The sequence below is a fragment of the Urocitellus parryii genome, chromosome 13, assembly GCF_045843805.1.
Source record: "Urocitellus parryii isolate mUroPar1 chromosome 13, mUroPar1.hap1, whole genome shotgun sequence".
Classification (NCBI taxonomy): Eukaryota; Metazoa; Chordata; class Mammalia; order Rodentia; family Sciuridae; genus Urocitellus; species Urocitellus parryii.
Window position 1 is genome coordinate 4,086,192 of NC_135543.1, and position 71,028 is coordinate 4,157,219.

General features: G+C 47.8%; 2 protein-coding genes and 1 non-coding gene across 7 annotated transcripts in view; 1 reads left to right on the forward strand and 2 right to left on the reverse strand.

Moving 5' to 3' along the window:
- Nucleotides 1-11,919: 11,919 nt before the first annotated feature.
- Nucleotides 11,920-30,327, reverse strand: LOC113182685 (cytosolic non-specific dipeptidase). Of its 4 annotated transcripts, none has more exons than XM_026388690.2 (12): nt 30,300-30,327; nt 27,135-27,253; nt 25,872-26,015; nt 22,978-23,140; nt 20,420-20,508; nt 18,639-18,839; nt 17,326-17,410; nt 16,246-16,406; nt 15,176-15,340; nt 13,754-13,895; nt 13,372-13,519; nt 11,920-12,606 (listed from the first exon to the last, which is right to left on the reverse strand). In XM_026388690.2, exons 2-12 carry the CDS (start codon nt 27,192-27,194, stop codon nt 12,537-12,539), a joined length of 1,428 nt encoding a protein of 475 aa, XP_026244475.1. In that variant the 5' UTR covers nt 27,195-27,253; nt 30,300-30,327; the 3' UTR covers nt 11,920-12,536. The 4 variants fall into 4 exon arrangements, with proteins under 4 accessions (XP_026244475.1, XP_026244473.1, XP_026244471.1 ...); XM_026388688.2 differs by lacking the exon at nt 30,300-30,327 and adding an exon at nt 30,197-30,276; XM_026388686.2 differs by lacking the exon at nt 30,300-30,327 and adding an exon at nt 30,054-30,255.
- A 25,213-nt stretch (nt 30,328-55,540) lies between these two features.
- LOC113182695 (U6 spliceosomal RNA) lies at nt 55,541-55,646 on the reverse strand. Its single transcript, XR_003300781.1, has one exon. It is a non-coding gene; the product is annotated as a U6 spliceosomal RNA (small nuclear RNA).
- Nucleotides 55,647-64,371: 8,725 nt separating this feature from the next.
- The window catches only part of Dipk1c (divergent protein kinase domain 1C), a 17,140-nt gene continuing 10,483 nt past the window's right edge, over nt 64,372-71,028 (forward strand). For both annotated transcript variants that reach the window (XM_026388697.2, XM_077792394.1), the window contains exon 1: nt 64,372-64,563. In XM_026388697.2, the coding sequence (XP_026244482.2) occupies nt 64,372-64,563 (192 nt within the window). The remainder of the gene's footprint in view (nt 64,564-71,028) is intronic.

The window sequence follows — 71,028 nt, forward strand, 5'->3', positions numbered from 1 at the left end:
CCTTTTGTATTTTGAGGGCTCAGAAAACGTACCCCAAAGTGTGGTATTTTGACATGCTGAGCTGCAGAGTCTCAGAAGCAGGTTTAACTCCTCCACAGCCAGTCTCTGGATCCTCTCTGTTCTTATTCTCTTCTGAAGCCTAGGAAGGGGCTTTTCCTCAATTTCCAGATCTACCAAAGATCTTAGAATTGTCCCAAAAATCCTTTACTGGAATTTTACTAACAAAGGAAGATTACATTCTTATCATGGATGAAGAGACTGGAAATCAGAGCCCAGAGGAACTTCGTCTCAAACTATTGCATCATCTTGGGGTCATTAATTTCTCCCCAGATCCACCTACTCCCCTCTAGAATTGCAGGAAGCCCCCATACCCTCTTCCTATGAAGAAGATTTTAACCTTCAACCGTCTGGCCCTCTTCTTGGGTTTCATATTTGGTGTGGCTCTTGTAAACATGTACACCTTAATAAATCTGTCATGCTTTTCTCTTGTTAAACTGCCTTTTGTCGTAAGAGTATCAGCCATGACCCTTTATAACCCGCAAAAAAGGGAGCACCGCTTTTCCTGGCCCTCTGGGGTACGCTTGGGATATGCACGGGCTTGACTGGGAGGCAGGAGTGTCGTTCTCCTCTCTGCCATGACTGCTCTCTAGATACGCTGTGACCCTCCACTCGGTGCTTGGAGGTGCCCGTTCCAGGTCCAACACTGGTGCCAGCTGGGAACTGTTGTGGGGCAGGTCGCTCAGAAAACACACTAAGTCCCAGTTTTGTCCAAAGTAAAGAGTCTTTATTTAGCTGGCCACCTGGTGACTGCTCCCCACAGGACCCATAACTGTCTCTGCAAGGAACAGCCCCAATCCTGAGCATTTTAGGATATTTAAAGGCAAAACCCACATCTGGGTTGACGTAGCTGCAAGCAAGCAGGTTCAGAAGCTGAAGTGAGCAGTTAGTGAGACAACGCACTGGGTACACTGGTACTTCCCACAGGACTTTCCAGGTTGGCATAGCAGCAGGCAGGCAGAAGGGAAGGGGGTCAAAATGACCCTAGCTGAGTACAAGTTGAAGAGTGACCCCTAACATCTAGACAATCCATCTCTGACAAGGTACATTGCCCAAGAAAAATGGAAACCAAAGAGGACAATTTTACATTATATAAGAATTACTATTTTGTGTTGCCAAGTATGTCATGCTAGGTAACTATTAATAGGTACAGAGGCGGGGCTTTCCCACCAGAGAAGCATTTCTTACATGGTATGGAGTCTTAGGTAAATGGAGTCTGTTTGGTCATTGCCCATATAGCCTGGCCCATGACAGGAACTAGTCTGCCCCTGAGTTGCATACACTTGGGCTGGCTCTGCCTGCCTTCTGCATCTGGGGTGCTTTGGGTACCTGCTTCTGGTGGGACTCTCACTCCTTCATGCTGTGGCCCAGCCAATCCGCACCTTCAACCCCAGATCATCACTGTATGTTTTGTCTTGTACCCCTTAGTAGTGACATTAGTGGGCTTTTAAGTCTATTCCTTTTTGACTTAAGTTTTAAGGTACATTCAGTTGCTTGTTGGTAATTTTAAGAGAACTTATTTACTAGCTTGATCAGAACTTGCCTACAGGGATATGGCTTCCTGAAAGATGATGTCCCCATGTGTGGGAAGCCACCCGAAAAATGTGCATAGAACAGATGGGCACTGAAGCCACTGAACGGGAAGATCTGGTATCTGGGAACACATAGCAGCACTCCTGCTGGTGAGATGACCCGATACATGTGAACTCCTACCCAGCTCTGCCAAAAGGTCCTGCAAAACACCAGACATGGGCGTGACCCGTTAACAGCCAAACAGCCTGCCTACCTGCACATATATCCTGTTTTTCATGAAGAAGCAAGCACCGAGACAAGACTCCTCCCACGCGGAGACCTTATACCTACCAATCCCCTTTGACCTGTACCCCTATAAATAAAGCAAGCATGAGTTCCATCTTTGTTAGAAGCTGCACCCGTCTGGTCAGCTGGTCCGTTGCTGCCCTCACTCTGAAACTATATTTCTGTGTTCTGTGGTTATTTCATGGTACTATTTCTTAGCTTTTATTTCTCAGCCAGCCCATTCCCCTGGCCGATGCAGGATGTGTGCAAGACCCATGCCTGACCTGCATCCTGTGCCCAACATTGCAGACTCCACAGGAAGTGCTACCTGTTACCCAATGCAGACTTTCCTAAGTAGGAAGAGGGCAGGGATAAGCTGAAGACCAGAGGTCTCACGGAAAAGGTTGCATGCTCCAATCACTAACCTTACAAGGCATCAATGTTCGTATCTTGGATATCCCCAGCTTCCATGGCCAGGACTGGGAATTATTCATAACTGTGGTCCTGATACCAGGAGCGCAAGATCCAAACCCCAACCTGTCAGCAGGACCAACATCCGGTGAAGTGTTGCCTATATCAGCACTCCTGAGTGGACTTGTGGCCTGTGGTACAAAGGGCAGGTTGGATAACGAGTGCCCAAAGTACACTGTGAAGATAAACACCTTGGACTCTGGACCTGGGGTGCCCGGGGCACAGGGGTTACTCCTGGGTGGTACCGGGGCCTCCCTCTCACCCATGTTCTCTGGGGAATTTCATTGTACAGACTTCTTCCTAACACCATCTCTCTCCTTTTCTCCTTACACCTACTCCCTGAGGCATTCTGGATCCCATTCCTTAGTGGTTCAGCAGGGGACAGTCAGCTTGATGGGGCAATGGTGCCAGAAGCCCAGTATGTGTCCCTTTCTGAACCACTCACGGACCCTGAAAGTTGCCTCTGTTTTAACCAATGCACTTTGAATCTTTTGAAAGAGTGATTGAGAAGCTGGACATTGGGGCATTGTGCTTTGGGGACAGAAGTCCCTCTCTTTGTGTATAAAGGTTACTTCCCTCAGTTTGTGCAGTACTGGGATTGGGCAGGAAGGTCTTTAGGTTAAAGCTCCCTAATGCAACACTTCTCCAGTCCTCCCTGAAACACTGAGACTAAAGTACAACTGCTTGGCCAGCTTCCGGCACATAAGTCACATGCCCACATTTCTGTCTCAGGGCTCAGACAGGTGGAGACAGCCTCTAGAGAATGGAGACTGGAGCTACCACAAACCTCTTCCCCCCGCCCCACCTCTCCAGGAGCCCAAGTGCCAGCCCCAGGTGAGCCTCAGCTCCTGGTGGCACCCTGGTTCCTTGGGGTAGAGGTGTGGGCCAAGGGGCCATGGGGTACCTCATGAATGGGCTGGGGTGTGGAGCAGCCTCTCTGCCTGTGACCTGCTGGGTGGCTGCTCCAACTGAAGGCACAGCATGCCCTGGGGGGAGCTGGCAGCTGGGTCTTTCCCAGCCACGGTGGGGTACGTATCATCACTGAACTGCACATATCCTCCTCCTAGCCCAGGAGTCTGGCAGCACCAGAGCCTGAGGCTGCCCTCACAGCGAGCCCACGGGAGGAGAGAGGACCCCACACAGACCCTCTATTTTGGAACTATCAAGTTTCTGATGTGAACAGTGGAGGGTGCCCTACAACCAAAGTCTCGCAGGCTCTCCCAACTCCCACCGTGGGATTCCTTACCATGTGGTTCATCAACAGAATTCTAAACTCTCTACCATGGATTGTGCTAAAACACTGTGATGAAGGAAAGTTGGCATCCCTTTATTAGATAAAGCCAAGTTCAGAATCTGAGATTTTGAGCATTCTTCAGATTATATATAGCAGTGGAGAGAATCAGTGAGTACAGACATCATATGGTTTATTCACGAAAGAAGCCATGCCCTCTTGCAATAAGGTCCAATTTGCATTTTTATTAGCAGTAGCAACATATATGAAAGTCAGGCACTGTGCTGAGCACTTCACAGCAATGAGCTGACAATCCTGAGAGGCAGATATTATTGCTGACCCATTCACAGGTGGGAAAACGGAGGCATTAGAAAGTTAAGAAACTCTCTAATGGTCTACAGAGTCTACTGTCCCAACTTGCTCTCCAATCCTCACTAAAACCCCCTTTTATCCCTCTTGTCATGTCATTTGTTGGAGGGAGCATGCTGAACTAGGATGCCCATTCCAGAAGCCTGGGCCAGGTCAGAAATCAGAGCAGAGTGCAGGCATTTTCACCGGGGTATAAGATTAAAAAGCAATACCATGAGCCACTTTTATTCTTTACTAAAACATGACATTGTTCCAAAAATTAATGTTTCTATAATGATAAAAATAAATTTCTAAGTGATAATAATGTAGATGAAAATATGAACTGTAGATGATAGCAAAAAATCATTCATAACTACATTATTTGCTTATTGTGGTGAGAGGACAGAGGACAATTTAAACCAGAAGTTAGATACTATCAAATAAAGCAGAAACTTTAAAAATTGAGTCACTATTAAATGTGGATTTTTCTGTAGAAAAATGGTCTGGTTTCCTGAATAAATAAATGATCCTCCCAAATTAGAGGGTAACATTCCAGAAGAGCAAATATTTGAGAAGTTCATCCCACAAAAATGAAACATTGATCTTATTTCTATTTGGGTTCTAGAAAACTAACTATAAAAAAGACATTTTTCATGGCGCAGTGCAAGAAATTTGATGGCTGCGGTGTGTTGATATTCAGGAACTGCTGCAGGTTTGCAGTATGTGAATGGAATGGTGATATGCACAGTGGCAGATAGAGTGACGCAGTGTCTGGGATTTGCTTTAGAAAGATCTGGGAAGGGGAAGGGACTGAAAGGTGCTTTGGCTCACTCAAGGCCGGTCATGAGTGGATACTTGCTGGAATGGCTGGTGAGCATGTGGGGGCTTATTGCACTCAGCTGTTCACTTTTAAGCTTGTTTAAAACTTTCCATTAAAACAATAGATCAGGGCAAGGAGCAGACTGAGCAGGAAATGCCCTGTCTAGCTTAGCCTGCGGCTACCATGTCTGCAGCCACTTGGCTGTTCCCGGGCCACTTGCTTCTCAGTCTTCCCCGGCAGTCCCACAGTGGAGAAGTGTCCTGGCTGTGGGTGAGCAGGGCTGCCCAGGGAAGCAATAGAGACCTCCCTGTTGGCCGTCCTGTCCAGCATGAGCTGGGACTGGGGACAGGGAGGCACTTGCGAGCCATGAAAAGAGCCTCCCTATCCACTGTGAGCTGGTGTGAAGGCAGAAGCAGATGGGAGGACGTCAGAAGTCCGTGACTGCCCAGGGAGAAATACAGGCCCTGGGAGAAGCCTGTGCATCCCTCTCTGGTAGGCTGGGTCTGTGAACATAGAGAACTAAACATGAGTGGATACAGTCATGGGTCTCTTTGGTCAAATATCACTGCTGGGTGGAGAAGTCTTTTCTCCGAGAGGGAAGCATTCTACCTTCTCATTGGAAAAGTGTTGGTCACCAATGTCCATGCATTTTCTGGTCATTATAGTTCCCTCTTCTAGCTTTTAACAGGCTGCTTGGAATAGAAAGCCAGATCCTGTCTTGTGCAAATCAACAGTAGAAGAACTTAGTTGGAAATAAGCTGAGCCCTAGATAATAGAATCATGCTTAGATCCAGAATCTTGGAGCAGGAAACATACCCACAAGACGACAAAACCCAGGGAGTGTTTCTACTTGAACTTGAAAATGTTCTCAGAGTCATGTCAGCATCCTTTGAATGGGAAGTAAGGAAGAGGGTTCCTGCTAAAGATGCAGATTCCTTGGTCAAAGGTACATGAAAAGATGCTCAACATCATAGGAAACGCAGAGCAATCATTTGAGACGTGTAGATGCCTACTGGATGACTACAACAAAACAGATGCATAAACTAGTGTGTGGGGGGGGACGGAGAAATGCAAACCCCTGTAAACCCTGGGCAGGAATGTGCCAGCGCAGTCATTGTGCAAGAGTCTTGCACTTTCTCAGATGACAGGCCACATGACCCTGGAATTCTACTCCTGGCTTTCATACTCAAGAAAAATGGAAAGTTATGTCCACACAAGAACCAGTGCACAAATGTTCCCAGCAGCACTATTCACACTGGTGGAGACAGACCACATCAATCTGCTAGCAAATAGATACATGGAATGTGGCACGTTCATGCCGTGGGGTTCGACATGACCACAAAAACATGACGCTGAGTGGAGGAAGTGTGAGGGTGGAGTTCATGAAACACTTGAATATAAACTTCCTGGAAATGTTGCCATTAAATAATTTTGAAGAATATTTAACCACCCTAAAGTATCGCTGATAAAGTGATTCCAAATCCCATATCCCTGGGGCAGGGACATCTGTCAGTAGCGGCCTGAGGACATGTTGGGCATCCCCCTGCCTACATGGCTGGCTGGGTCAGTGTGCACTCCCTAGGCCAGGGACCAGCGTACCCTGATCCAGCAGGCTCTGAGCCTTGCAGGTCCTACTTACCATTCTCCTGAGTTTGGGATCCATTTGGCTGGAGTTCTGAAGCCTGGAGCAGTACCTCCACCACCAAGGGATGTGGAAGAGGTCCCACAAGGGCCTAGAGATGCTCTCATTTAATATCTCTCTGAGCCCCAACTCATTGCACCCCCACCAGGAAAAGATGAAGAGGACACAGTGGTTCCATTCACATCTGGGAACAAAGATGCTTCTTTCAATCTGACCATAGAGGAAGAAGAAACAATGTGTCTCATGTGCACAGATTTGGGATGAGATAGTGCCCGGAAGTCATCTGATGCTGTTAGAGTCTAGTGGTCACCTCCAGCTGCTGCTCCTTGGATGCTTTGGTGGGTGAGAGGGGTGTCACCTTTTAGAGGGAGCAGTGTACCCATCCAAGGCCAGCAGGCAGAACTAGCATGGATGTTTGAATTTTTTCCCTGAGACATGGATAACAAAGTATAGTTCCGTGAGTTTTTCCTCTTTGTTATATAGTCTTTTTAAAAATATATATTTGACAAAGATTATACACATTCAAGTGAATAATATACAACACACACGATATAATGATAATCACAATCAAATTAATGATCATAGTCCATGTTGTGCTGCTGTAACAGAAGAACAGAGCAGAGACTGGGTAACTTATGAAGAATAGTTTTAATACTTACAGTTCTAGAGTCTGGGACATTCTAGATCCACCATCTGGGGTCACCATCTGGCAAGGATGCTTTTACTGCATCATCCCATGGTAGAAAGCAGAAGAATAAGAGAGTGCACAGATGCACAAGAGAGAGGGCATGAGAGAGGGACAGAGAAGAAAGGGGGATGAACTTATCCTTCTACCAGGGACTTACTCCTATAATACTAACCAATGAATTTTAAGATTTATTTCTATTTCTGTGAAAAATATCATTAGAACTTTGATAGGAATGCACTGGATTGGTAGATTGTATGGGGCAGTATGAACACAGTAACACTATTACTTCTTCCAATCTATGACCATGGGATGTCTTTTCATTTATTTTGTTTTCTTCAATTTCTTCCATTAATGTCTTTTAGTTTTCCTTATACAGATCTTTCACCTCCTTGGTTAAATTCACATATAGGTATTTTATTCTTTTTGGCATTATAAGTAGAAATCACTTTCTCAATTTTTTTTGGATAGCTTATTTTCAGTGTTTAGATATGCAACTGATTGTGAGTTGATTTTGTATCCAACTTTACAAAATTTGTTTATAAGTGCAAAGAGGTTCTTGGTGGCATCTTTAAGGTTTTCTATCTATAGAAATGCCATCTGCAGAGACAATTTAAAACTTTCCTTTCCAATTTAGGTGGTTTTCATTTCTTTTTAAAAATTTCTTCTGGTCTGTTTTCCTTGGGATGGGTGTCACAATATAATCAAAGTGTAACAGAGGAACTTAAAAGTTGCCTTCTGATATCTGTTTCCCTCCCTACATTGTCACTGGATTTCTAGACAGGCATTTCCCCACCTCTCATGCAAGTGGGGATAGCCACATGACTACTTTCTGGACAGTAAGATGCAAATGGAAAAAAATCTGCTATTTTGGATTATGCTCTTTAAGGGAAGAAGTGTATCTTGACCTCTCTTCCTCTCCTTCCCACTGGCTGCTCCAGCAGGAGATGGTGGACAGATCATTGTCCTTGAGATGAAACTGAGGGTGGAAGAGAATTGCTGCATGACAGAGGGATCCTAGGCCCCACGTGACAGAGTAGCCACCACACCAGGCCTGGATTTCTTGCACAGACATTTACATGAAGGATAAAGCATTAACCTTCACTGTGTGCAAATCTTTGTTATTTTGACAATACACCAGCCTATATTCTCAGTAATTAATACACCATTGTTAAAGGGTCCTGGATATTTCTAGCGCAACATTTTCTGACACAGATTCCAAAATAGCAAGAACAGAATGAACTTGACTTTGCTTCGGTCAGTTCAGAGTCTTCAAGTCAGAGCTGCTTCACTCAGCTCTCCCTTTCCTAGGTGAAGGACGTGGCCTGGCAACTTCTAAGTCAGACAAGGTGGTTGCTTTTTTCAGTGGCCAACTTCCTGCTGGGAACACAATGCAGGACAAGGTTTTGACTTCCCAAGAAGAGCTCCACGCCTAAGACCAACTTCTCCTGGAACATTTTGTTGCTGAAATCACAGCCATGTCATTGCCATAATAAAGGTTTTATCTCCTAACCCAAGAGAGAGAGAGATAGACAGAAATGGGGGAAGGGAGGAAGAAGAGGAGGAGGAGGAGAAGGGAGAGAGAGAGAGAGAGAGAGAGAGAGGGAGGGAGGGAGAGAGAGGGAGAAACACATAGCATTTTACATGCATAGGTCACTCAAGCATGTAAACTGTTATACAGTTGTTCTGGGATCACTTCCCTGAGAGGACTAGGGGGGCGGGGAGGACAGGGTTAGAAGGTGGTAAGGAGGAAGAGACAAGCCTGGCTTCTGAAGATATGGTAGGATATGGTAGAGGTGTCTCAGGGCAGGGGCACCTGGGAAACCCCGTTACTAACAAGAGGCCATGACAGCCGAGGGACTCCCAATTTCACCATCATGTTCTAGAAAGTGCTGCGTAAGACAGGCTCCATCCAAGTTCTGACCCCAGTCAAAATAGTCAGCAAGGTAGACACAATATTAAGTTTTTAATGAATAAGACTGATGTTTTAAAATGCAGACCTTATATATAAGCAAGAATACTTTCTATATTGATTTCTGGAATTAGGCAGCTTCAGAGGAACGAGGTAGAACAAACTCCTAGTTCTTGCAGTCGCCTGTGTTCTCAGCCGTGCAGCCCACAATGCACTAGGCCTTTAGCTTCCTCTGACACCATCCTTGAGGAGTTTCACAATGGAATGCTTTTGGCTAGATGCATCCCTGTGCGTGACTTCCAGAGGGCTGATTTCCAGCCAGTTCTGTCAGGGCTCACCACTGTGGCTCCCCCAGTGGATGCTGGGCCATGGCCACACACTTGTCAGCAAGGTCTGGTCCTCAGTCCTTGGGGTTGGCTCGAGTCTGGCTGTGCAATCTCAGAAGTGGTGGGTGCTTCTTACATATACTCTTCCAGCTGTTGGGTTCTATATGCCTATGACTATAAATCCCATTTTTAATCTCTAGGGACTTGAATGAGATCATCCTTGTGTCTTGTGGATCTAGTGCACTGTGCAGGGTGCTACATGCTCTGGTGCAAGAACTGCTTGCAATGGGTTCATGACCGACTTGAGCCCATTTCTGGGTAAAAACCCTGTAGCTCTTTTTCCAGAATTACAGAAGGCATTTCTCACATCAGTGATGGAGATGTTGAGGTGGAGTCCCCAGCAACAAAAAGACCAACTGCTGGTCCAGCTGCAGCTGAAGCCAGTGACCGGCTTCCTTTTTAAGTTTTCACTTTGAACTGGTATTGGACTTCAAGAGAAGTTGCAAAGTTCAAGTATCTATATACACAGCACCCAGCTAATATCTTATCTAAACATAGTACAATGATCAAAACAAAGAATTTAATAGCAGTGTAACATCAATTGTAGGATTTCACAAGCATGGGTTTGACTAACTTCTTTTCACAATGAGTGTGAGGTTATCAGAATGACATGTCAGGGAACCCTGCCAGGGCTATGTGACATTGAAATGTGTCATTACCACTAAGTTTCATTTTTCACACCAGAAGCAGATGGTGGCTGCCAGATCTGTCCTCTAAAGTCACTACTTCCCCTGAAGATTAAGAACTTGGGGAGATATTTTCAGGAAAGGCAAATATTCTGATTCTTAAGATTTTGCCTGCCCTTTTTAGCACACACTGGGTGGGGAAATCCTGCCTGTGGCACGCCATGGTAATTCTCCATTTCCCTGGCTCTGCTGACACTGACTAGTGGCACCCAAGAAGGCCCTGACCTTCTCACTCATCCATTGTCCTTTGTATTAGCACAGACTCGTGGGTAGCATTTGTGCTGTGGGTTAGAATCCAATCTTGCTGAGCCTGTCTTTCCTTCACTTGACTTCACACTCCCACCTTCCCTGGTGTTACTTTCTGCCACTGTGAGGCACTCCGGGATCCTCTGGTATTTTTGCTGCCCCATCCCTGGGATCAACCAGTTCTCCAAGGAGCCTGGCTCCTTTTGTCAGCATTTACCCTGGGCTTTGATATCAATTGCAGCCACTGATTCTTTCTTGTGAAAGAAGGATGACTTTGACTTGGCAGCAGTAAGCAGCAGGCAGGGTCAGGCCAGTTCTTTGCCAGCACAGGGAGTGGCCAGGGACATCACTCCAGTGGGCTGGGAGGACCGAGCGCCCACCTTCAAAGACCTGGGTCTTGTTTTCCGAGGCTGGATCATGATCTGACATCACACACTATCAAAAAGCATACGGGTGCTCCAGAAGCAGCCCCGAGGAGCTCATGTGTGCACAGGGAGCACAGCACACCGGAGGGCACCCACCAGCACCCTTGAGGGCACCCACCCACACACAATGATACCCCACCAGCACACCAGAGGGCACCCACCAGCACACCTGGGAACACCCACCAGCACACTCAATGGTACATAGTACCCCACCAGCACACCTGAGGCACCCACCAGCACATGCAATGGTACCCCACCAGCACACCTGGGAACACCCACCAGCACACTCAATGGTACATGGCACCCCACCAGCACACCAGAGGGCACCCACCAGCACCCTTGAGGGCACCCACATGCAATGGTACCCCACCAGCACACTGGAGGGCACCCACCAGCACACGCAACAGGACCCCACCAGCACACCTGGGAATACCCACCAGCACATGCAATGGTACCCCAGCACACCTTAGGGCACCCACCAGCACACACAGTGGTACCCCACCAGCACACCTGGGAACACTCACCAGCACACCTGAGGGCACCCACCAGCACATGCAATGGTACCCCACCAGCACACCTGAGGGCACTCACCAGCACACTCAATGGTACCCCACCAGCACACCTGAGGGCACCCACCAGCACACACAGTGGTATCCCACCAGCACACCTGAGGGCACCCACCAGCACACCTGGGAACACCCACCAGCACACACAGTGGTATCCCACCAGCACACCTGAGGGCACCCACCAGCACACCTGAGGGCACTCACCAGCACACACAGTGGTATCCCACAAGCACACCTGAGGGCACCCACCAGCACACGCAATGGTACTCCACCAGCACACCTGGGAACACCCACCAGCACACTCAATGGTACCCCACCAGCACACCTGAGGGCACCCACCAGCACACACAACAGTACCCCACCAGCACACCTGAGGGCACCCACCAGCACACGCAATGGTACCCCACCAGCACACCTGAGGGCACCCACCAGCACACCTGAGGGCACCCACCAGCACACGCAATGGTACCCCACCAGCACACCTGAGGGCACCCACCAGCACACCTGAGGGCACCCACCAGCACACCTGAGGGCACCCACCAGCACACACAGTGGTACCCCAGCAGCACACACATGCTCCACGAGCACACCCCATGGCACCCCACCACACACGCGTGCTCCAGGCCTAAGCCAGGCACAGCAATTCCTTCAGAGGCTCTGTTTTCACTTTATTGAGCAGAGTGGACGGAGAGGCACTGGTGCTGTCACTAGCACTTGCAGGCTGGGTTCCAAGGGACTGTGACAGAGTGGGGAGACAGACGGTCGAGGTCTCAAGAGAGGACAGAAACACACATCTGTGAGGGTCTCAGAGGGACCACCATGGTGTAGGAAGCCTCGGATCTCCCATTTCCTTTCTGGGTGTCCCAGCTGTGCACGCCTGGCAGCAGGGAGGCGGCGGGCAGAGAAGAGCAAGCCCTGTCCACCCTAATTCGACGGCAGGTGCCTCCTGAGGAACTTGTGCTTTTGGACCTTGGCTGCTTTCTGGAGGCTGAGTCACAATGGCCACCTCTGAGAACCTACCCTGGGGGTCACTCAGCTGTCCCTGATAAGCCCCAGGACTAAGCATTTCCAACTGCCAGCACAGCTAACTCCACCCTCCGACAGCTGGATGCACCTGTGTCCATTCTTGGCAGTCTGCGAGTGACCTGTAAGAGGAAAAGGGAGGGGAACTTCCACTTCCTGGGCGAGTCAGAAGAGGAAGAGGACAGGGCAGAGGGCAGGATTCCTTCTGCTCCGACTGGCAGTCCACAGAAAACCAGGCCTGTCAGTCCTTTAGCTGAGACACCTCGTACAGGTATGCGGCCAGCACCTTGGTCCCTTCTATGTAGTTATGTCTGGGAGGAAGAACACAACATCACGTCAGCAGGAGTCACAGAATACAGCCCCCCCGGCCTGCCGAGACTCCTCCCAAGGCACAGGCGCACCCTCTGCCCCTGACCTCGGCTGGAAGTCCTGCTTATCTCTACCACCCCACTGCCAAGAACCAATACTGGTCCTGGTCTAAGAATGCAGGTCACACCCAAGGCTCTGATCTAGGGATCAGGCCCAGCTCGAATCCCAGGAACCAGGCCTGTCTGCCCCAGGCCCTCCTGCAGGGCTGCACTGCTAGTCCTATCTACCCTGATTCCCTGGGATGAGTTTCTGCTGCCAGTCCTCAGCAGCTCCAGCCAGGAACTCCCCCCTGCCCTGCTCACAGCCCCTGCCTGCCTGGGTCTCTCCTTCCTGCCACTACCCAGAGGCTCGCTTCATCCAGTGGGTTAGAGGAAGCCCTGTCATGTCTGCCTAAGTCAAAACGTGTACAAGTGCCTCAAGCAGTGAGCAGTGACAAGGAATTTTTCAAAAAGGAACAGTAGAGAGGGGTTTACGAGTGGTAGGAGAACACTGGCTGAATGGTTCACACACCGCCATCACCACGCCCTGTCCTGCCTCCCATCAAATGCAGATACAAATGCAGGGATGGTCACAGAATCATGCAGCCTGCCGGCCTTTGGCCTTTCTTGGCAGTAGCAGCTGGGAGGCGGGAAGGCAGGGAGGAGAGAGGCAGGAGGGAAGCTCCTCCAGGCACCCACCGCTTCAGGCCCCCCGCCCTGGAGGCTCACCTGTTGAGCTTCTCATTCTGGGAGTGGGCACCGTCATCGGCTGAGCCCACTGGCAACAGCATAACATTCTTGCCTGTGGCCTCCTGAAATGTCAAGGTCACAGGAATACTGCCACCTTCCCTGGTCAAATCTGGTTCAACACCAAAAACTAGAAGAAATGGAATGAGAGAAATAGTGAACTCAGAGCCTCAAGCTAGAGACCCATCACAGAGGCAGCGATACTGACAGATGCTGGGGACGGCAGCCGGGCCTGAGGAAGTCACCCCATGCCCTTCCCAAGAACACCACAGAGAAAACAGTCATGCATCCAACATGATATGACAAGGCCCTCAGACACGCTTAGATACATGATCCCTGGCATCTGTCCCCAAGGAGCATCCACCTGTTTTCAGGGCTCTTCTCCCCGCCATGTAATGAGGGTGGTTGAAGTCAGATACCCAGGGCTTCCCACCGTGGCCCATGTACACCTTGAACTTGTTGGGGCTGTGTAGCTCAGCAAACTTCTTAGTCAAGTAGCTTGTAACCTAAACCACAAACAGGAGAGACACATGCTCTTTAAAAAGCGTGGCATGTGATGGAATGTTAGTGATTTACTTGGGCTACAATCAGTCATCTACAACAAGTCTGCTACAACAGCTCTACAACATTCTTTTTTAAAAATACATTTATTTGTTTGTTTTTATTTGGTGCTGAGGGTCGAACCCAGGGCCTCACACATGCCAGGTAAGTGCTCTACTGCTGAGCCACAACCCCAGCCCCAGCTCTATAACATTCTATAATGAGTCTATAGAGTCTCATTTTCTGCTGTTGAATACTGATCCACATAACCACAAGAGCAGGAAATTAGACTTAATCTAGAAATAAAATTCAGTTATCTGAAGGTAAAGGCAATGTTTAAATTTCAAGCATTTTACCCTTTACACAGGAGTTCCAAGTGATGATAATGTTTACATTAAGTTGAAAAACCATGTTTTCTGACTTGCTTTATGTTAAGAAAAGGTTGTTTGTATCTCTCCAATGCCTGCGGACACTCTAAACACCACTATGACTATACTTTGAGATAAGACCTTTGTACAAGTAATTAAGGTTCAATGAGTCATAGGCTGGGGCTCTGGTTAGACAGGATTAGTGCCCTTACAGCCTCACTCACTGTGCACACAGAGAAGGTACTATCTGCAAGCCAGGAGTGGCCCTCGCCAGACACCATCTGCTGGAAGCTTCATCTTGGACTTTTCAGCCTCCAAAAATAGGAGTAATACATTTCTGCCACCTAACCCACCCAGTCTGTCAGCTTCAGTTATGGCAGCTCTAGCAGACTAACATGCTTTATAAAAATGGTCGTGAGCTAAATTTCATCTAGGTGGAAAATGGATCTAGGAGATACCCAGTATATGGCCCAAACCTCAGTTCCCACACATGGCAAGTGGGCCAGTCTCCTCTTCCCAGCAGCAAGGACTTTGATTCCATCTTTCCGAGGAACCTCCCTGGAGGAGGGGGTGACTGCTCTCTGAACCAGGTGGACCCAGTTACCAGATCTGGACCTCAGCTGACCTGAAGCCTTGGGGTGAGGTCAGAGATCAGGTCTGGCTGCCCTAGCAGTGATGAAGGTCACTTTCTTGGGATGCCTGTTCATGTGGCCTTCACTGAGGGGAAGTTTCTGAACTGCTTATTCTACGACTACTGATTAGGCAAGAGCCAAGAGGTAGGGTGTTCAGGGTCTAGGCTTTTGCTCCAGTGAAGTCCCTTGTTCCCCACATCCTGATGACATAGCTCTCACCCATCCGCACGCCACACTCCTACAGACCTGCTCGCTGACCACTTCAGGAGTCATGTTTGGCACAAGCCTGATGGAGAACTTGCCGACCACCTTCCTAGGAATCACGGTCTTGGCCCCCGACCCGGAGAAGGCACCTTCAATGCCATGGAGGGAGAGGGACGGGTAACGCCAACGGTGCATGAGGATGTCTTTCTGCAAAATCATGACACAGGTTTGCTCGCTCACTGAGGAGACAGATGCCGTCTAGCAGTTGGCAGGACTGGTCAGAGCTGCTGCGGGCTCTGGAACTACTGCCCCTCACCCCAGGGGAAGCTCGCTGGCCTTAACAGCCTCAGGAGCTGACTATGACACTTGGGGGCATGTGCTTGACCCTTCAGCCCCCAAACAGTTGCCACATCTCTGCCTCTCTGCTGTTCTCACAGCCTGTCCCTGCTGGCCGAGCAGTGCTACTGCAGGACCCCGATGAGGCCTCTTTCAGATCTGTCCACCACCCGACCCTTGGGCAAGCCCACAGGGTTGGCCTTGCTCGGTCCCACGCATGTTCTTCTGGAGTTCTGTGCTCACTTTTCTCAGGGAAAGATGAAACTCAAGGGCCAACCCTGCTCTGCCTGCTCCCATCCCCACCCTAGAGAGCCGGGCCTGTTGCTGAATTCAGTTAAAGTCAGCTTTATGGAAACTGCTGAACTGATATCCACACCTCATAAACCAACTTTCCTCAAACAAACCAAGAGTAAAGTCACAGCTCAATTTCCACCCCCAGCTAAGTCAACAAGGTGTGGACAGCTCCTGCCGTTGAACTTGGCCCTGTAGGGCGCCTTAACTAACCTTTGGGCCCACTGTAAAGAGATCACGCTTCAAATCCCAGAGATCCCAGAGAAAGCAGAGCCACCTGCCAGCAGGAGATGACAGTGTTCCCCTGCACACCACCTCCAGTTCTTTCAGAGTCAAAGTAGATTCTGACACAAAAAGGCCCTAAGTGTGCCCGGCCTGGCGTGCCCTCCTTTCTAGGTTTGCCACCCGACACGTGTGCGTGTGCCCCTCCCCAGGCGGGGCCCACTGGAGCCCCGGCAGCTGGGCAGGGCAGGGCCCCAGGGCACCTTGACGTCATGTAGGAGGGTCTCGGCCCCCACGTCCTTGGCGAACTCCTCCAGGTCGAAGTCGATGTGGTCGTAGAGCTCATGCTCCTCTCTCGTCACGGGGGCCACGGCCTCATTGATGCCAGGGATGAGGATTTTCCCCTTGTTGTCGATCAGAGAGCCTGGGGGAAGAAGCAAAGGGTTAAAATGCTCAGCAGTTCTCAGCAGTGCTAACTCCAGAAGGTCAGGCAACGCAGAGACCACAGCTCAGCCTCCGGGCCCAAGACGGGACAGGCCAGGAACAGCAGGGACAGGCCTGGTGGTGATGTCCCTGAGCCGCTACCTCTCCAGGTGCTTATGGCAGTAGGTAGTCAGTCAGTTATCACGACTCCGTTTTTAGACAAAGACTGAGGAGCAGGGGGGTAACTGCCCTCAGTCACACCACGTACCAACCAGACCAGCTGGCTCCAAGCAGGCTTACTCCAAAAGAGCTACACCATCCAGCGTTTCACTTTTAAGGGACATCCCACAAGAAACAAGCTGCTCTGGAGTCCAGGAGAAGAAACGGGAGTGGGACTGAGCAGACATCACCTCATCCGAGGCACCTCTGCCCGTCAGGTAGGAAGGGAGAGCTTACAGAATCACGTGGGAGAGAAGAGCTCTGCTTAGCCTCGAGGGGGACCATGATGGGAACCTAGGTGCAGGCAGCCACGGCAAGTGACCAAAGCCCATGCTCCCAGGAGAGTAGTCATCTCCAGGAGAGTGGTCTGCTGTCAGAGGAGGGATGGCAGCTTGTGCTCCTAAGGGTAGGTTGGGCAGGAACTGGGGTGTCCCCGTGGGGTGTGCGGGGTAGGGCAGGGTCTCAACAGGTGGAGACAACGCACAGGACAGTCCCAGGCAGAGCAGAGGAGGACAGCGTCAGAAATGGAGCACACCTTTTAAAGAAAACAGTGGACAGAAGGAGGGAAGGAATTCATCACAACGGACCAGCTGGTTCATGCAGAACGCTGAGGCGCACTAACTGCAGAGCCTGGAAGCAGCAGCCCCACCAGCCTCCCAACGCAGCAAGTACCGACCGAGGGTGAGCCAGTGCACACTCACCCATCAGTGCAATGAGATCCGTCATGGCCTCGTACACAGAGCCACCGTACACTCCAGAATGGAGGTCTTTGTCACTGCATTCCACCTGGATGAAAACAAAGGCCACTTATCTGGTTGCTTCGTGGAAGCTTATTTATATCATGTATCAGCACATCGAACAAAGAACATTTATAAGACTTGACAATTTCCCAAACCAAAACTTGTTCCCTCAAGGAGCAAAGCAAGGTGTGCCTCCAATTAGGAAACTCAGACAAGAAAAAATGATCCTGGATATGCTGACTATAGGCCCTGGGTAACTATAGGTTAGAACAGCAGTCAGTCAGTCAGTTAAGACCATGATGAGCTGGGAAGGCGCTCATCTCCAGTGAACATCTGCCACAAAAAGTGGGGATGCCGGCTACAGGTGCCCCTGGTAAGTCTGCCACAGCTATGCTGGGAATACTGGCCACAGGTGAGGCACACTGCAGGGCAAGCTCTCCCTTCTTACCCTGAAGGACACGGAGCCTCCTCCAGGGGAAGGACAGGCCCCATCATTCACAAGGATCATCTCCCAAGTGGGCAATGCCCAAGATAAATGATGACTCATGAGGACCTGGAAAGCCTGGGGACCTGGGTTCAGACCCACCCCACCACTGACCAGTCTTCTAACTAGGTAAGGCAAGGCCCCCATGTGAAGGGGAACTCACTCTCAGCACCAGGTCACCTGTGATGTGTGGAGGGCTGTGATGCCCAGGGTGAGTGCTCAGTGTAGCCACGGCCACGATTTCTGCCCTGACTGGGTGATGGGGTCTACTTCCATCACCAGAGTCTGTGTGGGGTCGGGGGGTCCAGGGGAGTGCCACCCTGACTTGGTTGCCAGTGAGGGCAGAGCCCAGCTGGCTCCCCACACTCGCTCAGTGTCAGCTTCTCTTCCTCTAGGGAGGGTCTCGATCCCCACAGTAACTCAGTGCAGGCTGAGGGTTTCAGGGCTCAAGCCCTCAGAAACGCTCTCCACTTCCAAAAGGAGGTGTTCTCAGTGCTCTGCACACTGGGCCTCCTAGATGGGCCAGCATGGCCTTTCTTCCCACTTGCTCCAAGGCCACAGAGGAACAACACTGCTCTGGCTGCATGTTTCTCTGAAATGATTTCTGAGCACGGGAAGTCCCATCATCTGTGCCTGGCTCCTACAATGGCTTGCGGAGCCTGGGAAGTGGGCACCACCCAAGCTTGGTACTTCTCTTCTTGTATGACTGCCTCTTGGCACGTGCCTGCTTTAGGGTAGGAAGATAAGGAAACTCAGGGCTAGGGAGGAGCCTGCAGAACCGGGCACATACCTCAATGAAAAAGTAGCAAATGCCCCTGAGGCCGTATGTGAGGCAGGGCTTCTTCTTCCCCAGCCAGTAGTTGTCAGAAATGCAGATGTAGTCCACATCTTTAAAGAACTTGTCTTTCTGGGCAAAAATCAGCTCATCCAGGCCTTCAGAGCCAGACTCCTCCATTCCTTCGAGACAGAACCGCACGTTGACAGGGATGTCCTGTGACAGAAGGCAGGAGGAGGGAGTTGTCTTCTCTGCTCTCCACTGAAATTTCAAATACCCAACCTCCTGGGATAGCCACAGGCAGACAGTGGTCTGCAGGGCACCAGGGCAGGGAAGGGAAGGCCCTTGCCTCATGCCTGGGTAAGCCCTAATGGGACGTCTGTGGACGCCCAGTGACAGCAAATGCGGAGTGTTCAGGACAGCCCAAGCTGCTCCCTCTACGACAGAGGGACAAAGAACATCCACACCTGAGCACCAGATCCTCAGTGTTGCACAGAGAGCCTCTGCCAACGCGAGTAGGCTCTCCCTCACTGCGAGCCCTGGCACCTCCAGCCACACTAGACATCTTCCAGGTGCTCTCCCAGCTCTACAGGGTGAGGCAGTGGTCTCCTCCCCAGATGAGAAAAGGAAGCTGCAGGTGAGAAAGGAGGAAACCCGAGAGACCAACAGGGCACGGAACAGCAGCCCCAAATGCAGACTCAAGTCTACCGAGACGGGTTCAAATCTGCCCGGCAGCAGCACAGTTCACCACATGTACTTTGCCCTCCACCCCCAGTGCTGTCCACAGACGTGCGTCCCCTCCTGCTCTCCTCCTCCTCTTCTACCCTCAAGTGAGACCTTTCCTGGTACCTGGGTATGTGGAATAGGGGTGACAGAGCTGTTAGGAGGGTTCTCCACTATACATAACTGTCCCTCACTTTGGACTTCCTAGACCCCAGGGCATCTCCACCGCAAGGCCGAGGCTCCAGGCAGCACTGGAGCGGTGAGGCTTCCTGGCTCCCATGCCTAGTGCAAAGGGCTGCCTGTGCCAGGCAGGTGGTTCTGTGTGTTGGCTCCCTCCTATGCAAAACCACTTGCCAGACCAGAGGGCCTGAGACCCTTTTCATAGCTAACAGTCCATACTTTGACAAAAATGCTTATCTTATTCTTATTTTATCATGATACAAGATAAAGGCCAGATGCAAAAACTATCTATACAATGTGATCACAACTAGAGTAAAGACCAATAGTGAGTTTACTAAGAAACAAAATACTAAATGAGTATTTTGAGGTTTGGGATTTTTAGCAATTTTTTTCTCTAATTTACCAACTTTGAACAATAAGCACATATTTCACAGCTGATGAAGTTTTTTTAAAAAAAAACAACTTATTTTTAAGAGAATATAAACGGGGAGGGGGGAGCTGGGGAGGAATCTGTCCCACATCCCAAAGCTTGCTGCATTCTGGCAAGTGTCATGGGTACAATCAATGCCTGAAATTTCACATTTTGGGCTGGGGGTGCAATTTAACTGTAGAGTACTTGCCCAGAAAGAATGAGGCCCTAGGTTTGATCCCTAGCCTCATAAAGAAAGAAAATTCACATTCTATGTGTTGGCTGAATCCTGCTGACTTTGCTAAGTAGTCAATAGTATGACCTTTGAGTATCTGTGAGACAATTAAACTTCTCATGTTTCTAAGTTGAAAACAGCTATGATCTTAAATCTGAATCACCTGTGCTGATTAAGGTTGCCCAGTGATTGCTCAGGTGGAACCTGGTGAGTGGGTGGAATGCGATGGGGGCAGAGCCGGAGGCATACCTGACCGGTCTTCTGATAAGCTTCTAGGGCATTCATCCAGCCAGCCACAGGCCCCTTATCATCAGTGGAACCTCTCCCATACAATTTGCCTAGAACAGCAATCAGTAAATCAGTTACAACCACGATGAGCTGGGAAGGAGCTCATCTCCAGTGAGCAACACACACACACACACACACACACAAAGTCGAGGAAGACTTTCTCTTCACATCAGAAGCCCCAGGAGCCAGCCAACACTGCTGGGTCAGGGCGATTCCAGGAAACCCCCAGGAGGTGATGAGCTCTTTCAACACTGCCTCCCAAGGTGGCTGGTGGACTTCTACAGGTAGGAGGCCTGGTCACACTTAGGAACCACACATGCCATCATCATAAAAGCACCCCAAAGCTCAAATCCCAAAGCTCACCCTAAGTTGGACACCTGTTTTGATGCAGAATAGACCTTGCATTTTTATTACTCACTTCTCCATTTCTCTCTTTCTTCCTTTAGTTACCACTTTGAAAACTACAGGACATGACACACCTCCAGTCTGTGTCCTTGGTCCTGTTGTTCCCCTCTCTGCACTTGCTTCTAGGACCACTTATACTGGGGTCTGGGCCGAAAAGCTGACCACCACCAAAGGCAACTCGGGGCTAGAGGAGTGGGTATCCAGGGGTCGGGCCCTTACCAACCAAGAGCAAGGCCCTGGGTTTGAGCCCCAATATCATAAAACAAAGCAAAACACACACCAAATCTCAGATCACTCAAAACCCTCCTCCTCCCTCTGTCACATGACCCAAGGTTGGCCTCCACGGTCCCAGGGTTCCAGCTCATGGGTTCAGGTTTGGCCAGGCTCAGCCATGCCCAGCCATGCCCGAGTTCTACTGTCTGTCCTTGCTGGTTCTCCCACTTCCTCATCCTTAGACGGTTTTAAAGGTCTGGCAGTTTCAGAATGACCTATCCCAAAGCAGCATGAAGCTTAAAGCCATCGTTACCTTGGGAAGTTCCTTTTATTACAAAACACAGCTTTTCACAAAAACTTAAATAGAAGCTCTCCTTAAAAAAATAAATAAATAAACTTGTTTCTGTGACAACCACCAAATAACTACAGTGGCCAGGGCTCTGCTGGATCATAGGTGAATGATAAACACTCCTGCTCCCCATGCTCTGGGCTCCTGACAGGAGGAGGTGCATTGGTTGGATGTTTGTAATGAGCTTCTTTGAGGTATGAGGAGCTACACTAGTCTGTGGAGGGTGGGTGTGGATGTCCACCTGTTGGGTTCTCAGATTGTGGCCTCACAGAGGACTTGGCAGTAGTGACCAGTGCTGGAGTACAAGCAGGTGCTCACGGTGGCTTGAGCACTCTGTTCACGGTGCAGAGCTGGGTTCTGGGGCCTGCACATGGCTCCTCATGGCTGGGCACAGGTGGGAGGAGGAGCAGGGAAGGGGAGGCAGGTTGGCAGGTGATGGGAGGGAATCTGCAGTTAGCTGACTCTTCTGCTTGGTGTCAGGTAAGGAGTAGCATGCTGGGGGCCATGTGGGGGGAATATGTAATGGTTGTGAAGCAGCCAAGGCCTGAAGGGGGGCAGGGCCAAGCAATGCCAGCCAGCACTGGGGGATCCTCAGCGTGGGGCAGGGCCTAGCAATGCCAGCCAGCACTGGGGGGGTCCTCAGCATGGGAGCAGCAGTGGCCCAGGAAGGGCCAAGGGCAGGGTGGGGACAAAATGACCCTTCTTCTGGTGTATGTGGTGGGACGCAATCAAGTGCTTGAAGAGCAAAGACAAGAAAGCCCGTTCCCGGGCAGGTGGGTTCACATGGTGAGGGAGCCACCTGGTAGACAGGTGGGTCTGACACCAGGGAGGAGCCCGAGTGCACAGAGAGGACTAACTCTACAACTTGGTACCTCAGCAATCACACTGTGGTGGGAATGGGACAGGACTGAGTGTCATAAAAGATGCTGCTTTAAACAATTTTTCAGTTTTGCACTGTCACAGGCGGTCCACAGCAAGCCAGGAGAGGCCTGAAGACAGATTCTGCATTCAGTTAGACAAGAGGGTCTGAGCTCTGCCCTGAGGGCCAAGGTGCCAACAGGACTGCCTTAGCTGGCCAGGGAGTGCCCTGTGGCGAGGTGAGGGAAAGTTCAGAAGGGAAAGCAGAGAACCCTCTCGCCAAGGGGGATGGAAGAAGAGGCCAAGCTCGGGGCTCCCCGTGTCCAACATGCTTGTTATATGCACAGGGCAGGCAGGGGACAAGCTCAGCAGGGCAAGGCCCGAGGTTACAGCTCTGGAGGCCACACAGCCTCAGCTCAGAACCTTGCTCTGGAAAGAGCAGCAGTAGCAAGGGAAGCTCAGAAGACCCACGCCATGGACAGCACACTTCCAGAGCGAGGGACCTCCAGGGACTACGGCACACTTCACCACTCCTGGAACCCAGCCTCCCGCTGACGTGAAAAACACGCTGTACTGCACAGCGGAAAAAACAAGTGACCATCAGCAACTTTCCAAAATAACAGAAATGCTCCTCCCAGCACTAAAAGCACTGTTCCTCTGGAGGCCATCGAGCTCTGGAAGCACTGTCCCTCACCGTCCCGCTCTGTCAAGGTGAAGGGCTCGCTGTCCCAGCCGTCCTCCAAGGATGCGGGCTGCACGTCCAAATGCCCATAAACACATACTGTTTTCTTCTGGGGGTCAGAGCCCAGTTTGCCGAGCAGAATGGGAGGAAGTGGTATCTCCGAGCCATCGGGGAGCTGAGTCAGAGGAAGCAATCAAGGGCAGTCCTGTTAATAAGCTCAGAACTCACATCAAAGATGAAAATAAACCTGGGCTTTCTTATCTGTTCTTATAATCAACTTCTACTGCACAGTTTAAGACCATAATGTTCAACACAGCCGTTAATTAGCAAGAATTTCCTTCCCTGAAATCCAGAGTGAATACACTTAAGTATAAATGTATAAGTGAATACATTTACCAACTAGTTTGTTAAAATTTTAAAGACTAGTTTAAAAAAAAACCTTATATAATAAAGTATCATGAAGGTTGAATTCAGGATGTCACTTTCATTATTTTCTGAAATATAATGGTTAAAAATAATTATAATCTTGAATCAAAAGACAAATTTTTAAAATTCTGTATGAAGACTACTATTATGCACAGAATGGGCAACAAATCAAGATATAAAGCAGTACAATTCATATTAAACCCTACTAAATGAAGTAGTGATGATTAGTAGTCCTCTGAGCTTTTTCCCAAAGCCCTTATCAATTGTCCACTGTCCTGTAAGAATGGGGAACAGGGGTATTAGTCACAAAATCCCCTTTGTTGGAGAAGAATCATGGGGACAGGAAGGCAAACCAGTCAGTTCTTCTCTCCCTTCGTATCATGTCCATGGTCTCCATCTGCGACTGTACATGGGGCCCACTCACTCATGTTCCTCCTCCTCTACCAGGTCCTATATTCTAACAGAAAGCCCCCACAATGGCTACAAAGTGTCAGGGTAGGAGTGCACACACTCTTGCTTCAGCACAGGAGGAAAGGACTGTTCCAGCCAGATTATCACACACATGTATTAATCTAGCTATTAGAAAACACCATTTCTGGAAATATCTGTTAATAAACATAACATACAAACTGAATTGATAATGAAGCTAAACTCACATTTTACACTGAAGAGGTAAAATGAACAGCAAATGAAAATGACAATCAGATCAGGACAATGCTGGTGACAGGCTTAGATCTGTCCACCTCCCAAACTCCAGGGCTCCTGAGCTTTATGTACACAAGCGGTCAGAGAACCAGGCGGGTAGCTGGGTGTCCTGTAAGGACACGTGACTTGTTTTCTCAGTAGACTCTACTGGTAAAATAATTTACCCCAAGTAATTCTCATAACCTGACAGCTACCAGTGTGCAGAGTGAGGACTCAATGTCCTTTGCTCACTTGACTGCACCAAAGGCTGGGTTTGTGCATTGGTGGGACCAAAGAACTAACTGTTCCTTAAACTCCTGTGCTGGGCACAAAGGACACACGGACTCTGTGATCACAGCCAGAGCTCAGCTGGCCTGAGCAGGAAAATGATCTTTTAAATGACAGCAGATTTTCTCTAAATATATTTCTATTTGACAGAGCCTGAAATATTGAAATACTTCAGCATTTTCTAAGAAGCTATTGGAGCCCATAGGCAAACTGGTTCTGAAGTCCTTGAGGACCTGAAATTCCTGGTGTTCACTTCCCTCTGTAAGCTGGAAACACTCCTGCTTCTGCACTGGCTGGTGCTCCCTGCACACCTGCCTCAGGCCATCAGCCTCTAAACAAGGAGCCCTGCTACCACGAGAATGCTCAGGGGAAGACCAGTGTGCTGTCGCCTCCTGCAAAAGTCTCTGCAGAACTTTTCCACAGTGGTGAAATCTTTCAACTCCTTGTTGAGATAGGTTCAATATGATCTGAAATGTACAACAGCCATTTATAGGAGGCCTTTTCTTTAGAACTGCCCTGTGAAGTCAGTGTTAGATGGAATAAACCTATTTATTGTAGTGAAACAACTCTTAAAAAAATTATTTACCCCACCCAGATTTTTTTATATCTTGGGAAGAAAGGGAGGAGTAAGTCACAACTGCTCTCATTAAAAAACAATATCAAGAGACTTGGTTTATTCTTAAAAGAATGGGAGGAAAGTGTTGGGGAGCTGTAATATGTTTTAAACCAATCATTGAATTTGTTGTTAGAAGAAAATCTTAAAAAAGAACAATAGTGGACCCTGAGTCAGGAGGCCTGAATTTTAATTTGGGCCTTGCCATGAATCAGTGACACACAGCCCACCAGGATGAAGGGAGCACACTGATGGCCACACTCCAAATTCCAGGACCATGAGTGCAACTTAACACTTAGGTCATCAGGCAAAAGAACAGAGACAAACTAGAGCTTTCATGCTCTGTGATATAGGAGTCTTCCAAACTGAAAATACAGGGCATGAAAATACAAATCACGTGGGCCTCAAAACATCCAAAACCAAAATTAGCAGACCAAGGTCCACAAAGTGAGATTGCTCACTTAAACTGCACAGAAAACAAAGCATTCTCATCTGTTGGAATCCTGTATTAAAATGCCATTGACCTGTGGCACCCCATCTCTCTCAGGACACGGTGCTGTGTGAGTGGGGTCTTCACTATTTTTAAAGTGATATGAATAAAGTGACAGGAATAAGCTTCCTTTTTTGAAAGCATGCTGATTTCTGGGAGAATTTCAGCTATGCTCTATGAATGACCATCACATGAACTTTTTCTAGAGTAACTGTCAGCAGTTCTCCTTCCTGGACTGAGCCTCTGCCCCAGAGCAATGTGGCAATCCTTCTCAGAGGCAGGCTCTGCACCAGGGCCACACTTCTTGGGTGGAGCGTCTGAAGCCAAAGGTCCTCCAAGAACTTGCAGAGTCCTGCCAACCCCTAGGCAGAATCTGGCTTGTGGTTCTGCAAGGCCAGGTCATACCTTTTGTTTCCCAATATCCACCAGCTCCACAGAACCTCCCAGCTGCTGGATATCCGCGGCAGCAGCCTCCATCATCCTTCTGATCTCCCCTCTCTTCTCGGGCCAGGCAGAAACACTCTGGATAGCCACCCAGTTTGCAAGTTTCTGTTGTGGACAGCAAATGGAAAGGGATTCTGAAATGTTGCTCCTTTAGGGGAGAAAGGCACTTGCAGGGTGGGGGTTTCTGGCACATGAAACTGACTTGCTGCTTCACTCTGACCAGGCTGATGGACACAGGGGACAGACCTGTCAGGTTACTTTTGTTCAGACTTTGAAAACTGTTTGTACTAAGAACTAAAGTGGAACAACAAAATGTCAGGATGTGTATTTTTAATCATTTAAGATGATGTGAACTTAAATATAGAGTTCCAAAAATTAGTTTCTGAATCTAGCAAAATTATAAGTGAAAGATATGAACAATATCTCATGCTATCTGATATCTAATGCTTTTTTCTCATCCTGGCAATAGTCAAGTTTTCTAAAGTGTAATTTTTAGAAGGAGGATTCTAAATATTTTGTCTGAAATATGTCCATCAGAATAACTTTAAAGCATAATTCTTCAACTCAACATCAAGAAACATTAATATATAATATTACTGAGTAACTTAGACCATGTTAAATATTTACTGGTTCTTTAATATGTAACATAAGAAATCATAGATTGAGATTAAACAAAATCTCAAATTAGTTGTTATTTCTAGAAACATATTCACACTTTTGTCAAATGCCAAAAAGTATAACTTTTGCTGTAATGAGAAAAGTAGGTAACATTTTTTTTTTTGGAGGGGGGATACCAGGGATTGAACTCAGGGCACTCAACCATTAAGCCACATCCCCAACCCTGTTTTGTGTTTTATTTAGAGACAAGGTCTTGGGGCTGAGGATGTGGCTCAAGCGGTAGAGCGCTCGCCTGGCATGCGTGCGGCCCGGGTTCAATCCTCAGCACCACATACAAACAAAGATATTGTGTCCGCCGAAAACAAAAAAAAAAAAAAAAAAAAATTCTCTCTCTCTAAAAAAAAAAAAGGTCTCACTGAACTGCCTAGCAGCCTCAGTTTTGCTGAGACTGGCTTTGAACTTACAATCTTCCTGACTCAGCCTCTGCTAGGTAACATTTTTAATACTTGCTTTAAATTGTGTAACTCATATTGGCTTATTGAAAGTTTCTCAGATTCTAGAATTAAAGTAAATTTCATTGTTTACTAGGATGAAATATTCCCTTACCTTAATGTAGCGGTCCTGGTTTTCATCAATATACTGGAACAGGGTAGTTAGAGCCGACATCTTTCCACTAGACTGCAGACCTTGAAGCTTCTTGGAAGGGAGAACAATCCACCAGCCACCTGTAGGTGGGGACTGAGGTAAGCGGCTGGAAGCACTTGCTGAGCTCTCAGATCAGCACTGTAGGGCCCTCTGCCCTTCCCTTCCTGGGCAGCATTACAACACTCTCCAGGAAGTCACTGGCTTCAGAGTCATGATCTCTGGGATCTAGTTAGAGGTTTAGATTCACCTTCCCTTTTCTCAGAAGGAAAATCCACACAACACCCTGTGTCCAGTGGCAGGTAACTGAAAGGCCCTGAGTTGCAGACAATCTGACGAAAAGTAAAATAGGCACTTCCCAGTGATACTAATTTACCAGCATTTAAAAAAAAAAAAAATTCACATTCTTAAAGCACACAGAGAACTGTCCACTTTCTATGACCATTTCAAGATCTCAGCAAAAATGTCACATCCTGTCTCAACAGCCACAAACCCAGAACACAGCCAAGACAGCCCCAGGCACACCAGATAAATTCATTTTAGGAATGCTAAGGATCTGCCAAAAGATCAGCTCAGAAGCTGCCAAAGGGCAGCGTGCTGCACTCAACCTCCACAAGGACCCAAGATAAAGAAACTTCCCCATTGTCCAGTAGGGCAAGTGTGGGTAATGATAACACCCTACACAGGAGAAAGCTAGGCGACAGATTTCTTTTGATGTGGTGCTAAGAATCAAACCCAGTGCCAGCCTCATATATGCTAGGCGAGGGCTCTGCCACTGAGCCATATCTCCAGCCCATGAAACAGGTTTCATAATGTTTTTACCATAAGAAAATGATCGGTGTTTGAGGAGACAGGTATATTTGCCCTGGATTTGAGCATTGTACAATGCATACTTCACCGAAATGCCTCATTGCACGCCATGATTATGTACAATATTTATGTTTTTGTGCATCAGTTAAAAACATAAGTTTAAATTAAAAAATAAAAACCAAACTTCCATTCCTGGCACACATATTTGCATCCCCCCACACATTTTCTAACATTCAGCTTTCACATCTGAGACCCTGACTCCTGCTCTATCTTACAGACGCAGGGCAAGTAAATCATGGGACTGCTTTAAAAAATCAGAATGAAGACAAAATAAAAATGTCTCTAACTTTCAAAGCAGTGTCTCTCCTCTTTCTTCAAAAACTCAAGACTTAAACAGAAATAGAAAAGAGATCAGCTGTCTGAGCAGATTCGTCCTGAGTGCAGCAAAGTGACAAGATCCTACCACAACTTTATGGGTCTGAAGTGGGTGCAGGGCAAATGCTTGCACACTGACACACTGTTATTGAACAGCATATATTCTTGGTATAGGGCTCTAGGGCTGTTGTAAATAGGTGACTGACTTGATCCGTGTGACATGAAGTGTGGCAGCCGCACAGCAGACTGAGGAAGGTTCTCCAGCTGCACAGTAGGGCAGATGTGCTTTCTATATGGGTAGGAGATCACACCACGAAGCTCTCAATGTCCTTTTCCCCTTCTTCCTCACAGACACTAGCAAGAAAGCATGATTATTTCCATACTCTGGGCCAACTCGTAATGCCCCAGCTTAGGCATTCATGGGAAAGAGTCTCAAGTAGAACAAAGTCCATGAATGCTGCTGAGGCATCTTTATGAGTGTTAATGAGTCAAATTTCAGCCATCTGTCACCAGAAAATGCACACAGAGAAGCCACCTATTTACATGAGATGAAATCTTGTTCAGCCAGACCATATCCTACACTGGGTGCTTTTCCTTTGAGTTTCTGGTCACTAAATACCACAAATTCCAAACTCACTGTGGAATCATCTCATTAGTATTGTTTTTTTTTTTAGTCAATTAACTAATGGCTTTCTAAAGCACTCAAAGATGTAATTGTCTAAGCTGTGCCTCTTGGCCAAGAGTAAACAGATACAGATTGTTCAGTTACCACAAGGACTGCTCAAAGCACCTCCCCTATATTAACTGTCAGAAAGCAGAGCAGGTTGGGCAGGTTCCGATTTTTGGTCTCCCACTCAGTACTTGACTTCTGTTTCACCTCCACTAACACCAAAGCCACTAAATGGAACCACTTTTATGTGACTTGATGAAACTCACTAAGGTAAACGCAGTATGTAGGAAAGAACAAAAGCAATATATTATCCCTCCAAATATATGACAGGCTTCCTCCCCTCTAAAAATATAAAGTTCATGGGGAGCAACATTTAAATAGAGGCTGCTAAGAGGGGAAGGAGAAATGATATGAACTAGGCAGCGATATACACAAATGATTCTTTTAATTCTGAGTGTCAATCTTTTTCCCCTGAGACCTCAAGGTATATGTTAGAGAACTACTACCCTCACTAAACCGCGGGTGGGGATCGATCTCCTATTTGCCTATTCTAGAATTTCATCCTAAACATATCACGAAACTACTTTTTGCCACTCCTCCCTGCCAACATCTGAGACAACACAGGCTATCCGGAACGGGTCCCAGGAGGGGTTCTCCTGATTTCGTTACCCAGAGTCTGAACCAGGCTGCCTCTCCAGAAGCCAACCACACTGGTGGCCCCCTCTGTGGGGCCCCGGGACTCAAGGGCATTAGTGCAGGGGACCAGGCACAGGCTTCATTTTACAGAGGAAACAGGTGATGGAGTAAGGGGCCTGCCACACCAGCGAGTTGGCGAGGGAATGTCCCCGCCGCTGGGGAATCCTCCGCCTCAAGCGCCAGGGCGAGCCAGGCCTGAGCGTGTCTGCAGAAGGCTGAGCACCACAGACCTCCCCAGGGCAGCACCAGCTGCACGCTGCTCCCCGCCACCCCACCTGCACCAGGTCGCCACGCAGGCCGGAGCCCGGGCGCGGTCGAGCAGGTCCCCTCACCCGCCCGGACGCTCGGCTGGCCCCTCGGGATGCGGCGCGAGAGGCCCCTTCCGATCCGCGACCCCGCTAGGGCCTCTACCGCCGACCGCGCTCGGGACAGCCGGGCTTCACCGGCTGCGGCCTGGGGCCCGACGCTCCCACACCAAGGAGTGCGACTCCTGCAGCTGCGCGAGCCCTCACGCCTGGGCGCCAGAGGCCCGGATCGCCCACCAGAGAAGGAAGGTCCAGCCAATGAGGCCCGCTCACCCAAGGCGCCGGTTCCGCACCACGTGTCCAAGGCCACGCCCTCAAGCGGCCCGCGCCCCACCCCGCCCGCCAATCCCCAGCCTCGTCCAGGACTGTCTTGCCCCGCCCCTCTCCACCCCCCGCCCACCAATCCTCGTCCTAGTCGAACTGTCTCGCCCCGCCCCTCCACATGCCCCGCCCACCAATCCCGGGCCTCGTCTTGCCCCGCCCCTCCTCCGCTAGCGCGCGGTGAGGGCGGGGCATAAAGTCTGCCGGGGCTGAATGGCGTGAAGGCCGGTCGCCCTGGAGCGCTGGCCCCGGGCGGTGGTCTAGAGCTGGGCTTCCCGGCTCTCGCCGGGGTTGGTCGGGGGTGTGGTGCTTCGACTGTGGGGTGCGAGAGGTCGTGTAGATCTTCAGTGCAGCTTTGAAGTCCGAAACTGAGGAACCTAGCTTGCGTTTTCTGAGTTCCCAGGCTTTGGACCTGATGTTTTCCACCGAGACCTGTGTTTGCACCGCTGTACCAGCAGAATCCAAGGAGTAGCATTCTGCAAGCCACACTTTCAAGTACATTCCAGTTTGAGATACTTGATTGCAACACATGCACTATCACCACTCCCAAGAGAAGTCTGTTTAAGTTTCACAATTCCAGGAATTCATGAAGAAAGCAAGCATACCCACCACGATTTGAGTATCTGCTGCTTCCCTTTTTAACCCTGGAAGTTGTTCCGCGGTCTGCTAATCTTTTTATAAGAGTATTCTCAAAAGAATTTTGCAAAGCTTGTACACCTTTCACATTTGGGGGCAGGTACAGAAATGTGCGTTTACAATTTTAATCATCATCTGATAAACAGTAGTTAATTATGAATCTCAATAAATATTAAGAAAGTGTAAGTTTTATTCTTAATGTAGAACGCTTTTTTTCCTGGAAATATGTTAATTATTACAAAGGAGAACTTTATAGATCCTATCCTGAAAAAGATGCCTATATGCTCCAGACCTCAATTAAGGAGGCATTCTCCAATGAGAGTTGAATTTGGACTTGCGCCTTTGTCTAGAACTTGAGAAGTTTTCCATGAGCTGGTAAAGGCACAGCAGCTACAACAATGCCTGGCTTTGAGTGAGGGCTCTGTAAGTGTTGCCTGTGCATCCTCTCTCAGGACAGTCTGTGACCAGGAGGAACAGCAGGGCTCTGCTCTGCTACCTGTGTGTTTCCTGGCCTGTCAATTCTAGGGGAAATCCCCCGTGGGATTTGAGAGCTGGAAAGTGATGCCCTTTAAACTCTGAGCCCTCCTGAGAAAGCCTGTGCCTTGGGTATCAGTCAGTCACAAGTCCACTGCCCTACACAACTGGTCAGTAAATGAGTTAGCATCTGAGTAGAGTGTGCTGCTTTGAATTTCCAGCAGGTGGCCCTGCACATCCATTTCATCTCTGGTAAAGGGTGCATTGCAGGTGGCTGCATAGCAATGAATCTGGCCTTAGTTGTCAGGAGATAGATAATATGTTTCTAGTCTTCTCTGCTGGATTTGGGAACAGGGACATTATGAGAGAAAACTAGGAGAGAAATATGGAGATGGGTGTTTTAGTTAACTCTTGTGTGGCTGTGACCAAAATACCTGACAAGAACAACTTAGAGGAAAGGTGTATTGGGGCTCAGGGTTTCAGAGGTCTCAGTCCATAGAAGGCCGACTTCCTTGGTCTGGCCCAAGATGAGGCAGTACATCATGGGGGAAGGTCCCAATGGAGGACGGAGGATCAGGAAGCAGAAAGAGAAGGAAGAAGGGGCCACAGGGAAGATAATCCTTTAGAGAAATCACCCCATTGACCCACCTCCTCCAGCCGTGTCCCATCTGCCTACAGTGACCATCTAGTCATTCAAACTAGAAAGGACTGATTAGATGACAAGTCTCACAATCCAGTCATTTCACCTCTGAACATTCCTGCAGAAACACAGGAGATCTGGGGGGACACCTAACATCCAAGCCATAACATAGGTGGCCAGGGGTTGGGTGCTTTGGAAAGGGGAATAATGAGAACTTAGGAAATGTAAGCATTATGGAACTTACGATTGATTATTAATCTATTCAAGCAACATTAGCTCAGGCTTCCAGTGGCTGCAATTTTCAGTTTCCAGCAGGAGATAGAGTTTAATCTCCAGAATCTGGTTGCGTTCTTATAAACCCCGTTTCACTCAACATGCCAACAATGGGAATAATCACCCTTCTGGAAAACGAAGAATTTTCCTGGGAACAGAAACCTCTTTGGAGACAGTAATTATTCTCCAGAAACCTTGATGCAGAGAAGTAGTTGGTGACTTTTTCAGAGAATAATTGCCAGATAGAGTGGAAGAAAGAAGGAAGCAGTATAAGGAGATTAGGAGGGACAACTGTAAAGGACTCCACACCACCCTAACCTTGGAGGCTGGTAAATTCTAGTCCTCCCATAGTTGGTCTCTAGGAGTCTCTGGCTCCATGTTGGTTTCCATGGGGTCAATTAATCCAAATGCTTCAGTTCCAAATGCTCCCAATTCCTCTTACCTGCAGGACTTCACTGGTATATTCCACAGGCCCTTTGTAAAACAGCACAGCTGGACCTTGGAGATACTGTGTGTTGGGTTCACCACAATAAAGTGAATATCACAATAATGCAAGTCATATAAAAATTTTGGTTTCCCAATGTATACAAGTTAGGTTTACAATGTTAAGAGTGCAATAGTATAAATTTTTTAAAAATGTACATATTTCAATTTTAAAATACTTTATTTCTAAAATATGTTAATAATCAGATGGGCATAGTGGTGCATGACTGTAATAGCAGCTACTTGGGAGGCCAAGGCAGGAGGATCAGAGGTTGAAGCCAGCCTGGGCAACTTAGAGAGACCCTGTCTCAAACAAACAAATAAATAAATAAGGGCTGGGGATATAACTCAGTGGTGGAACACCCCTGGGTTTGATCCCCAATACAGCACCCCGAAGAAGAAGAAGAAGAAGAAGAAGAAGAAGAAGAAGAAGAAGAAGAAGAGGAGGAGGAGGAGGAGGAGGAGGAGGAGCGGAAAGTAATGATCATCTGAGTTGTTGGAAAGATGGTGCCCATAGACTTGATGGCTACAGGGATGCCACGAACCTTCAATCTGTAAACAAAACAAAAAGCTCTGTATCTGCAAAGCACAATACAGTGAGTGAGGCACAGTAAAACAAGGTGTGTGTGTGTACATTCAGAACCAAACGTGATTTACCTCATCTCCTGTCACCTCTGCTGTGGCAGAATCCTAAGCTTCCTGTTTCTCCTTGAGCATGAGTGAGCCTCACCTAATCGGGTGAGCTCTTGGAAATAGGGTGCAGGTTGAGATGAGAGCAGCCAGAGACTTGCTGCTGCCCGGATGTTTCATGCCATGATGGAAAGGTCACGTGGCAGGGAATGTCAGGGCTCCCAAGGGTCCGAGGTCCTGTCCTGTGAATTCTGTCAACTACTAAAGGAGCTTGGAAGCAGTCTTCCCCAGCCAAGCCCCAGCTGAGAACACAGCCTGGCCCACTCCTTCACCACTGGCTTGGCACCCTGAGCACAGGAGCCCGACCCTAAGAGACCGGGAGAGAAGAAGCAGGTGTTATTTTCAGCTGCTAAGCATGTGTTTTAGTCAGCTTTTTCACAGCTGTGACTAAAAGACCCAAGCAGAACAATGGTAAAGGAGGAAGAGTTTATTTGGGGGCTCACAGTTTTAGAAGTCTCAGTCCATAGGCTGCTGGCTCCATTCCTCAGGTCTGGAGGTGAGGCAGGGCATCCTTGGGGGAAGAGTGTGGCAGGGAAGCAGCTCACTCAATGACCCGGAGTTTCAGAGACTCCAGTGCTAGATACACAAAGTCACACTGCCAATGCCCACCTCCGCCACACCCTACCCGCCTTCAGTTCTCACTCAGTTAATCCCATCAGGGGGTTAATTCACTGATCCTGTTTAGACCCTCACAACCCAATTTTCTCTTTTTGCATTCCTCACACGTGAGTTTTTGGGGGACACCTCACACCCAAACCACAGCTGTCACGCGGCACTGGAAAATTAATACAGCGCCTGCATGACCCCGCAGCTGAGCTTGAGCTTCCCTGTGAAAAGAGGCCTGCCAGGACCTCCTGGTCCCTCTCCTCACAGCAGTGGTTGCTCAGTGTGGGCTCCATCCTTGCCGGTCTGGACCTGCAGGGTCCTCAAGGGTGGCCAGTGGCCCAGGTAAGAACTCCCACAGGCAGGGCATCTCTGGCCTCCGCATCCAGCACAGGCTCTCCCTACCTGAACCACGCTGTCCACCCCACCAGCAGAGCCTGGCAACCCTCTAGGAGTAGGAAATAAGTGCTTTTCGGTAGCTTTTGTTTATTCTATGTTTCATGTAGAAATGGGATTTTAAACTTAATATCACACACTATTGAATCATCAACTAACTTAATTTACTTCATATTTCAAATATCTCTCCTAATCAAAATACCGCCCTTGTGGCCAAACTTATTAAAATTCCAACAATAAACATGTCTCACCTTGAGTATATTGAATGCAGAATTTTTTGAAATTCAGGAACTTAGATATTTGAAATCTCTGTCCTAGAGCCTCCAACATGGTTATTAAGCCATGATATATTGTAATATAAGGTGTCATGTCATTCAGAGGATCAGGAAAATAGAGTCTCCTCCTCTGAGTCTTCTATCTGTGCCCATGCATTTGAAGCCCACATGTATTTTTGTTTGTTGCTTTGGTGTGTCTTGGGTGGATGGCTCATCTGAGTTGTGATTCATGAACTGGTTAACTTGGAAAGCTGGGACTCTTATATCCTGTGTAACAATTGTACTGTGTAGGCCACCAAAGCATGAAGGGCATAATTAACCACCAGGCCTGTAGGTATTATAATTCAGACAAGTTTTCCCCTGTGTGAACACCAGGGACCATCACACACTGTGAATGAACCCCTATAAGGAGGCAGCACAAAGAAAGGGAAGAAAGGACACTCCAATTTCATCATGAATGTGGAGGAACACTTCTCTTTGAAAATGCATGATGGGCTATCTTAATTCTCTGCTTCTTACTGGTTAGATTTTCAGGGGAAAATATTATGTTATTTTATTCATTTTAAAAGTACAGAATCTTCTTGGAAGGTTGTCCCTGAAAGAGTGTGTGTGTGTGTGTGTGTGTGTGTGTGTTTCCAATTTTTATTTTTTAACAAGCTGATAAAAGTAACCACCTAGCCACTGAATCCTTGCTGTATCTTGAGAACCAACTTCCTTAGTAAATTCTATGGCCTCATGTTATGGACTCTGTTGAGAGCCACAGTTTAGTCGGAATGATGCCTGGCATTTTGCTAGAGGGAATGGTTGAAAGGTGACCCTGCTCTGGGATTAGGGCAGCTCTGGGATTAGGGTGGATCCTGCTGGGATTAGGGCGGATCCTGCTGCCTCTGTGGCCCGCTACTTTGGAGTTCCCTTCGAGTTCTAGTTCTCGTGGGGTTCCAGGAGAATTGGCGCGGGGAGCCCGGTGGAGGGAGTGTGTTCCGGGGAAGTGTGTGTAGAGTGCCGGTGAGAGTTCGGGAATAAAGAGTTGCTGTTTGAACCTACAAGGCTTTGTGGTGGCTCGGTTATTTTGTGCCCAGACAGACTGCAGCAGGACTCAATGTCTGTATCCCCTTCACCAAATTCACCTTGAACCCCTAAACCCCAATCTGAAGATTTTTGGAGGTGGGGTCTCCAGGGGATCATTAGGCTTAGGTGATGTCATGAGGGTGGAGCCCCCAGGATGGATGGGATTGTGTCTTTTTAAGAAGAGAAAAAGACTCCCTCTCCTCTCTTTACCAACTCCCCCCCACCATCATGAGGGGACACAGCAGGAAGATGGCCCTCTGTCACCAGGAAACAGGCCAGCCGTCACTAGACACCAGCTCTGCTGGCACCAGCACTTGATCTTGGACTTCCTGCCTCCAGGACTGTGTGCAATAAGTATCTGTCATTTAAGCGCCCAATGTGTGTTGTTTGGTTATAGCAGCCTGGCTGACTCAGACACCTCTGTTTATAGTTTTACTTTCTTGGCTGAGTACATAATTCGCGTATTGAGCCTTAAATATCAAATGATGAGTAGAAGTTGTCCCTGTCAATCTATGATCAAGCGATTAGAGAATGTCCTCTAAACACCCAAAAGTGCAGTTGACTTCCTATTTGGCCAAATTCCAAGTGAGACTTGAAGACTGTATGGTTGGGGTGTTGTGCATGCCCAGGAGTGTGCAGATTACTCTAGTGAACGCCAACCCCCGGCAGGGTAAATATCCTGGGCGCTCCGGCTTTCCTGGCACTTCCTCCAGCCAGCCCACCCAGTCTTTTGAGCATGTATTCATGTCCTTGCTTTTTAAAAGAAGCCCTCAACCTTTGCATGGTCCTCCTGGGCTTTCTACCCTACTTGTCTGATTCCACTCAGGTCGGGTTCTCCTAACAGAGGCTTCTACCTGCCTGTCCCAAATCTTCAGCTCTGGCCTGGCTTCATCCCCCCTCCAGTGCACTGAGCCTTCTCTTGGGTCTTGTAAAGATTCTGGATTTTCCAGGTCTAAGTCCCTCTCCCGCACCGCTAGTGCATTTTGGGGGACTCCTATTTTCTTAAACTCTGCCCCGCTTTTGTGCTGGGCTCCCCCAGCTTCTCTAGAGGCCCTCTCCTTGCTTCCTCTGTATGCTCTTCCCCCATGTCCTGGGACTTTGGGTCCCCCCATTCCTCCTTCGTAATTGCCTGCTGGGGTTCCGTGAGCACCTGTTCTCCGGGGAGCCCCCATATGGGCATTGCCTCTAACCTTATGGTCCTTACCTGGACCCAGTCAAGAAGACTCAAGAATTTTTGTCTTTTTTGAAAAAGACAAAAAGTATGACTCCCACAGAGAACTGGCTTACCTTTCACTGCCATTAGCTGGCCAGCCTCCTTCCTGGTGACTGTCCACTCTGGAAGAGCTGGTCCCACTCTGTATCTTGATCCCTGCTCTCCATGACAGCGTCCACCTTCTATCCAGATACCAAGGGGTCATTTTTTATGTCCTAGGTTGAAGTTCCTCCAAAGAGAGCTTGAGATTGGTTAGCAAGTCACCATGAGGAAAGAAGGTCCCCTGATGGACGGAATGCGTGTTCCTGGCTCTCTGCTCTTCAGAGGCTACCAGCCCACATGCTGATGGGTCCGGGGGCAGGCCACCTGGAAAACAGCAAGGTGGTCTGTGCTTGGAGAGCTCCGTGGAAGCATGTGTGAACACAGCAGGCCCTTGGGCGCTCCTCAGATGGACTGCGGAGCTGGCAGGCCTCACACGCCTGCCTCTGTGCCCAGCATTCTGGACACCGAATGCTGGGAAAGGCTTTTAGCAGCTGGCACCCTGGTGGTAGTTTGTACTGGCCCACCAGTGATGGAGCTGGACAGCAGCAATGCCTTCCCTCTGCACAGGGTGGGGAGGCAGTGTGGGACTTGACCCCTGGACTCATTCCCCACCATGATTTTTTGGTAAGTAGGCAGTTAAGAAATATGGAAAGAGGCAGACAGAACAAGACCTTAGTGTCTTCTAAACCAGGGCCAGGAGGAAAATCCAATTATCCCCATGCGCCCCCTGCCCCCGACCAAGAGCACCAGTAACAGCAGTAGTGGGCCAAAACCCAGTCTTAACTTATTTTTTTTATAAACCGTTCCTGCTTCTGGTTTGGAGCAATCATATAATACCTTAATACTAAGTAGGTTAAAGAGTCATTTTAATGAATTCATAAAATCTGCTGCAATTTTCTCAAATTCAATGAAATCTACCTTGAGTATGTCAAAGATTTTTGAGTTTGAAGAGCTTGAAAGACGAATGTCAAGATGCAGGGAATTGCTTTTTCCACTAACATTTACAGCTCTTTACAAAGATCAAAATAAACCTCATGGAGTCAGACCAAATACCACTGCAACTATGGTTGACACTTAGTGTCCGCAGTTCTGGCTCTGCGTCCTGTGCTGCCAGGTCTGGCTCTCTGGACAGGAAGCTCCCTGTGGCACTACAGTTATTTTTAGCCATGCATTTTTTTTAATTTTAATATTTATTTTTCAGTTATTGGTGCTGAGGATCGAACCCCGGGCTGCATGCATGCTAGGCGAGTGCGCTACCACTTGAGCCACATCTCCAGCCCTAGCCATGCATTTTTGATTGGAGATAGAGTTTGGCTGCCGTGTGACTCAATAGGAGCGTGTTATCGGTTTCACACTGGCTTTTTCTTTCTCTCTTTTTTGCAATGCTAGAGATTGAATCCAGGGCCTTGGATGTGCTCCAGAACCTTATCGCTGGGTTTTTAATTGAGACATTATGGCACATATCTTGAAAATGTGCCCCTTTTGGAAAGAATGTTCTGGAAATTGTAGTTGTGTCCTGCCAACACAAAGCTCTGGGAAAACAGGACTTAGGTCTCCAGGGCTGACTTGGCCTAGTGCCTTCTCAACAGAGATTTGGAGAGTGAATAAACACCTGAATGAGTAGATAAAGCATTCTTTCTTTCCTGTCCTTTCCTCTTAAACAGGTTTGCAGTTGTAATTTCCTAGAAGTTAAAATGCTTTCCGTACCCCATTCTTCTTGTACTGGTTAGCAGAATTACATACCATTACACACATGGGAAATGAATTATGTATGCACCTATTAATGCACATATATGTGTGCATGTATGTATGTATATGTATATTTTTTGAAGGCAGAGAAGGCTGGCCTCACAGCCTCATAATCTGAGATAGGACCTTTGAATAATACATACAATTCTATTTCTGCAAGTTATGAGTGCCCACAGATAATCTAATTTCATCCAAGGCAAAAAAGTATAATTCCCACTGCTGACAAAATTCCAACACAAACCAAAATTTCTGCTGTAGATACAGTCCTTGGACAGAAGGGAAAAGCCCCCTTGGGCTGGGGATATAGCTCAGCCGGTAGAGTGCTGATCTTGCATGCACAAGGCCCTGGGCTCAATATCCAGCACCACAAAAAGTAAAAATAAAAAAGCCTCCTCTTCCATTCTGTTTTAGGTTCTGGGATGCTATGACCAGTTGCCAGCTGGGTGTGCAACAGCTCTTTAACTCCAAGTGGTTCTGACAGGGTACAGACAGTTGTGGGTGGACCCACTGTGCTGACCCCTCACATGCTTTATCTTTTAAAAAGCAATTCACCTGCAGCCCTGCTTTGCTTAAGTGTATAGGACATGTCACATTCCTCAGCAAACTACTTGTTATTTGCAGGAGAAATGTAGGCCTGAGATAATGTCCATAAGAGAAGCCCAAGTTACCCTGAATGGGGGGACTTGTGTGACCCTTACACAGATAGAATCCCAGAACTCAGGGCGATAAGGATAATTCCACATAACCATAAAATTTGTAAGAACAAGTTCCAATTAGAACCCGTCAGCATGGGCCAAAGTGACCTAGAGAGTTCATGGCAGTGGGGACTGGAAAGTCATCCTGCTGTCAGGCAAAAGTCAAGAGGTGGACCCGGGTGGGCCTCTTGGGAACTTCCCTGGAACCCCCAATAAAACTGAAGGGCAGGAGAGGAGTGCTGTACCTCACCCCGGAAAACCCACTCTCTGCCTGGAGAGTGTCCCCTTTCCCAGTCCTTTCTAACAATCTCATGCCTGCTGTTCTGAGTGACATGGCTGAAGTCTGACGTGACAGCAAGAATCAGGACTTGAAGGGGGGCCTCTGTGCTGCCTCAGTTCTCAGATGCCCTCAGCCCTGGAACAGTTCTGTGTTCAGGAATCCTTAAGCTAAATCTTTCATTCATTAAATCTCAGGCAAATGCAGAAACCATTTCAAAACTCATCCTGTTTAACAGTTCTGAAGTTCCCTTCACTCTTCCACCTGATCTCAGAGCAAACTCTGAGCAGGGTGTTTTCTTTTGCATTCTGCTATCTTCCTGTTTTCTTGAGTCAACCTTATGTGCCAAGCTGAGGGAGGGGTGGGGTGGCTGAGAGGAGGGACCTGCTCTGTCTACAGTGTGCAAGCAGTGCCTTGAGACATAAGGAAATCTGAAAGACAAGTGAACTCAAGATTTTGGGGTTTTTTTGGGGGGTGTGTGTTAAAAAAAATTATGCTGGCATCATCAAAAAAGTCAACTTTAGCAAAATTTCTAAAATGTCCTTTAACTCCCCTTTGGCATTTCTAAGCATAGCTTCACAAAGTCCTTCATTCTTTCTGTTTCAAAGAAGAAACCATTAACTTGTTCAAGAAAGAGAAAAGATGGCACTTGTTTGTAGTTAAAGGACAGAAATCATGCTGTGGCCATGGCATGAGGGGACTCTTAGGGGACACCCCTACCAGGGCTGAGACACCTCTTCAGGGCCCTGGCTCCATGGCTTATGTCTGCCTCAAAGGGTCCAGACAAAGGACGCGGGGCTGGGGGTCATGGTTGCTCATCAGGTTCTGGTGACGAGTGTACCTTTCACCACAACATTAGCTTGGACAGGAGTTCTTCATTTGCCATTTGCATCTGTGCTACTATAGGAACATGTTTGAATTTCCATGTTATTGTAAGAATTTCAAACTAATTTTGGAACCTCACAGTTGACAATGGAAGACAGCATTTATGATTTTCACTGGGCAATACTTGTCAGGACTCATCTGTGAGCTTGGGGTAAGCCTTCCAGACCTGTATCAATTCTTCATGCTGCAAGAATACTGTTACTCATTGTTCATCTATAGTTTAAAATATCCAAATATTTGAGGATTTACTAAATTTTTATTTATTTATTTATTTGTTTGTTTGTTTTTGGTACCAGGGATTGAATCCAGGAGCACTTAACCACTAAACAGAATCTCCATTCCCTTTTATTTTTTTTTGTTTTGAGGTAGAGTCTCCTTAAATTGCTTAGGGTGTGGCTAAATTGCTAAGGCTGGCCTTGAACTTGCAATCTTCCTGCCTCACCCTCCTGAGCTGCTGGGATCACAGGTGTGCCCCTCTATATTTACTAATTAATCCAACATAAAAACATTTTTATGTCAAACCCTGCTTTCCTTGATTCCTCATCTTGCATTGATTATATAGAAAGGAACTGAATGCTGAGTTTAATTATAAACACACAACACCACTGCAGCTTTATATTTGAAATACAGGGAATTAAACATAACAGAAATGTGTGTGCTCACCAAAAATTATTCACCAGCCAAAGCTGACAGCAATTTCTGCCAAAACAACTCTCACATGTTGTACTTGGTGTTCTGTGTTTTTCTGTATCTTCATTTGTTTCTCAGTCAGGGCAGTTTATTCTTAAGCAATTAAGGACAGTTGGGAGTAGGAGGCTTCAATTTTCATTCTTCTGTGACTGACCCTCTATTACCTTTAATTTTTTTTTATTTGAGGAGGGAAAAGTACACTTGGAGATTTTTTAAATTTGTCATTTGTATACCTTTTATTGGCAGTTTGCAAATAGTTTGTCTGTTTTTCATGAAGACAGAAAAAAATCACTCTCCTGTTTCAGAACATAAATGACTTTAAAACCCTTGATAAGCAAAGGAAAATCGAAACCCTCTAATGTCCCTGAAAATACCAGAAGCTCCCTGTGTTCTCTGGGTGATAGCAATCTATCCATAGCTAGAGGAGAGGAGGGACCTGGAGGTCAGCCTGCGCCAGCCCAGCCTGTGCACCGCAAGCCCACCGCGCACGGAGGAGGCACAATTTCTTCTTTGGGTACAGCACAATAACCAGCTGCAGAGAGAAGTATTAGTCATGCATCTGAATTTCCTGTGTGTGTTCAGATATTTGGCGCCATCAGCGCCCCCAGGTAAAGTATGAAAAATGGAGGCAGGCTCAGAAGTACCCTTTACAGTTGCTCCTGAGATCAGCAGGTTATGCTCTGGACCCATTTCCTTTTAGATCCCACTTTTAAATTGGGAAACCAAGGCTCTGTCCAAAAGGCATGAGCTTATACATTGAATTTCCCTCTCTCAGAACCTTAGAGTCGGGCCAAGGTTTCTTCAGTAATTTATTTACATGGACTTTAGGTTCCTAGGGTTGCCACGACAAATGACCACACCGTGTGACAGAAACGCACTGTCCGCAATCTGGAGGACGGAGTGCGGCTGTGCGGAAGGCCAGGCGCCCAGGCCGTGCGCAGGGTCCCCAGGGTGCGCCCTCCTTGTCTCCCAGCCTGCAGACGCCCCGAGGGCCCTGCGAGCCGGTGTCCTCTCTCTTTCTTAGAGGGAATCCAGTAGTTGGGTTTAGGGCTTGACCTCATGAAAACAAATCACATCTGTAAAGACCCTAATCAAAATGAGGGTCGCGCGAGATTCCGGTGGACGGGAGTGGGGGTGCCCAGCCCCGCGCAGCGTGCACTTGACCCCACCGCGTGCGCGGGGTGTTGGAAGGCCCTCGCTGTTCCTGCCCTCGAGGAGGCCCTTCCACTGGACCCTCCAGGGGCTCCGGAATCTCTCTCCTCTGAACCCGGTCACACAAACACCCTGGCCAAGAACATCCTGAGCAACTGGCCTCACTGCCACTTGTAGAGGGGACAAAAGAGACGAAAGAAAATGGGGGCGGAGGGGGGGAGGGAACAAAAGCAACGCAAGGAGGAGACCAGAAGCCACAGCCAGAGACCGCAGCGCGCCGTCGTGACCCGAGGTGCGGACCACAGTCCAGAGAGGGCTGAGGGCCGGCAGCCCACGGGCCAGCAAGCTAGGGAAGCTCGATTGGGCCCCGTGCAGCTCAGTGGCAGAGCACGTGAGGCCCCGTGTTGGGTTAGCCCGGGAAGAACCCCACCTATGGAGTTCTGAGCCTATTCGGAAAGTTATGTGCCATGAAGTTTAGGGTTCAGGCCCTCCTAAATAAGCATTCGCTGTTGAGCCTGTTTTTTTATTCGTTGCTTTGTGTTCCTTTTCTTAAAAAGATGCCCAAGTTGCAAGACCTTCATGTCCCACAATCCTGGATCCAGCCCTGAACTACCTGAGGAGGGTGGAGTTGCCCCCAGCACAGCCCACTGCCACCACCCTGGGGCCAGCTGTGCAGCTGGACTCACCTCTGGATGACCCCTGGGCTCCTTCTCGGGTAAGTCATGCTGTCTAGTTTAAAACCCCACTTAGCTTTTTGCTGTACTTGATGTGAGAGAAAATAAAACGTAAGAAACCCGATGTCAGCATTTTCATTGTGACTTTTAGCTCAAGCCCTGGATGTTCTTGGATGGCTATCTCAGCCCATGGGAAATCCCCTGGGAAGTGTGAGAAACCCTTATCCCCAGGCAACCATGGGGTGGGGCTGGAAGGTCAGGCTCTCCAAGCCCCCAGGTGCCCTGGGCTCTGCAGGTGGAGGACTACTGAGGGAAACCTCGTCTGCCCTCCTGGGAGTCGAGGGCCACTGGGAGCCAGTATCGTGCTGGGAAACAGCTGGGATGGGCAGTGTATGTGTGTCTCTCCATCACACCCTGGAGGTCTGTTCATGAGATTCGCATACAGGCTTTCCTTCCTTTGGGACTGTGGGTCCAGCAGGGCATGAAGTCTGGATGGGAGCAGGAGGGGTGTGCAGGGGCAGGAGGGCAGCAGCCAGGGCTGGGGGGTGATGACCAGTCCACAAGTGATTTCCCATGACCAGGAAAGAGGTCACTGTCCTGCCCCGCCAAGGCCAGCAGTCTTTTGGCATCCAGGACTGAGTCTTGCAAGCACCTGGCATCAGTGTCCTCAGGTGCTGGAGGTGGGCAGGGGAGACGCAGGTCAGCCTGATGCCAAGTCAACCCACTGGGGACTCAGGAGGTGGCCACAATTATCACATCAGGTTGCCTGGGAAGTTGTGCTTGATGAAGTACAGAGAGCAGTGTGTCCTTCCTTTGTAGCAACGTTTGCTATGACCTGGAACAGGAGGGAAACTGCCCTTGTATGAATGCTAACAACCACCCCCCATTCATATGGTGAAGCCTAAATCCCCAAAGCAGTAGTACAAGGAGGCAGGGCTTTGGGGAAGTGATCAGGTAAGGAGGTGAGCCTTAAGGAGATTAGTGCCCTAGGAGGGAGGAAGAGACCACAGCTCACTCTTCACCAGTGAGGATACAGAAGGTGGCCATCTGTAACCAGGATGAGGGCTGTCACCAGAACCACCACGCTGGCACACTGGTCCAAAACTTCGAGAAATAAAGTCACTGTTAACTCGCCCAGCCTGTGGTATTCTGTTAGAGCAGCCCAAACTAAGACAGGAATATTAACATAAACTTCTCCTTCAGTTTAGTGGAGTGAGAAATTCCCCCATACAACTGAAGACAAGTTCTCCATTAAAGATCTTAATGAACAGACGGGGTTCAGTTGTTAAATGCTAGTGGGAACCCGGAATAAAGCTTTACTTCCCTTTAAGCCATTTGTTTCCTATTGCCTGAACAGAAGCAGGATGAGTTAAGAGTTGAATTAGGAAAGGTCATCTGGCCATGGATTATTACGCAGGTTTCTGAACTATAAACAGTCGTTGTCACTCAAAATTCAAGTATCACTGTTCAGCGTCTCCCTAAAAAGAAGAAAAAAGAAATTGGGATGTGGTTTATGGCAGCCGGGAGCTCGGCCCTGCATTAGCCCAGGATGGATTCGGCTCACGTCAGCAGCGCCCCCGCCTCCCTCTGAGCCTGCTGGAAAGTGGCCACGGGGGCCACTTGTCCACTTGCACTTTGCACGGGCTCTGTGCAGCATCATGGAGGACCTTGCGTTCTCTCCATGCCAAGGGCACCTGGAGGTGGTCCGTCCTTCAGGCACATGAAGATGTGTCAGTTTCTTTGTTCAGTCTCTTATAGGCTATCTAAAATCAGGGTGTCCTTGGGGTTGGTTCCTTTGGAGGTTTCTTCCAGCTCCTAGAGGAGCCTGGGTCCTTTGGCCCGTGGCCCCTTCCTCCACCTTCCAGCACGTCTCTCTGACCTCCAGCTCCATCACCACATCTCCCTTTCTCTCATTTCCACCCTTTTTCTCTTTCATAAAGAATCTGTGTACCCATTGGGTTCTGTCATCTCAAGATTCTTTCCTTAATTGCAACTGCAAAGCCCCCTTTGCCATATAAACAACATATTGACAGGTTATGGAAACTAGGAAGTGGACATCTTACTTCAGGCTTCCAGTGTGTGTGGGACATTAGTAGAAAAGTCCCTGGGGAAATGAACAGACCCACCTTGCAGCATCCTGAATGACCACGTGGGGGCCTCTGCTTCCTGCACAGAGGTTTTGCTTGGGTCTGGGCTTTGTTTTCTCTTTCTCCACTTAAAAGGAAAATGCTTAGATTCTCTTTCTCATTCCTCTCTCCATTTTTTCTCTTTATATAAATGTCTTGCTTTTTTGTGTGGCTATCCGTGGTCTTGGAGGTTTGGCAGAAAGCTCTAAGATGAGAGCAACACAGTAGGTCCAAGTGTTCTGACATCCCAGTGTGCAGAGCCAGACCAGCCAAGCAGGACTTGCAAAGAAGGTGTCCAAAGTGGGTCTTCCTAGGATCAGCTATTCACCTCCTCCTGCCTCCAGCCTACAAACAATGCTAAGACCTTTAGAGAGGCTGTCTTAGTCCATTTGGGCTGTTATGACATAAATTCCATAAGTTAAACAGCATAATTTATCGCTGACAGTTTGAAGTCTAAGACTGAGGTGTTGAAAGATTTGGCACTTAGTAAGGACTTGCTTTGTGGTTTATAGATGGCACCCTGCTGTTGCATCTTTTCACAGGTAGAAGGTGAACGAGCAAGAAGGAACTGGATCATGTAGGGTATGGTCGCAACTTCAGTTCTATTGTACCTGCAGGGAGAACCACAGAGGTTCTGAGCAGAGGAACATCCATTCTTGAGGATGGACTGCACAAGGTCAAGGGCTTAGGTACAGGCTGTGGAATCGTGAGGTTCATGCAGGGACAGAGGAGGACAGATGTTGGGTGTGTGGGTGGTGGCGAGTGATCCTGGATGGGTGCTGAGTGAAGTCAGTGGGATCTGGTGATGGGTTGGGATTGGAGGAAAAGAAAGACACCCAGGGCAATGCAGACTTCAGCCTGAGCTCTGGCAGGAAGGATGCTGTTAACTGAGTTAGGGAGGAACCGGGGGAATCAGGACATGGCAGGACCTCCGTGCCAAGCAGGCTTGAGATGCTCCTTAGTTGCCTGTTGGGGACAGGCTGAACAGGCCAGGAGCTCTGGGTCAGAGCTAGAGATATGAAATTTCTAAGTCCTCAGCACATGGGAGTCCTCCCCAGGGAGTAAGTAGTAAATCAAAGTCCAAGGACTGAGTCCAGCCACTATAACACAGAGAGGTTGAAGAGCAGGGAATAAACCAGGGAGTGGTTTGAAGCAGGAAGGAAGCGGGGAAACCAGACTGGATTGTGTCCTGGAGGACAAAGGAAAAGAGCTTCCGGGAGGAGAGAGTGGTCAATGTGGTCAGATGTTGGTGACTGGCCAAATGAAATGTGGACCCAGAAGTGAGCACTGAACATGGCGTTGTGGGGGAAACTGGTGACTGACGGGGGATGGGGGTGGTTGGGGGAGCTGCGAAATGGGCAGAAGTGTGACGAGTGGGCTCGAGCAGCACTGAGAACCAGCTGACCCTCTTGAAGAGTTCTGCTGGAACGACAGGACAGAGGTGAGGCAGAAGACGGAGGCAAAGAGTCTCGCTGTCATTGTGAAGAAGGAAGAAAATAGAGATGCTTGTGTTTGGGTGGTTCTGCTCCATAACAGGAGACACTGATGAAGTAGGAAAGAGGGAGTAAACCGCCCAATCAGACACTCCCGGAAAGGCAGGGTCAGGTCCTCTAAAACCCACTCCTCCAGGAAAACAGGAACACTGGCCAGAGAAAAGTCAAAATCAGCTTTTCAGAACTCTGAGATTTGACTAAGGGCTTCACCTTATTCAAGAAAAGCAAGTGACGATTGGCATGAACGGGTTTTAATGTGACCCGTTCCCATAGCCCTTTCCCCAGCTCTGCAGCAACCTCAGAACTAGCTCCTCCTGGCAGCTACTAGAAGGAGAAAAATGGAATGGACCTTCAAAATAAGTCCCGTCTCTAGAGAAGTGCCACCATAGGACCTGATGCCAGCTCCCTGGAAAAGACTCACCTTCGCTCCTGGACTCAACCCGTCCTTCTTTGACCTGATTATTCTTATTCTTATTCTAGCTTATTCTCTGTGAACAGTTCTATCTCCAGTGTTCACCAGACTGGTTAACAGTACACCCAGCTGAATTTGGGCCTGATAAAAGACTAAACGAACAAAACAAAAACAAAATTAAAGGGAAAAACTAGTGAACAAGATGACAACGTTGGACTGTGAAGAGAGGTAACATATTTCAGGGAGTGGAGAAGGCACAGACATGCAAGGCTGTGTGTCTACACAGGGAGGCCCGACAGGTCCCTTCTCTGGAGGAGCGTGAGGCTCTGCCCAGGCAGCAGTGAAGACCAAGGCTGAGTTGTAAATTGCCTGCTAGACAACATGACCCCAAGGTGGTTATACACATTAGGAACACAGACTTCATAGAATTAGTCCAACAAATTCATTAAGTAAAAAATATCATCAATAACACACAGAACAACAAACCTTGAGAAAAAAAGCGAACACAGTCTTCAGTCTGCCACACTATATTCATTAAAATGCCTGGCTTTCAACAAAAAATGCACATCATGTAAAGAAACCCCAAAACATGGCTTATACATAGACAGAATAAAACAACCCACAGAAATGTCTGAGGAAGTCCAGATGTTGAATTTACTAGACAAAGACCATAAATCAGTTGCTAAAAATATGTTCAAAGAACTTAAGGGAACCATGTCTAAATAATCAAGGAACGTGTGACAAAGTCTCACCAAATAGAAAATATCAATAAAGAAATCTAAATTATAAAAAAAGGACCAAATAAAAATTCTGAAGTTAAAAATTAATACAACTGGCTGAGTGTGGTGGTGCATGCCCAGTGGCTCAGGAAGCTGAGGCAGAAGGATCACAAGTTCAAAGCCAGCCTCAGCAATGTAGTGAGGCCCTAAGCAACTCAGTGAGACTCTGTCTCTAAATAAAATACAAAAAATAAAAAAGATGAGGATGTGATTCAGTGGTTAAGTGCTCCTGAGTTCAATCCTTGTTGCCAAAAATAAAAAAGAAAAATAAAATAAAAATTTCCCTACAGAGGCTCAGCACTGAGTTTGAACTGTATAAAGAAAGTATCAGTGAGCTTGAATATAGGTCACTGAGATTATCTAGTCTGAGAAACAGAAGCAAAAAGAATCAAGAAAAGTAAAAGGAGCATCTAGGACACTAACATATGCAAAATTGGGTGCTCAGGAGAAGAGAGAGAAAAAGGCCAAAAATTTTTAAAAGAGATAATGACTGAGCACTTCTCAAATTTGATGAAATACTATATATACATATCCAACACACTCCAAGTAGGATGAACCCAGAGACTAACAACTAGACATATTATGGTTGAATTGTTGAGAGACAAAGAGATGATTTTTGAAAAGAGCAAGAAAAAAGCAACTTGTCATGCACAATTCAACCTCAGTTAGATTAACAGCCATTTTTCTTTTTTTATGAAACAATGAAGGGCAGAAGGCAGGGGGATGACACATTTAAAAATCTGAAAGAAAACACTATAAACCAAGAATTCTACCTCTGGAAAATGTATCCTTCAAACATGAAAGACAAATAAAAACATACCCAGAGAAGGCATGTAGGATTAGTACACCTGCCCTGTAGGAAATGCTAAAGGGAGTCCTTCAGCTGGGCACAGTGGCCCACGCCTGTAATCCCAGTGACTCTGGAAGCTGAAACAGGAGGAAGCAACTTAGCAAGACCCTGTGTCCAAGTGAAAAACAGAACAGGCTGGGATGTAGCTCAGTGGTTAGCACACCTGGGTTCAAAAAAAAAGCAAGGAAGGAGGAAGGGAGGGAAGAAGGAGAAAAAGTGTGTGAGGGAGTCTCCAAATTGAAGTAAAGGGACATTGGAAAGTAGCTCAAAGACATATGAAGAAAGTGGTAAAGGTATCCAATGACATTACTATAAGAGCCAGTGACCTTATAGTTTTTATTTTCAGCTCATTTTTCTTATATGATTTAAAATATGAATATGTAAAACAATAATCATAAAACTGTATTGACAGGAATATAACATATAAAGGTGTAATTTGTGTGATGATAATAGCACAAAGAAGGGGAGGAGAGAATGAACTTTTTAGAGCAAAGTTTTTTTTCAGTATACAATCAAAATTTAGTATTAATACAAACATGAATGTCTTCAGATATTGTCATTCCTGAGACATCCACTAAGAAAATACTTAAAAAAACATTCTTGGGGATGGGATGTGGCTCAGAGGTAGGGCACTTGCCTAGCACATGTAAGGGACTGGGTTTCATCCTCAGCACCACATAAAAATAAATAAATTAAATAAAGGTATTGTGTCTGTCTACAACTAAAAAACTTAAAAAAAACTTCACATATACCCACATACACACGTGGGGGAGGGGATAGCAAGGAAATTAAAATGATAGTCTAAAACATATCTATTCAATAAAGTAGAAGGCACTAATGAAGAAATAGAGAAACAAAGAAGCCCCAATATATACAGAAAAAAATGGTAAGATGGCATATGTAAATCTTACCTTATCGGTAATTACATTAAATGTAAATGTACTAGCCATTCTAACAAAAGGCAGAGACTGGCAGAATGGGTAATCAAACATGACTCAACTAAAAGTATGTCTATATTTAAATTCAACAGCATAAAGAGGAAGAAAGTAAAAGGATAGATGAGAATACACCATGCAAATAATACCTCAAAGAGAGAGGGAGTGGCTGTGCTAACATAAAACCCAAAAAGACCTTATAACCAAATTGTGGAGACAAAGATGACATGATACTTAAGTATGTCAATCATCAAAAAGACATAAAATCTGTAAACATATATGTACTTAACAACAGAGCCCCCAAATCTGTGAGGCAAAACTGATGGTAATGAAGGAAGAAACAGTAATAGAGACTCCACTATCCCCCTTCAGACAATGGGTAGAGCAACGAGTCAGGAGAACAACAGGAAACAGAAGACTTGACCGTTACAATAAATCAGCAAGACCTCGAGCACTCCATCCAACAGTAGAAGCATACACATTTTCTCAAGTACATTGTGCGGAACATTCTATGTTCTGGCTGTAAAAAAGAAGCCCCAGCAAATTTAAAAGGGTGAAATCATCCAAAGAATGTGCTCTGATCACAGCAAAATGAAATTAGAAATCAAAAAGTGGAAGGAATTTGGGAATTTCACAAACACCTGAAGAACAAACTCTTTGATAATTAATGGGCAAAATTTTTAATATTACAAGTGAAATTAGAAAATACTGATATGAATTAAAGCAAATGTACATTATACCAAACCTACAGTTTGCAGCTAAAGTAGGGGTTAAGGGCAGGGGGAGGGTGACTGTTAAAGGGTGGCTGTTGGAGTTTTTGGGTAACTGAGCTATTTGGCATCTTGATTGTGGTGGTGGTGGTTATGCAAATCTACTCATGTGGTATATTCATAGAACAGTGAGCACACACAGAATTTACTTTTATGCATGCTGACATAAAAATAAAACCTAGAGGCTAAGAGCAACATTTGTATAGATGATTGTTTTTATGCACTTTAAAACATAGCCATTCACAAGATCCTCCTTATAGAAGAACTCCTTAAAGCTCCCAATACCAGTTGTACATTTTCTTCAGTTATACAAATAAAATATTTGGCTTAGTTACAGAACAACAACAACAACAACAACAACAACAAAAAACCAATAGGATGCTTAACTGCTACTTCTAAACAACTTGTACAGGAGGTCCAAAAATAATTGAAGACATAAGGATTGTAAAGAAGGAAATAAAAACATCATTCTTTATAAGTTAGGGAGAGGGAGACCAAGAGCTAGGGAGGGAACAGATCTTACCCCAGACGCCACCACAGTGCAGATGTCTGAGGCTGACCTGAGCCAAGAAGGCAGAGGATTTTTAAGTGAACTATGCAGCTCTAATGTTAAACAGGATTACAAAGTGCCTCACTCTCTAAAGAAGAGACTATTGTTTAGTACCGAAAGTGACTAAGCTATGAGAATTCCCACAAATGCCAGGAATATTGAAAACACTAGATGTTGTAGAAAACAAAAAAAGAAAGAGAAACCTGCTTTCAGATGGCACCATAAGAAGACAAGTTAATTCAGTAGGCTGAGGAGATGTTCACTCTGCCGAGGCCAGGACAGCACCGCCACGTCCCTGCCTGGTCCCTTCGCCCACCCCACGTCCACTCCTGCCAGAGGACAGAATGTTCAGGGACAGTCCCAACTCAAAGTAAACAAAAGGACACCCTCCCTGCCCCCCTGGAATCTGCAGTCCAGGATGGCATCGATGGGAAGGCCATGTGCAGAGCTTAGAGACGAGTGCACTCGTTTTCCCATTAAAATGGACTCTGTGAAAGAAAAGGGTGAGTGCATCTGGCAGGCGTGAGTGGACAAGGGGAAATGACAGGACCCAAGGAGATGAACTTGGCCATGAGGCTGGGAGGGAGGCTGGGGAGCGCTGGAGCAGGGGGCCCCTGGCTGCAGTCAGACTGGCAGGGCGTCAAGCTCATTGGTCTGCACAGATGAAAGGCAACTGGCTTTTGCTGTGAACTCGATTACTTGCATTAGCTGTACGAGATTTTCTTCTTGAATAATTCTGTACCTTGCTGAGCATCTGAAATACAGTTTCGTGTAACTATGTTTATTTTACCACGGTGCGAATTCGTGCTTTACAATGGGGAACTATGTCTGTTCAGGCATTAGTTTTGTCATTAAAAATTAATATCAACAAAGAGAAATACATAATGTCATTAATTTATTTATGAGCCACTTCCTTAGTTATCCTTAACTGGCTTCTTTCTCCCCTGCTCACTGTTTCAGTGCCAAAATCATCTAGGAGATTCTAAAAAGTGCATATTGATTTAGGAAGTCAACTTGGGGCAGCTTTTCCTACCCTTCATAAAAGGCTCGTTAGTGGGTAGAGAATATAACTAGGACAGATAGGAAGTCTTAGGAGGAGGGATGAAGCTCCTTTGCCCGTGCCTTCTGTTCCCTGGGGAAGTGTGTGCCGAAGCATGGCCATCACAAATGCTCCCCAACTTCTCCTGAAGCACGTTTGTCTCCCTTCATCTTGTGGGGTTCACTGTCTGTGGGGTAAAGTGTTCTGAAGGACTCTCTTGAGCAGAGTTTGGAGGTTGGTGGGTGAGGGGGGCTGGTGGGGTCCCTCCCACTGACATGGGAGGCCTGTGCCACACATAGCGGGATGAGAGTCAGGAAGGAGGAGACCTCCGGAAGTCAGTCTCTCTCTCTCTCTCTCTCTCTCTCTCTCTCTCTCTCTCTCACATACACACACACACACACACACACACACACACACACACCCTGGGGAGGTGGTGGAAAGTGTTAGAGTGGGGAGGGAAGAGAGCAGCCTGGAGAATGAGAGGAGGTGGTCCTGGAGGTGGGTCCTGCAGGAAGAGCAAGGCCACAGGAACCAGCAGGGACCAAGGGTACCATAGTGACAGAGTCTGATGGACAGATGGTGACCAGGAAGACTGGCAGGCTTGGGATAGCACTGGCTGGGAGTAGCTCACAGGGCAAAGACCATCACTTCCTGTTCTAAGACGAGCTCGTGGCCTGAGGCAGGCAGGGCTAGAGGAGGCCCAGAGGCCCTGGTGGAGTCTGTAGAGATCAGGCAGGAGCTGAGCAAAGGAGGGAGGGAAGGCCCGAGAGGCCCAGGGAAGACCTCTTGTACTTCAGAACACTGAGTGATGGTGGTCTCTTCCATAACTACGTCAAATAGTTCTCAGCCATAAATTAAGCAGGTGAAAAAGGTCTAACCAAGTTAGCGTTCTCATGTTACGTCATTGCTTTTCATGAAATATTCAAAATCAAAGTACTTTCAACAAACACTTGGTTTGTGCTGTCCTTGGGTCCTTACAATGCCCGCTGAGACTCCACTCAACATTGTGTGTCATCAAGGAAGTTCCAGCTAGAACAAGATACCACCCAGAGTACATCCACTGGAGTGGCCAAAAGCCAGGACACTGAAAACACAGAATTCTGGTGAGGATGTGCAGCAGGAGGGACCCTCATTCATGGCTCTTTGGAATGCAAAATGGTGCAGCCACTTTGGAAGGCCTTTGGTAGTCTCTTTAGAAACGAATCCTAGTTTTACCATATGACCTAGTAGTCCCATTTGTGGTTATCTACCCAAATGAGCTGAAAACTCAGCACGTACACAGAGGTTCATGGCAACTTTATTCATAACTGAATGGATAAACGAATACATGAAAAATTATAATATTTATTCAGTGCTAAAAGAAATGAGATTTCAAGCCATGAATAGACATAGAGGAACCTGAACTGCATATTGCTAAGTGAAAGAAACTGTCCGAAATGGCTACATATTATTTGATTCTACAATAAAAGACCAGTGGCTGCCCGAGGTCATGGGGGAGGGGGCCTGGAGGATGTTAGAGCAGTGAGACCACCCTGTCTCTGTCTACTCCACATCTACAATGGTGGGTTCTTGTCACTAGATATTTGCTGACACTCACAGGCTACAAACACCCACAGTGCAGCTTCCTTCAAGCTAGGGACTTTGGACGAACTCAAGGTGTCTGTGGAGGTTCACTGATTGTACCCTCCCTGGGATGCTGATAATGGGGTAGGTGGGTGAGAAATCCCTGTATCTTCCTCTCAATTTTACTGTGAACATAAAACTTCCTTTAAAAACTGTGTTTTAAAAATTTTTACTTATTTTTAAGCTTTTACTGGTGTGTGACAATCATACATAACAGTTGACTTCATTGTGGTATGTCTCCACATGCACCTAGAATTTGGTCCGTTCCATCCCTGGTCCTCAGGGTTCCCTCCCCTCACCTCCCCTATCCTGTCCCCCTGCTCTACTCTTCTTTTTTATGAGGCTCCCCCACCATTTTTTTCTTATTTGTGTTCCTACCTTCCACATATGAGAGAAAACACATGACCCTTGATTTTCTGAGGACTTATTTTGCTTAACACAATGCTCTCAAGTTCTGTCCATTTTCCTACAAATGACATAATTTCCTTCTACTTTATGGTTGGATAAAACTCCATGGTGTCTATACACCATATTTTCTTTATGCATTCATCTCTCAACGGACACCAAGACCGGTTCCATAACTTGGCTGTGGACACGGGCATGCGTGCATCTCACGGGCTTTAAGTCTTTGGAGTGGTTTAGTTGGATCATCTGAGGGTCCATTTCTAGTCTTTGAGGAGACTCCATACTAATTTTCATAGTGGTTGTACTAATTTACAATCCCATCAACAGTGTAAAAGTGTTCATTTTCCCTCTCATTCTCTCCAAAATTTATTATTATTTGTATTCTTGATGATTGCCATTTTGAGGTGAGATGAAATATTACTGTAATTTTGATTTTCATTTTCCTGATTGCTAAAGATCTTGAATTTTTTCATTTATTCGTTTGTCATTTGTAGTCATTCTTTACAGAAGCGTGTATTTACTTCATTTGCCCATTTCTTGATCTGGGTATTTGTGGGCTTTTTATTTTGAGTTAAGTTTTTTGAGTTCTTTATATATTCTGGATATTAATTCTTTTCAGAAGAGTAGCTGGCAAAGATTTTCTCGCCTTCGGTAGGTTCTCTCTTCACATTCTTAATTGTTTCCTTTCCTGCACAGAAGCTTTTTAATCTGATGCCACCCCATTCACTAACTCTTGGCATTACTTCCTGCTATAGGGGTCCTACCGAGGAAGTCATTGTCTGTGCCCATATGCTGGAGTGTTGGCCCTCTGTTTTCTTCTGGCAATGGCAAAGTTTCTGCTCTAATTCTTAGGTCTTTGATTCATTTTGAGTTGACTTTTGTGCAGGGCAAGTTTCATTCTCCTACACGTGGGTGTTTAGTTTTCCCAGCACCATTTTTTAAGAAGGCTTTTATTCCCCAAGGTGGTTTTATCAGACGACTGTATCTGGGTGGGTCTGTCTCTGTCTTGGTCTATGTGTCTGCTTCTATGACAGTACTACGCTGGTTTTGTTCCACAGTTCTGTAGTATAATTTAAAATCGTGCATCGAGGGGCCTCCAGCACTGTTCTTTTTCGTTTAATATTGCTTTGGTTATTCTGGTCTTTTATTCTTCCACATTAGTTTTAATTCTGTTCTTTCTAGTTCTGTGAAGAATTTCATTGGTATTTTGATGGGGATGGCAGTGATTCTGTAAGTCACCTTTGTTAATATGGAACATATTCTTCAACTTATTTCTCAGTGTTCTATAATTTTCACAAATATATGGAACACTTCAAGGATTGGAATGTCTTCCTTGCACAGGACCCATGCTGACTTTCCTGTGTCATTCTGGTTTTAGTGTATGTGCTGCCCAGTCCAGCACAACATTTTTTTACTTTTAAAAACTGCAGTGTTGGTAACTTCTATACAAACAGAGATATGATAAATTGTGGTATAAAGGTGTATTAAGAATTGTAATGCAAAAAAATCAATAAGAGAGCTCATGTATAATGTCATAATTTACCGTGAACAGACTTTATATACAGTTAAGAAAAATTGTGCTGTGAATGGATAACTATGAATGTAATACATTCCGCTATTGTCATGTGTGAAAGAAAGAAATTTTTAAAAAAAGAATATTTCTAAGTTAAAAATTAATGGTGTTAGACCTGAGGCTGTAGCTCAAAAACAAACAAACAAACAGACCAAAACGAACAAACAAAAAACCTGAAGTTTTGGGTTGTGACAGTGGGATGGGACCAGAATTACCCAAGATTTCTGAGCTAGGAAGTGACTGGGTGGCTTATGACGTCACTGGCAGGTGTCAGGGCTCTTAGGAGTGTGCTGGAGCCGAGCAGGTGGAAGAGCTGAGCACAGAAAGGCCAGGAGACCCTTGTGGAGAGGGCTCTAGGTGGCACAGACTCTCCTGTCTAAAACAGTGTTTTTACTGATGAAGCCCACCCCGTCTTTCAAGGGTACTTGGAGAGCTTAATGGGGTGCAGATGCTGGCAACCTGACACATGGTTTCTCACATGCTGACATTTAGTAACTACTTTATCCCTTGGCCAAGAGAATCTAATTCCAGAACTCTCTGTATTCTCAGGATGTTCATTTGGCAAAGCAGCGATGGTCAGATATTTAGGCTTTTCTAATGTCAACGTCCTGGGTCACCAAAGGCTGTGGGGGGAGGCTTCTTTCATCTGCTGGTGAAGAGGGCACCAGCAGGCCCTATGCAGCTCAGGGAGAAGCCAGGGATGCAGACTCCTGCAGAGGGGCAGAGCGCTACTTTCTGCAAAGAGTTGCATGTCCTTTGCCAAGTGGGAAATGACAATTCTGGGATGTCACTTTTTCCTGAGGATGCTGCTGTAAGAGTTTCAAAGCCAAGCAGCCTGGTGTTTTTTTTCCCCATGCAGCAGTTTTGGGGGACCAGGATGGGCTGGATACCCACCTCTGACGTGTGCCCACAGGAAGATGCACCTGTGTACGTGAAGGATCAGCATCAGGGGCTCCTCCTTCTCTCCCTTGTCTGGAGGGGAAGCCCAACAAGCAGTTGTAATGGAACTGAAGTGAAAATAAAAGAAGGGAGAGAATAAAAAAGGTTATAGGTTTCCTGAAGTTTAGTCTCAAAATGCACTGCAACTGTGGATGGTTAGGAAACCCCAGAGGCTTATAAACCAAGCTGAGTCCTGTGAGAAACAGGGTGACTCATTTGTGCAGAGATTTCTGGCCAACCTCAACAAACAACGGAGGCCTTAGTGAAAGAGAACAGCAACAACTTCACTGTGTGGTTCTAAATGTTTTACTTCTAAACTTTTGTGTGGAAATAATAGCAACTGCTTGCAGTTTTTAAATTCATGGCTCATAATCATGTTCTCAGGAAGTGCTCCTCTAAGGAGGACCCTGAGCTCACAGGTTCTCCAGGGAAGACCCTGAAATGGTGTATGTACTCTAGGGAGGACCCTGCGCTTGTGAGTACTCCAGGGAGGATCCTGAGCTCTCATGTGCTCCAAGAAGGACCCCAATCCATGTGTATTCCAGAGTGTGTTTGTGTGATCCGGGGAAGATGCCGAGTTCACATGTGCTCCTGGGAGGACCCCGAGCCCATGTGTGCTCCAGGGAACTGGGCTCTGCTTCTCTGACAATCCTCTGCACGCCCGTCCCCGTCCCTGTCCTGCAGGCCCTCGCCATTGCACCAATCAGTGCCAGAAGGGGAGAATTCTGGGACTGCAGATCCTAAATTGTGACTTAATCACAAGACAAGGAAAGGACAGTTACACAAGTCGTAAGGCCACTGAAAGTCAAAACAATGACTCTTCATAAGGACATGCTGTTTGAAACCCTCCCCACCCACCAGAGCGGCTGTAATCAAGACGGTGAGTGTTGGCCAGAACTAGGAGAAGGTGGACTCCTCAGACATCGCTCATGGGAGTATGAAATGGTGTTTTCCACTTTGGAAAACACTTTGGCAGTTTCTTAACAAGTTAAAACCTGAATTTGCTATAAAACCCAGAAATTCCACTCCTAGAAATTTAAGAGAAATAAAAACATATATCCACATGAAGACATGTACACATATTCACAGAAGCAGTTATGAAAGTAGCCAAAATGTGAAGACGATCCAGATGTCCGTCACCTGATGTTTGGACAGACGGTATGTGCTCACACATGGGATGCAATGCTGCTGTAATGCAGAAGAAATGAAGTGGCGCCAGGTGTCACCCTGTGGAGAAGGCCACAAACAGTAAACCAAGTGACAGAAGCCTGGGGCAAAAGACACTGCAGTATCATCCTACTTACATGAAATATCCAGAAGAAATAAACCTGTAGAGATGGATTAGAGGTTGCCTGGGGGTGGGGAATAGGAAGCCCCACGCCAGGGCAAAAGGGACCTTTCTGGGTGATGAAAATGTTCCCAACTAGATTGAAGAATTCTGAAAATTTCCTACAAATCATTGAATTCTATGCTTAAAAAAAGGAAGTTTTATGGTATATAAACTATAATAAATCAATTAAAAACAACGATGATGACTATAACCCAGGAATCTCAACTCTAAGTTGTGGAGGACCTGGGATCCAGGAGGACCTGCCCTTGGAAGTCACATTCCCTCTTTCAGGCAAGAGTTCTAGGAGCAAGAGCCAGAGTCCTGAGTTCCTGGGCCAATGAGCGAAGGTAGCAAAGATGGGAGCCATCAACAGAGAGGAACATTGTGTGACCCTGTGCCTTTGCCGGCTGCCACCCACTACCATGCTCCCTTCGCCATCCTTTGCAGGCTCCTGTGTACCTTTGGAGTGACCTGGGACTGGCATCCAAGGCAGCAGGAAAGTGGACAATAGATGCAGTTGCCCAGCTTTGTCCATCCAGAGTGGTCAAGGATGAGCCAGAGCAGAACTCTCCCCTGTCCAGCTCACTCCCACAGCTCCAGAGACCAGACTCTGGTGTCTCAGTCCCGGCTGGTAATTCTTTTCTTCAACTATCAATGCTTTGCTAGGACACAAATAATGCATGTTGGTTGTAAATAAAATCAGAAAATCATCACAAGCCAAGATAATAAAAAGACCATCGCTGCATGACTTCCACCTAGAAAGACCACTGTAAGCATCTTCGTGTCTCCAGACTTTTTTGTATACAACATAAGTATATGGTACACTAGCGAGCACCAGCTGAGATGGAAATACGTGGGATGCCGTGTTTGGGAATCTGCTCTTTCACTCAGTGATATCATGGACATCCGTGCCAGGCAAGACTTTCCATCTGAATGATGGAAACCCCATGAAGATTGGCTGAAGCCCCAAGGGAATTCAACAGAGTAACTGGAAAGTCAGGAGCCAGAGGCCATCCTAGGAACACGCCCTCCCTCCCACAGGTTTGTCTTGCCCTCCAGCACATCCCCCTGGGTGGCCCTGGCCAAAATATCCTCAGGGCCTAAAATCTCTGCCCATACAAGGCGGCTCTCTCCTAATAGCTCCAGGAAGCACCAGAACGGGCCCTGGCTCCCACTGGCCTGGTGGGCTGGGGCTGCCTGAGCCGGCTCCTGTGGTTGGGGAATGTGGAGCTGCCCCAGCAGGCTTCATCTCAGTCCTGCCCCCACTGGTGGGGACAGTGGGGACAGACCACAGAGATGAATGGTGAAGGGGTGTGAGTCCCCCGGGAAACTTGGGGTGTAGGACAAGGAGAAAGGACAGACTGTTTTCCTTGCAACTCGTCATTCTTCCACCGACAGATGAGTAAGGGTGATCTACCCAGTCCCTACTGTGCGTGTTGAGGTACTAGCGTGCTGTTGCTCTTCTCTGCCCCATTATAAAGATCCCTAACCAGTGCTGACGGGTAGCGAACCTGGTACAGCACAGGCGGCTTTGGGTTCCTTGTGGTGAACAAGCCATGCCAGCAACAGGCTCAAAGCATTGTGTCTTTCCCAGTGTCAGAAGCACACGCTCAGTCCTGGGGGTCACCCGAGACTCATGAGCAAACACAAGTTCTTTTATTCCAGTCTTAAGTTCTAATATTTATAACACTCAAGCCACACATCACACCTCACACACACATGTGCATATATGTGAGTGTGTGTATATGTGTGTGTGTGTGTGTGTGTGTGTGTGTGTGTATCACAGAAAGACTCTGAAAGCACAGGGTCCAGGAGGCTGAACTGAAAGCGAAGGCTTGGAGCAGGTGGGAATGCAGAGTCACTGTGGGATGCAGAATCACCGTAGGTGGTCAGGTAAGATTACAAACCGATGTTGCTCAGGGTGCAGACCTGTCAAAGTGCAGGAACTTGCTCTAGGCTAGGGTCTGGATGGTCAGCAGCTTAGAGCATCAGCTTGGAGTGGGTCACCCATGGTTGTCACAGATAGGAGACGCCTGGGCACATTTGGAAGTATGTCACTGTGGTGATTTTCCTGGGCAAGGCTTGATGAGATACCAGGTAACTGGGTCGGGGACCCCAAGTCTGGTCCTGGGGTGCTCCTCATTTTCTGGGCCTCGGTGACAAGGTTCCTTCATTCAGTGTCTGGTGTCTTGGATAAGCTCATGGGTCTGGTTTTTCTGATTTGAGTTTAGTATATTCATGCATCCGTGGACTTCTGCTAAATCAGTACGTTCACAGGTGGTCATTTTTATTAGCACGATTACTTGGTGCCAGGCAGATGGTGGTGGTTTACCTGCACAGACCAGGTGTAGAGCTTTCCACCTCAGCTCTTAGAACGGAGGAGCTGGCGGCAAACTCCTGCTCTATAAGGTGGAGTCACCCCGGGCCTCCTTCTCCTCTCCCACGTCCCCACCTCTTCCCTCACCTCCAGGTCCTCCCTGTAAAGAACTCCCGGGTTTACCGCCTGCAACCCCCACCCAGGCATTCTCCAGACTCTGAAACACCTCCCTTCCTCACAAACTCTCGCCTCAAAAACCAGCCTGATCTCACTGAAAGCAAAGTCCTGGGTGCAGTCATGCCCTGAAGAGGACTTTCTTAAATCCGGGACAGCATCTAAGGAGACATTGCTGGCTGGCCTTAGGTGCTTCTGACTTGGCCCTCCTCAGCCCTGTAGGTGACCAGAACTGCCCCCTGCCTGCCCCAAAGGGCCCCTGCATCCTGTGGCTGGGGAGTGTGAAGCCGCAATGGGTAAAAGAAGTTGTACCAAAACTGAGCTCGAGTTAAAATCTCGTTCCATCCAGGGCTGGAAACATTTCATAATGCCGGCAACCCTGCAGATGCCTCAGTGAGCAGGTGTGAAGGCAGAGAGCATTTTCCATGTCTGCTTCTGGAGTGGGCGATTTAATATCAATACCGTGATCAGAAGATCCAGCCAAGAAGCTGGTGAACTCTGGCCCTGTCACTCCCACCGTATAAACAAGGCCAGCGCCCTTCTCTACAGAACATGAGTTAACAACATTTGCTCATCTACACTGTTGGGTCGCTGGCAGAAGTTTGTGATCTAATCAATGTGAATATATAAAGTACTGTACAGTCATAAAAATTAGTTCTGGTTGCCAAAGTCCTTTCAAGAATAAATATGTTTATGTAGAAATGTAGCAGAATGAACACTAATAACCCTATTTGTCTAGGAAACTATGGAATGTTACTTTTTCTTCCAGTAATGGCCTGCAAACCAAACATTCATATTCTGTTCTCAGTGACAAGTTCAGCTCTCGATAGAGGAGGTCAGAACCCAGAGGATATGTTCAAACATATTCCCAACCCTGTGATGTGTCTGCACTGCTCAACTTAGCCTCAAGAATCAGAAAGAAATATTTATGTGTTAAAAGCACTCTCTTGAGAAAAATTCCATGGGGTGTTCAAAGTTTTCTGATTATTCAGAGGAAATGCTTGCAACCATATCCCACTCATGTATTCAGCAGATTTTAAGGGCCTATTCCACATCAGGCATACATTAGATACCAGGCCTTCAAGGCCCAAGCCTCAGGCCTCCTCTAGTCCAATGGAAGACAGTGCAAAGGTGGTGGTAGAGAGGCTTCATGGTCAAAACCACCTCTAGACACATGATGTGTTCATTTCAATGAGACTCAGGCATGGGTCCTGGGTCCTGGACTCTGGAATCTTGGGGAGCCTCTCCTCTGCTTATACAGAGCTAAGTTTACATTTCCTTCAAGGCAAAGGAAAACTGCACCATGAATTTCTGTCTGAATGCAGTTTGATAGGACTGGAGGGGTCACTGAACTCAGTATCCAATATGACTATGATTTCATAGTTTTGGGAAAGGGAGTAGTGGTTCTTGAATTTCATAGTTTTTTTTTTTTTTTTTTTTTTTTTAAGGAGTCAAACCCTATTCAAGTCAAGATGACGTGAACTGGTACTGGAGCAAACTATTCCCCTGCTCCGACGCACCCTTCATCCTGAGTGCAGCTGCCATGCCCCTAGCCCCACTTAGCCTGCCAGTCATCCGAAATCACACAGAACTGGCGGGTGGTACCCATGTTAGCAAGCAGGACTCCTGGGAAATGAGACTAAGCTCATTTCTCATTTATTCAGCAGAAGTTTGCAATTTCATTGTCAATGTAATAATTTATTCATTTATTTTTTATTGCTCTAGGGGATCATCTTTTGTACCAAGTAAAGCTAGCCTATAAAGCATCTTCTTGTGAATAATAATAATAATAATAATAATGAGTCCCTTTTGAACAGGCAATTTAAAAAGTGTCTCTTCTGATAAAGTGTCCCTTTTTAGTTCCCAGCAAAAGGAGTTAGTGAACTGACTGACTTCTGATGGACTTCAGCCCTATCTGGCTGCAGTGCACAAAGGGCACAACAGGATGACAGTCCTGCTGGGGTCCCTTAGGACCTTATCTTGGCTCTAGAGAGTACCCTAATTGCTGTATTGAAACAATGCTGCCTGTTAAAAGGATCTCTTCATCATGGGGTTTCAATTTTCTTTTCTGTATACTTTTCCTTATAAAATAACAAAAGAAATGTATTACTAACATTACACAACCCACAAAAGTAAACTTTAACTTGTAAATCTTAATGTTAATCTTTATTTCAAGTTCTGCTTTTCCTTTCAATGATTTTTATTTTTGTGATTTTTATTCCTAGATTTTTTTTTTAAACTGGGGATTGAACCAAGGAGCACATTACCACTGAGCTACATCATCAGCCCTTGCTATTTTTTGAGACAGGTTCTCACTAAGTTGCTGAGGCTGGTTTTGAACTTGCAATCTTCTTGCTTTAGCCTCCCAAATTGCTGGAATTACAGGCAGCGCCACTACTCCTGGCTTATTCCTAGATTTTAAAGAACAAGTGGTCACACTTCTTCATCTCAGTCTCCTTCCTATTCCTTCCTCCCACACCAAATGAAATCGTGGAAGAGGGCAGCCACTGCACACTGCTATCCCAGATGCTGAAGCACCCTGTGATGCTTTCTGAGTCCTGCAACTGTAAGAGAAGAAAGTTTTCAGCTAGGAAACTCCTGGTGCTTCTGGTTGGGTGTGTCTTAGAGATGGACAGAGGCCAGAGATCCAGTCTCACAGGACTGAAGTGATTGAGTGGTGCTCACATCCCCCCAGGGGCTGTCCCATTAAGGAAATACTTATTTGTGGTGTACTCTAAGTGTTCCTTAGATCCAAGCATTTGTTGACTTGGTATTTTCCAGTTCCTGGGGACTTGTACCACGGAGCCAGCCATAAGGAGAAGTTAAACCACCAGCTGCAGAATAGACTAGGTTGGAAAGCCTGTTCCTGAGGCAATTACAGAAGGCGAGATCTGGGTTTGTGCAATTCTATTATGTCTAAGCTCGGAATGTATTCTGAGAAAATTGGGCACAGGGAAGGAGGAAGGCTCATAGGGAAGGGTCTGGCACATAACCAGCGCTGAATAGGCTTTGATTTGGTGAATGCCTGGGCCAGAGGGGCGGATGCTTTCCGGGACCTTCAGCTGTGACAGTGCCAGGGGTGAGCGCCACCCACAGCGGACTCGCTTTTTACTGGAGAAAGGTCTGGGGAGCAGGAGAAGCACCCCGCTCCGTGTGTGTGTGTGTGTGTGTGTGTGTGTGTGCTTCTCCAGATTTCACAAACATGCAGATGTAGGCACATTGCTGAGCACTTTCTCCTCGCCCCATAAGCGGAAATCAGTGTGTCCTCTTTACGTGGAGAAAGACGCCCGGAGCCCTGGGCTGCCTGGGTGGGAGGCGGCTGTTTGATCCTGGGCGGGTGGGAAAGGGCGCACCAGGTTGTCCCAGACATTCCCTGACGGTCCCGACCCCCAACTCTACCCGGAGGGAGGGCCCGGAGGAAGCCCAAGTTGAGGTCGGAGTCGGTGGAGAGGGAGGGGATTGAAAAGAATAGCAGCCCACCGGGGAGCCAGGGGTCCAGGTGGGACCCGGGCAGCGGAGCTGGCGGTCGGGGGCGAATCCACGCGGATTCCGTTTGAGTGAGGGGCTGGTCTTCGGGGGAAAGTGAGACGTGGCTGCGGGCGGGGGCCGAGGGAGCGGGGCGCCTGGCGCGTCCCCCGAGAGCTGCGAGCGGACCCGCCCTCGGGGATCGGTGCGCGCCCTCCCCTCCTCCCCGCGCTGCCCCTCCCCCGGCCCCCCCGCCCGGCGGGTCCCGGAGCTGCGACGCGAGCGCGGGGCGCGGGGCTCTGGCGGCGGCGGGCCGGGCCGGCCTGGCCATGGCGCGGGCGGCGGGCGCGCGGTGCGGGCGGTGTGCGCGGTGCGGGCGGTGCGGGCGGTGCGCGCTCCTCGCCTTCGCCGCGTGGACCGCGGGCTGGGTGCTGGCGGCCGCGCTGCTGCTCCGCGCGCACCCGGGCGTCTTCTCCGAGCGCTGCACCGACGAGAAGAGCCGGCGCATCCTGGCCGCGCTGGTAGGTCCCGCCGCCGCACTGCCCCGCGCCGCGCGTCCGGGGTGGGGGCCTCCGACATCTCCTCGGGCCACTGGAGGCTGCGGCAAGGCTGCGCCCACCCCGCCCCGGGGCCGAGGGCTGCGGTGGCTCCCGCCCCGGGAAGGGGGCCCCGCCACCTGCGTGGAAAGCCGAGGCTCACGAGCGGGGTCTCAGCCCGGGAGTCCTCTATGGGGGCGCGGGGAATAGCCCTCCCCTTTTCTTCAAAATCGCTCCTTTGTCCCAAGACAGCGTCCCTGCATGACTACCCGCCGCCACTTCTGAGCCTAAGCTCCCGAAAAAGTTTGCGGGTTGGTTCCCGGTTCCTGGTGCCCGCGACCCGTGTCAGGCGGCCGGGATCGGGGAGTGGGCTGGCTTGGGGTTCGGTGCTAGTAGGGGACCGCGCTTCTGTCCCTTGGGTCCTCCGGTGTCCCTAGGCCAGTCGCCCTTTTCTGAGTCCACCCTGCGATAACTTGCTACCTGCAACTTGCCTAGTTGGGCGCACATGGATGGTAGGGCCCCGCCTCTGCGCCTCAAAGCCCAAGGCTCTGCATGGTCGGGGTCCGTGGGAACCAAGGCAGAGCGCTGGCGGACGGGCGCAGCGCGCAGTGAGCAGGCTTGGTGCCTTGATGGGCCTGTCCTGGTCCTCCACTGCAGTCTCCTAACGCAGTGGAGGGCTTGCAGGCACACACGGAACAGCTCCTTGGCTGGCCTGGGCAGTTAGGCAGAGAGACACACTTGGCTTCTGCAGACTGCTCTGTGCCCTGGGCCTTGTGCCCCCAAACGAAATGCTGGTCTTCCTGGATTCCAAACAAGAGCTGCTCTTGTCCCTGGGTGCGGAAGATTATGTGCAGCAGAGACTGGAATACAGGTAGACAGACACTCCGCCCCCCTCCCCAAGGAAATAAAAAAAGAAGACCTCAGCAACTATGTTACTTGATTTCTTAAGCGATTGTTTATTTCCTAAAATAGTGATCATCTACACATTTGATTTGAAAGGTGATCTATTTAAGAAATCCCCAACACATGGGAACTGTTCAGTCCAATTGCTTACATATGGGTGGGGTTTTGGGATTGCAGATTTTCAAATCGTGGCAGCATAAAGGTTTTTAAAATAAATGATTTTAAAAATGAGATTGGAAAAAATAAAGATCTAATACAAATCATGTTCCCTAATTGAATGGGAATCTGTGAGGAGTTGATGGTTTTTTGGTGAGACACATACTAGACTCTCCATCCATTCCCCCCATTGTTGCACAGAATTTCGATCAAGTTTTAAGTTTCAAGAGCTGTATGGTTTTTTCAGTAACTCAAGTAAAAATTCCTCTCAGTTATAAAGATTTCTCCCCCCCCCTTTATTTTTGAGGAGCGGATTGACTAAGGTAAACAAAAATTAATACTTTGGCTAAGATGCAAGACCTATTTATAAATTTAATATGATAATATTCTAGATTAACATAAAAAACAAACACAGTTTTTCATTTATTTATCTTTGGCCAAGAGGGGAAAGGCCTAATGGAAATTAAATAGCCTGCGATAATTTAAGTAATTGCTAATCATAACTTTCCCAGCATTCCAGGTCCAAAATTAAAACCAATTCTGTTGAGAAGTTTGCCAATACATCTTCAATGGCAGCCATATGGAATCATTTTTCTATTCTGACATACCACTGGAGAGAGTGATTCTGCCTGTAAAGGCTCTCAATCTTAACCATTGCCAAAAGAAGGATTCAGTGACACATCTGTTTCCCCAGGTTTGTCTGAGGGTGACTCAGGTGAACTGATGTGTTGGGAGCCGTGAATCGTCCTGTGTGAGTTCACTCTTCCTCATGCTCGCTCAGAAGCTCTCTCTCCCCCTTTATTACTGCCACATCTCTTTCTGCTGTTCCGCATTTGCTGGTGTGAGACCTACCCAGAGCTCTGACTCAACTTCTGTCCAGGACACTCTAAACTAGGACAGGCTTAAATATGACCCCCATTTCCACAGCCCAGACGGGGCTGGGCTGGGCTGCCAAGCAGAGGGTGGCATTGTGGCTTCTGAGGACTCCAGTTGAATCGAGCCTCTGTGTCCCGGCTCCCCCGGCACTTTTCATTCTGCCTGGCTTTCATCCTACATAATAAAACGAGTTGTTATTTTCCTGATTGGCCTCCAGACTCTCATTAGCTTTCACTCTGAGTACCGGAGCACAGAAGAATCAACTTTGCCAGCCAAGCCAAAGGGAGCCTCTGGCAGAGCCAGGAGTGGTAGTGAATCCCCGACTCCTGTTCCCAGGCCCAGCAGGGCAGGTGGCATTGCTGGCCTAGGAGGAGCTGCCTGCAGATACTGCCACCAGATGATGAAGTTAGGGGATGGGGTCGGAGATCTATGGGCTCCCCCATGCCCGCAGCCTACCTCCTGGGGGAGCACCACACTCTGGGGACAGGAGTCCCTAGAAAAGCCAACTTGAGTTGTTTGAAAGGATTCATAGCCTGGGTCTTGGAGCTTTGGATTTTCTCAGTCACACTAAGTGCTCCTCTTTCTGCGGCTTTTCACATATACCGTAGTCCAGTTGCACAAGGAAGCTCAGCCAGGCTGAGGGGAATTTGACTCTGCTTGCTCAGTTTGGTGCCTGGCTGCTGCTGCAGGCAGAGCACTTCCTCAGAGCCTGAAGATGCCTGCTGCCGGCGCTGCGGAAGTCCTCCATGGCAGGCACTGTGCAGAGGATTTGTGCATGTATTATTTCATTTTTAATCATCTTGCTTTGTAGTAGCCCCCTTTTTCAGAGGGCAAAACAGAGCTGCAGGGAGGTAAAGTAACTTTGTCCTTCTTTACCATTGTGTTGAGGAGCCAGGGTGTGGCCCTGTGCAGTCCCACAGTAGAAACCCTGAGACAGTGCGTGGCTTCTCCTGTGATTAAACCCTAAACTGTGCTGGGCGTGGTGGCACACACCTGTAATCCCAGTGGCTTGGGAGCCTGAGGCAGGAGGATCCAAAGTTCAAAGCCAACCTCAGCAAAAGTGAGGCACTGAGCAACTCAGTGAGACCCTGTCCTCTAAATAAAATACAAAATAGGGCTGGGGGTTTGGCTCAGTGGTCGAGTGTCCCTGAGTTCAATCTCTGATACCCAAAAAACCAAGACAACAACAGAAAAAACCCTAAGCTGTTACTTAGCAGATATTCAGTTTTCCAGAGGATGTCATTTTCAAAGCACTTCAAAACTATCCCCAGAGACTTGTTATCAGGAGGCTTAACTGCCTTGTGGCTGGTTAGTTTTTGATGGGATTTAATTTTGTGCCTTTGTTAGGGATTCATTTTTAACAGGGCAGGCTTATCTTTCTTGGTGGCCCCCATGGGACCCAGAAGCCAGGACCCATACCCAGGAAGATTTCATAGCAGTGACTGGCTCTTTCCTTGAGTGCTTGGCCATGTTTTTAATGTGGAGAGGGACTGCACAGTGGACCAGCTATCGGCTGAGATTGTGCAATGCACATCGTGGCGGCTTGAGGAAGCAATACCCTCATGAAAAATGAATGTGGCTAACCACACCGGAACTGAATGCTTCTTACAAAACCAAGCACATAAAAGAAAACAGCCCTTCAGTATGACCTCTGAGAGCCTGTTAGTCGTTTCCTAGATTAGAGTGGACAGGTTTTGTTTTTGCCTGAGAACCATGATACAAAATGTAAAGACACTAAGCAACAACCACAAAGAACACTTCCAACAGGAGCTGGGGCTGCCCCATGGAAATGGGCATTTGTGTGTTTTTACATGTCCATGAGAAACTCAAATCCTCTGTGAACTTCATTAACTTAAATAATGCCAGAGCCAGAGCCAATGAGGCCCTTTTCCCCCCGATTTATTTAAAAATATGACACCTGTGGATTTTGTATGCACAAATTTGGTTACAGAAACGTACCTGTTTTCAAGCTGGCAGTTAGGAGCTCCCCATCAGCAGAAAAATGTCTGATAAAGTCTGACTTTAAAAATAAGTAAACCCCTATGTGTGTGTGTGTTGGGGAGGGGGGAGCTGTGGATAAAGCCCAAGGCCTTGTGCATGCTAGGCAAGTGTATTACCACTTAAGTAGCCCTGAACAAACCACTTTAAATGAGTTAAAAAATTTCTAATTCAACAGGATATGCTGCTAATGAACTAATCCAACTCTTGTCTCTCACATGATGAGAGCTTTCCCTTTCAAACTTGCTATTTTTGTGTTAAACTTACTGTCTTTTAAATTGCTGGATGAAGCTTTAATTGTGGCCAGCGGGCACAGGCATGCCAAGAGACCTTAGGCACTTACTGAAGCGCTGGTAACCAGCCACAGCCTCACAGTCTGTATAAGAAGGGCAAAACCGAGATACCAAAATGCATCATAAAGGATAATGGCAAACGGCAGCCCTGTGAAAACTGTGTGTGTCTGTGTTTTAATGTAAATGATCTATCATGGCAAACAAGGTAACTGGGGCACTGAAAAGTTAGGTCAGAAACCCAGGGTCTGACAGGCAGGGCCAGGCCAGGCTTTGGTCACCCACCTCTACTTCTTGCCCTTTCTGATACTCTGTATCCCAGCAAGGAGCCAGCCATGTGGGCCCTGCACTGATAGGCCAATGTGCTGACCTCCAGAAAAGCAGCCAAGATTAATGTTCATCTTAAAAACCCACAGGCTGATGCCAAATCCAATGGTCAAACCACTGTTCAAATGTCTAGCAGCTCCTGTCTGGCATTGCCTTCTGAGTTCACAGGGCAAAGTTTGAGTACACATCTTTAAGTTGGCTCTCTCCTCTGCTGGTTCCTTCTGGTTCTCTGAACACTAGGTGCTACTTTGAAGCTTGGACTGGGCCTCTGCATCCTGTTTCCTGGGCCTGATCTATGTTCACCCTCATTGTCTCTGGGCAGAGTTCTGCTTTGTCTGTTCAAATTAAGCTCAGATGCATCTCCTGCAGGAAGGAGCCTCCTGACCCCACCTTTCATAGCCAGGGGTGGGAGGGTGGAAAGGGAGCTCTCATTGCTGAGGCCACTGTCCTGAGGAATGTGCGTCTTCACCTTGTTTGGCCTGTCAGGCTTCCTGGGACACAACACAGTCGTCCTCATTGTACGGCATACAGACCAGCACAGAGCCTGTGCGGGGAACTCTGGGGGCCAACCCAGCCTGCCCTAGAGCTAAGCCTCACCGTCCTGGACATTTCACCTTTTAGTGCATCCAGGGCAGTCACTTCTGTGAGCTGACGGGTGGCTGCAGGTGGAGGATGACCCTTGAATGCTCACCATCAGCTGGTTCACTTTGGAGGCTGGTGTGGGTGGTTTGCAGGTGGCAAGGTGGGGCTGAAAGCCCGTGGCCTTTCCCAATCGTGTCAGTATCCAGCTGGCTTCTGGCCCCCCCGTGGTCATTCATGCAGCTCAGAGCAGAAGCGTGAGGGTCCTGGCGGTCAGCTGCCAGCCTCCTAGGCTTTCCCTCCCCTCCTCCCAGCACGGGTCACCTCTCCCCGTTGCCCCCACCAGGCTCCTGCTGCCCACTTGACTGTCTTTTTCAATTCTGTTCCATACTTCACACAAAAGCACCTTTGGCTAAATTATAAATCTAGAGACACTGGAAACACGTTTATGAAATTGAATCAAGCCATGTTTGGAAATCATCCTTTATTTGTTTTTGGTGCTGGGGATTGAACCCAGGGGCACTTAGTCACTGAGCCACGTCCCCTGCCCCTTTTCATTTTTATTTTGGGGCAGTCTCACTAAGTTGCTTAGGGCCAGGCTAAGGTGCTGGGGCTGACCTGGCACTTGTGATCCCCTGCCTTAGTCACTGGGATCCCAGGCGTGTGCCACCAAGCCCAGCCTTTTTTGTTGTTGTTGTTTCTTATTTAAAAGGAAATTTAAAATTGTTTATTATACTGAAAACACCAGATAAAGTAGGAAAAAAAGAAAACACAAGTAAAATCAATAGCCTGCCCAGTGTCTGTGGTTCCCATCTCAGGTTCCCACCTCCTCCCCAGGCTGTGCTGTGGTCTCTGGGGCGCGTGGTTTCTCACCAGGACAATATGGAAGCAGTTATAGGCAACGTGGCCGACACCAAGGGTCTCATCCTTTCCATGGTCATTTCATGACAAGTTGCCTTAGAAAGAGGTACCAACGTTAAAAACAGGCATTTTACCAAGATTCTGCAACATTCCAAGAAGAATGCATAGGATTTCAAGGGTGTTTAGAACCGTTTTTCTGGGTGTGTGTATTAGTACAGCTTCCTCGTGGGTGTCAGAGACGAAGTTCCAGCCACAGGTGATGGGCCTCCTTCGCTGGCTGGAGGGTCTGGCTGTGGCTCTCTGCTGGAGAGCACTATCCTTTGTCACATTGTCTTTGGCAAATGTGCCCCGTCCTTTAGGGTATGCAGAGATGTAGAGCCTCACAGCTGGCAGGGCACTCTAGTAGGAAGCCAGGTGTCTGTGCTCTGGGCTATTGTTGGGGCAGTGACCCAACAGTGCT

Excerpts from the sequence above, each read along its gene's own strand:
- LOC113182685 (XM_026388690.2), bottom strand. The coding sequence starts at position 27,194 with ATGTCGGCTCTAACTACCCTGTTCCAGTATATTGATGAAAACCAGGAC. Across the intron at positions 18,840-20,419 it reads CTTATCAGAAGACCGGTCAG|GACATCCCTGTCAACGTGCG; the intron begins GTATGCCTCCGG and ends CTTCTGTCACAG. Across the intron at positions 17,411-18,638 it reads TTTGCTACTTTTTCATTGAG|GTGGAATGCAGTGACAAAGA; the intron begins GTATGTGCCCGG and ends GTTTTCATCCAG.